The following is a 72,089-nucleotide window of genomic DNA, read 5'->3' as shown; positions in this document are numbered from 1 at the left end:
TGAATGAAATTTTTTGGTTCTTCAATAGTCCAGACCATCCCTTTCCAGTTTTAATAACCAGGGAGCCTTCAAAGACAGTTACTGTTTTTAGAGGACTAATAATATAATTAGGATAGCATATTAAAAGGAAGAAAAATGGTCTTTACCAAAAGTTTTAACCACTTGTGCTGGTGATCCAGCCCAAAGTCAGACAAACGGTTACATGAGAGAGTACAAGGTTGTGTCTGATGATGAAGACAAGACATATGTGACTGAGGCCTTTCATTGCAGTGTTCAAGGAGTAAGACTGTCATAGAGAGTGAAGTACTTAAAGTGAAGTGAATACAACCCTTATTTGATGTTCAGGAGGAAAGACTGTCAAAACCAGTAAGCACCATGGGGGAGGTGTGCCCTGTGGTATGGGTTCGGTGTTGGCCTCAGCTACCCAGCTCAGAGATCCCTTCAGTACACTCTCCACTCCTGCATGTCTCATGTGCCCAAGCCACATTTTGATGGAAAGTTGGTGGGACAGAGGAGGACAGAGAGAGGGGAGATTGGCCTGTATCCTCTATGTACCCACCACGCCAGCTGGAGGTCACCAACAATACATCCAGCCCTGGGAAGTGGGGGGCACTTCTGGGCCTCACAGCTCACACTAAGCCTTTTTGAATCCCTGATTTCCTTCTCCACTTTCCAATGAAGTTTTCTACTTCAGCAGAACAAATATGATTGTGCTAAGATTCCTTTTGCGATAGGTCAGCCTTGTTATACAGGAAAATCATCTGTGATATTTTATTACCCACACTGATATAAATCAGTGCTGCTTGGCAAGAATACAATGCACCTGCTTACACCCGGATCTCCTGTTGAACACTAATTTTGTTGAGATCTTCAAACATCCATCAAACAATTGCTTTTGGTCACTTGGTATATTTCTTCCTATAATTTCAACATTTATTTCCTTAACTACATTTTAAAAGGAAGGAAAGGGAGGGGAGAGGGTGGAGATTGGTATTCCAGAAACTAATCTGCTCACAATTACTATCATCATTATTTTCAGACATGGAAATGGAATAGACGATGCCATACATCATCCCTATGTTTTGCTTCTGCTTTGTTTCTAGTGTTCATTATCTTTATTTTAACTTTCAGTTGCTTACAGATGTTGCAGCAATTGCTGAGTTTTAATTTCTGATGGCTACTGTCTAACAAGATAGAAATCAACACAAATTCTGAATTCACGCTAATAGTAAAAAGTTCATGGGAATCACCTAAAAACATTTTTTTTCCTGTTTACACATAAACATTACCAAAGAAAACTTAAAATGCAAAACATGATGGATGAAATGTGATGGGGCCTGTGAGAGTAGTTGAAAGCATGCAACTTCTTCAGAAATTATAGCATCAAATCAATTTAAGAATCCATTTTGTCCAGACCAAAAAAATCTGCACAGGTTTTATGCTAAGTAAGCTAACTAAAAAAAATATATCTCTTTCTGGTGCTGTTGCTGGAGATATGGCCAGCTGAGGCATGTCCTGAACTGCTTTTATGTAAAGGAATTGTCAGCACATGTAAGTGCTTCTTCCTTGTTATCCTGCAGCTTTGAAATGCCATTTTTTCCCACTTCTTCAGTTTATAAGCCCCCAATGTTTTAACCCTCAGCCAGTGCTATAAAAAGTGATTTTCTTTTTCCTCCTTCTCTGTGACGAGCATGAGTGTGACAGGTGAATATGAAAAGATGGTCACTGTTATACTGATATGATCTTTTAGGTCTTTGGCTTGAGTATGTTACAGAAGAAAGAAATTTTGGAGATGCCATACAAATATGTCCTCTTATAATACCATAGGGCCGAGCTCTATGTTTCGCATCGTACAAATTTTTATGAAGATGTAATACAGTCTGGGTAGCATTTCCAGCCATACAGGTGCCTGCAAGTTATCATCTTGATTTTTTTCCTAATCAGACTGAGCAATGAACATTAAGATAATGCTGGCTACTGCCTTCGGTAAAACTTCCATTACAGAAAGTCCTGGCGAGGGCTCTTCCTTTTTGTGGCTGTTACACTTTACAGAGCATACATCCTCTAACCTCCTCCCTCTGCACGACAGGAGCACCCCGATGACGGAAGATTGATTCACCTTTTAGGATGAAAGATGGTCTGGGTATATCTACGGCAGTAAATTAAATCGAGCTGGAGAACATTGCTGGGCACGGAAAAGTGACTGCACAGAGTGCAGAATTGCTCAAGCAGTTCCTTGCAGGCTTTTTGCCCTTGCCAGCTCATGCTCCCTTAAATAGCTCCTTAGCTCAGTTTGGAAGCAGGATCCTTGCAGGGACCTCACCCTCGAGGCGCTTTCCATGCAGACTCTGTCTGCAGGCTGGTATTTCAGTAGCGCAGTAAAATCTGGGCTCTTCGGTGTCAGCCAGCCTGGGTGCCAGGCGTGTTCCAGGCACGGTTGCCAGACCTGGAGAGGTAGATACAAAAAGTGCCCGTAGCCTTCAGTACCCTTGGCATGCGAGACCACCCTTTTCTTGTGACTTGTTTGGCTAAAGTAGCTTATTTGTATAACGTGTGTGGCTGATATTGGTCAGAAACCTAAACATATGTTACGGCTAGATTTCTCAGTGATGCGCAGCTAAATAATATGTTTAGGGATGAACTGGATTTCTTTTCCATCCTGTCAGTGTATGACTATACAGTGGGTTTTTTTTTTGTGTGAAGAGTTGATTTTCTTCACCCAGGTAGGGTTGCTTATCCATGTCATCTGAAGTCTGCTTACTCAGGATGTGTTGCTGAGGCAATATTTGTGGGAGCAGGTATTGCCTTCATGCCTTGCTTTTGTCCAGGGATGTTTTCAAGAGATTTCAAGATGGTCGGTGTACAACCAAGGCACCATGATGAGGAGCTATGAACAAGAAGGCGCCCTGTCTCTCTTTCTCTGCCCTGTCATTTGTCTTTTCAAAATGTTGCAGCTGTTGGATGAAACACATGAATGAGCTGGGGACAGTTGCAAAGTTTTGGAAAGATGAATGAATGATGCCTGCAGTGAATACCCTGGGGTGATCTTTGGTGATTACAAAAAAAATCAGAAAACTCTCTAGAGGAGCACCTTCATGGAGCTTCCCCTTTCTCACCCACAGAACAAAGCAGTGCTTTTTGCAGAGAACCAGGACACCAGGCAGCTCCCTTATGACTGGATGCAAATCAGTAACTCCACAAACTGAAGGAAGTTTAGCTGGCTGTAGGTTTGCATGAGGTTACTGAATTACCAAACTGAATGGTTCACTAGCACAAGGTTCATATCTGTTATCAACACCAAAGCCATAGGCTGTAAGGGAAGGTCTAATGGTTAGTGTAGCTTTCTGTGGATCCAGACACCCACTGCTGCCTTTTAAATACAGGTTGATCTATCAATCAATCAATCCTTTTAAATACAGGTTTATCTATCAATTCTGCACATTGGCAGGGTGATTCACTTGTAATTCATGCCATGGGTTGCACCTGGAAATTGGAAGTTACCCTGAAAAAGTTCCCAAGTGCCTGTAATTGGGAAACTCAGTGTTTTTTGGTCGTGGTTTTTGTTTTTGTTTTTAAGTTAGTTGTTTGTTTGTTTTTTCTTTTTTTGTTTAGAGATGAGAAATCTTAAAGATTCAAAAGAACTCTAGGGGTTCCGGGTGGAATTCATCTTATCTAACCATCATTCATATGCCTACATCTCAGCCAGTCTCCCAGGAATCTCTTCTGTGGAGAGAAATAGGCTCTGTAAGATGTGCTTCAGCTCATCCCAATGTAGCTGTCTGCAGGAGATGGGTGAAACGTGCTTGGCAAGTGCCTGTTTCACTGCCCTGATGATGACGGAAGACTTCAAGAAGTATGTTGTAGGTGTCTAAAACTGAAACTCACTGTGCTTATAGACCGTTTGGCAAGATCAGCCATTGGCTCCAAGTCATCAGAGGTTTGTTTACAAGCCTGAGTATCCCATATCTTACCTTCCCCTCTTAAATTGTATTTTCTTGATTTTTGATCAAAGTTGTGAAACATTTCTGTTACAATACAAATGACATAGACATGATGTATATCAATGAATGTGCTATAGAAAAACATCGGAAAAAACATCCAAAAAAAAAGGCTACCTCTGAGGATTAGCCAAATTAAAAAAAAAGCAAACAAACACACACCAAAATCCCAAATGTGATCCTTAAATAGCGGCAAATCCTTAGGAAAAAGACTACAAGAGAAAAGATGGAAACTGTATTACCCTGATTTTGGAATACAGGATGTAGAATAAAAAAAAGAAAGAGATTATTTAATTCCTCATGTAATTAAATAATAAAATATTAAAAGATCTCTAGAAAGTATTTTACTTGAGATTATAATTTATATGTATAAGATCACATTTTACTTAATTTAAATATGTTCAGCTGCACTTGACATAACTATTTTGGTTGGTATTAATGGGCCTTAAATATTTGAGAACTGTGCTGTTTAAGTGAAGACACAATTTTTTGTGCTAGGCACTCTGGTCAGGGACAATCCCAGTTCTACAGAAACTGCTGATGTCAATTTGTCACCTGAGCTGATGTGAGCAGAAAGCCCATACCTTCGAGCAAGTAACCAATGTGTATTCAAAAATTGAGCCAGATCTGCAAAACCCACAAGTTCTGAAATCACACCCTAAAATAAATACACAGAATGCGATTTGCAACTGTGTGTAAGAATCCATTTGTATGTATAGGTGGAGAACCGTCTTCACTAAACCGTGTATGAACTTCCCATGGCCCAAAACCATCTTCAGACACAAAGGAAACAATACATCCCTCCACCTGGCTGTGTTTTAGTTGTTGTTTTTCCTCCTTCAGCCAGGATCTGCTCTAAGGGATGACCTCATTGCTCCATACAGCTCCTTGAGGAGGGGAAGCAGAGAGGAAGGTGCTGAGATCTTGTCCCTGGTATCCAGTGATAGGACACATGGAGGAATGGTTCAAAGCTTCACCAGGGGAGGTTTAGAGTGGATCTTAGGCAGCATTCCTTTACCAAGAGGGTGGTCAAAGACTGGAAGAGGCTTCCTAGAGAGGTGGTCAATGCCCCAAACCTGTCAGGGTTTAAGAGGCAGTTGGGCAATGTCCTTGACAACTTGCTTTACCTTTTAGTCAGCCCTGAATTGGTCAGGCAGTTGGACTTGATGATTCCTGTAGGTCCCTTCCAGCTGAACCATCCTATCCTGCCCTATCCTCTCCTCTCCTGCCCTCTCCTCTCCTCTCCTGCCCTCTCCTGCCCTATCCTATCCTGCCCTGCCCTGCCCTACCCTACCCTACCCTCATGAAGCCCCTCATGCTCCTGTCAGTGCTCTTCTGCCTCCCCATCTCTCTGGCCATGCTAGCATCACCCTGCCTATACCACTCCTTTCTCCTGCTGTCATCCATCCCTGCACCCATTAGGAAACTAATGATGCTGAACTGTTGCAAGATTTAAATTGTTTGTGTTAAATAATGTCTTGCACATACACCAAATGAGATACAGAGAGAAACTGGGAATAACTGGCTGTTATTTAAATGAGGCAAAGTCCTATGGCCATAAATCTCTGAACGTGTAAGTTGAGATCATGCAAATGCACACACTTGTGGAAGCTGAGCTGAAGTTTATGTTATACATTATTTCTGTGATTTGAGGTTGCAATTTAAACCTCTTAATATATTTTTAATCTATAAGGAGGAAAAATGGAGTGTGAAGCAAAAGCAAACTACTGCTTTTTGCATAATACAGCCTATATTCTTATTAAAGGTGTAGTACCCAAGAATGCTTCAGACAAGGTGTACCCCACTTGATTTATTTTGAACATTTGTGCACACACACACCCATACATAGATTTTTATGTTATATGTATATGAAACAATGTTTTTCAGACACCTGGTTTTTTTCCTTCTTTTTCTTTATATGGGCGAGGTGGTACAGAAAAGGAAATAAAACCAAAGTTTACCTCTAGAGAAGAAAAGCAACATGAAGATAATTTAGTGATGCAGATATGTAGATGTATGTGTATGAATATATAATTAACATAATAGTTACCTAAATATCAGCCTTACATGACTGCATCTCTTGAAGCATCTTTAAAAGTTACTTAATGCTGTGAAATGGCACACTTTGGACCTGCTTTTCTTTAGAATTAGGATTTGATTGCACTGCAACGTTCAGTAAAGATGTGACAAGTTAAAAGTGTTTTAAATTCCAGTGATGACAGAGCATAAGTGGTTTCTCCAGGCTGGCTGCAACCTGGGAAAAGCATGGCACATTTTTGTTTTTTAATGGTGCATATTGTTCAGTGAGAGAGCTAAGCTGGAGTTTAATGCAGCTGGGATTAAACACCTACTTCATTTAAGAATTTAAACAGCTTAGCCAAAACGCGGTTACAAGATTTGGTACAGGCCACCTTTTGACATTTGCTAGCTTGTATTGGGTTAAATCATATTTCCAAACATCAGTGTAATGTAATAAAGCCATGATTTTTTCCTGCTTTTCCATCAGTGCGTGAAGTGGGGTACCCCTTGTCACAGTATTGTAAGAAAAAGTGAGAAGAGTTTTACTACGCTTGAGAAAACTGTTCTTTCTATGCTTTTTCCTTTAAAAAATAGAAGCATTTATGTGAAAATGGCCCAATAATTTTTAGTGAGTGGAGTTTTTACTCTCATAGGATTCTCTAAAGTCAAAGACCTTTCATATTTCTTTCTTTCTTTCCTCCGGTGACAATTCTTAGCTTTTCCCCATGTTCTTCTTTTGCAGCTGTTGCATTATTTCACACCAACTCATATTAGTTTAGCACTAGAAGATCTGGCATAAATAAAGAGTGCTTTATATGTCTGTCTTATTCTTTATTTTTCTTTACATTGAATTTTCCCATTTTTCACTAAGGTACTGCATGTTAAATCTGTCTGTGTGACAATCAAGCCTGAATTATCTCCCAGTATATTAGGTAATCCTATTTTATTTATTTTTTTTAATTCTTAGAAAAGGACAGGCAGCTTTGTACCAACAAGCATGGCAATATTATGCACTTCACAGGTGAAGTAAGGAATTTGATTTGGTTCCTTCCCCACTGTTTACTGCCATCACTGAAAACAGCATTAACACATGGTGGACAAATGCAGAAAAAAGGGTGAGGAAAGGACTGCGGCAAGTGAAGACAATGAAAGGACTGCCCTATGAGTGTTTATGTGAACAAACATGGTTCTGTTTGTCTGGATAATACTAAGGGATGCTTTGGTGTCAATATGAGATGATAAGATGTTGAAGGGCTTAATACTGTTTTCTGGAGATGCCTGTACAGCAGTTATATTTGCATTTGGCTTTGTAGGTGTTTTGTGGTGTGTTTGGCTTCCCCTACTTTTTTAGGTATTGGTTATTCCTCATTACACTTACATAGTCAAAAAACCTGAATTGCAACGGTTTGGGTTTTTTGCAAAAGTAATTGCATAGATTTGATGCTTAAAATACATCATTATATGTCTGACTTCATGTAACACAGGATTGAAAGTTTTATGATCCATAGAATTGATCTTTCCTAGTAATAGAAGTAAAAAATGATCAGCACTGAAAGTCCATGGCTGAATTAGAGTATTTTTTATATACACAGAAGTTAGGCTTGAATGCAAGTATTTAATGCAGTTTTGCTTTTCTTGCTTTCTTTACGTGACACAATGTGTATGAAGTACAAGCAAACAACTTTTTGCAATGATACTTTGGGTCCAGTCTCATAACACACACTTCAGCTGTGCTCTCTGCTAAGGGAAGCTGAAGTTGGTGAACTTCAGCATCCAGGCAGTTCCTCCTCCTGGTCCTCTACAGACCTTGGCTTTTCCTTCTGTACCAGTTCCCTATAGCCCAGCTGTTGTTGTGTCCCCAGGTCCAGCCAGCAGCTGGGTTGAGCAGATGTCCCCAGTACGTACATACGTACACACACCCCCCCACACACCCCAAAACCAGTACTTTACTGGCACTGCATCTGGTCCAGCACAACAATATATTCACTAGTGGGCACACACCAATGGATGTCTCCTGCTGATGGCCACCAGACCTATGGAGACAGTCAGTGGCCAGCAGGTGCAAGGCTTGGCCAGATAAGCAAATGGACCTGCAGCCTCCTTACTCTTCTCCAGCCCCATAATTCTCCCCTTCTCCATTGTAATTCATGCCCAAAATGAGATCTAAAATGAATACACACCCTCAAAGGACTTCTGAAAGCCTGGATCATTCAAATATTGTCTCTTTTACCTTATCAACTCAGGTGTGACTGGTACAATATTTCTATTTAAAACATCTGGATTTGCATTAGCTTTTCTCTGGTTTAGGAAAGGCCAGTTATTTTCATTTTATAGTATGTCAAACACCCAATGATGTGAAGAATGATGTTTGAGCTTCTGGCAGATAAATATCAGAAAAAAATCTCACGCACTGGAATTTTAAAAATATATTTTGGCTATTCATTATTCAAATACTTTGAAACTTTGTAAGGGTGTACTTCATAGTTATACAGGGTGTAGTAAACAGTGTTCTACCAAAACCATTTTTTAATTCTAATGTCATTTCTTTTTAAGACCCCATGAAAGCTAAGTAAAATATTTTATAGTCTGTAATCATTAGTGTTACATGAAGATTCAGAATGTTCTTTCTTCACTATAATTCTTTTGTATTTTAAAGTAGATAAATCAAGCACATATTTTAACAAAATGATGATCATCTTAACTATAAAAGGGTTTAAAATACACATCTCAATGATTAAAGTTAATGCTTTCAAAATGATTTATATTTCTGTCATTAAAAGCCTATGCAAGCCAACACAGAGTTAAAATAAATTCCTTTATGACCAGTCACTAAATCCTTGATATACACATCATTAAAATAAAGTATGGGAGGAAATATGTGACTCCATCAGAAATTGAGGTCAATTAGTGACTCGTTATGAAAAAGCAGTGAAATTGATTTGTAACTCTGTCTCCTCAGGCTGCTGCCATTCTGTAGAGTTAATAATAAAATCTGAATTCTGACAAGGAGAGTCATTAAAGCACTTCATAGGCAAGAGTTATTCATTACTTTAAAACTTATTATCTCGAATTTATTCCCTCCTGCTAAAAAGATTTGTCATGTCCAAGAGATTAATGATTCTGAATATGAAAGAGATGGCTGACATCAGTTGTAGTGCTCTGTGTTTTCAGGTGATTTACATGCAATCTGGGTTCTTTCTGTAGTTTTAAAAATCACTGCTCCTGAATCTCACACCTTTATTTATTAATTTTCCTTCAAGAGTGTAGCACCACAGGGCCTGTTTTACAGATTGAAAATCTCTTGCTTATACTTTATGAAGAACCTGAAATGTACCATATTTCAATCAGTTTTATTTCACTTGCATTTATATTTTAAAATATTAAATCTGTTTAAATTATTATTAGCTTAAATGGACCAGGAAAGCTGTCTTTTTAACCATCTAGTCTATCTGCCCAGGAAAACATTTGCTAGGTAGGAATAGTAAGAATTAAGTGATTGTTTTTATCCTGAATTGTAAAAGTGTAAACTCTGCTCAGTGTGTGCTTATGATGCCTCCCCAGTCATCTACCTAGAACAAAACTTGGGAAAAAAAAAAAAGGGGGGGGGGGAGGGAAGTCCTGTTAAAGCAGCAATTATCCAAAGCTCTGCAGATTTTGTGAAGATCATGGATGACATCCTCACAGAGAACTGGAAAATCACTAGTCAGAAGTGCTCAGAGTTCTCTATTTTAGTACTATTGTCGTGTATTGAGCTGCGATGCCTGTTTTTCCTAGTAAAATAATATCTCTCGCTGAAAGTCCAGCTTTTCATTTCCATCAGGTGCCTCATCCATGTAGCATGTTTACAAGCTTCTTAATACTCCCAATTAATGATTGGTAGCTTGTTCAAGAAAGGTGAGCGGCTTTAGCATTCAAAGTGCATTTAAATTTTGCCGTGTACTCAAGCAGGTTGGTTACAATGGCAGCACATGTCTAGTGTGACCACGTAGATAACAGTGGACAACGAGGAAGGTTTCTTATCTTAAAATTCCCCCAAACGCACCACATGTGCATGATAAGGTGGAGCTCACTGTTCCAACTAGTTAAACTGCATGGTGTTAGCCTTTTGAGGAGCGCTTTGGGGTTGCTTTGAAGATCTGCTTGGCTCTACTAACGGGCAATGAACCTGGAAGAACATGGTCTGTGTTTTCCAAGTGTGCTACAGCTACGAGGTTGGAAGGAAAGGAGGGGAATTACCTCTCTTTAGACATAAACTTCAGCTATGCCAACATCTTCAAAAATCTGATGTTGGACAATGCCAATACCAACCATACCAAAAAGCAGAATCCAAGGCCAGAGGAAGCAGTCAGCTAGGGGACAGAGTGTAGAGGAATGAAGCTGGGTTAATTAGCATTGATAATATACAGCTGTGGGCTGGCTTCAGGGGTGGTGGGTTGGCTGATGTAGATAAGGTGCAGCTGTGGCTGGTTCCTGCTAAGTAGTTAAATAGCTCATAGGGGTATGCAAGAGGAGCAGCCAATGAAGGAAGAACTGGGAAAAGCAGAGGGAGGAGAGAGGGTGTGTCCTGGATGCAGGAGAGACAAGGAGAAGGATGCAGCAGAGGCAAGAAGTAGGATCGACTGGCCTGAAAAGTATGAAGAAACAGCACAGACAGTAGATGAACTGTTGAAACCTTGTGGGGATTGGTGGCTGTGCTGGGGCAAGGTGTGGGAACTACTTATTGACATTAAGCTGGTGTGGGGTGGTAAAAGCCTTGTTGCAGCCAGCTAGTTTTGATAGTGCTGTGACACCAGAGCTCAGTAGTCAGGAGACCTGAGTGACACAGCTCTGATGAACAAGGAAATAGGAGCCGTTTCTAGAAGCAAGGCTTGGTAATGTGGCACAGGAGGAGATTTTAGCCCTTGCGAAAGAGCTCAGGTTTGCCGTAGAAAATAACCCCTGAAAAAACAGCCAGCTATAGCAATGGACTCTATTTCTTCACTGTCTATGCGCAGTGATGCTGTTTATGCGTGGGTAGGTTTGTGTTTCTACGTGTGCGTCTGATGGCTGAGGCATCTGAACATGGTGTTCAGTCTTGTCTCTGGTTGGCTTATCTCCATGCGAGGGATGTGGGCAGACCTCTTCATGGGCTGCTTCCTTGGAACCAGGAAATTGTGTATGCTTGACCACTTCCATTAGCTGCCTGCAAATATTCTGTATCCCTTTGTGAAAGCTGTTGCAAAGAGTAAACAAAGTTTTGAGAGAAATGGCCCCCTTGTGCTACCATGTTGAGTACAGCTTCCTCTTACATCTTTCATGAAGGGTGATTGCATTTACCGATTTCCTATTTTTTTAAAAATGTCTGTTTCAGGTCAGGACAATTTTATTAACTTTTTGCATACTATTTTGCTAACTTCTTGCATGCAATTGCATATCCTGACCCACATCTAGAAAGGGCAAAGCTTGTTACCTACAATGAACACAGGAAAATTATGAAAGTCCATTCCAGTTAAAGATGGATTTCAGTACAACAAATCCTGCTTATAGCCCACTGTTTTTTTAAAAACTGTTCTGGGCATCGAGAATCTTTTTTTTTTTTTTTTTTTTTTTTTTTTCCTGTAGATGATTAGTTCTGTTTGAATGAAAACTTACACTAGATGATCCAAGTGCAGTAACACATTTTCTGTTTTTCAGTGTGATGGATTTAGGATGTATGTATATGAGTGTTTTGTGTTGTGAATGCGATTTCTATATAACTTCTGAATCTTGGACTTGATGTGAAGCAATCTCTGTGAAAGTATAGTAAATCTGTTCACGTCACATAGGATTGCTGTTTCATTATTCTTCTGCAGCAACTTCTTACTCTGGTCACCCAGACAAAACAACACTTCATGACTGAAAATATATTATACGAGAGGCAAGTGGCATACTTAAATAGCCCACCAGGTTCAGTGACAGAGAATAGTTTTTCTATAGCTCTCCATGGATGATCCTAGGATGGAAGATTTCTTTTCAGATTTTCACATCCAGAGTGCCTTCTTCCTTTGAAGAACTGAAACATTATTCTTAAAATATTAGTCCCTCTACTAGCCTGAACCTTACTTCTTCAGGAATGAGATGATGCTCAAAAGCAGTAACTTTCCTATGCCACCAGTAAATCTGTACATCACAGATTTACTCAGAACATCTTGGAAACAACGTGATCTGGAGGTATTGCCTTGCAAAGAAAGTTAAAGTAGAATAAGAAGAGTATACTGAAAGTAAACTGCTTGTTCCATATAAACAACTTGTGTGAATACTGCTATCTATCATTGAGGAAGCCTTTGGGTGAATTTTCTTTATAGATATAAACCAATCATTTTAAATTGCATATAGGTGTAAGGATACAATATTTTTAGAAAGAGTAGTGGTTACACTATCAGCATCTCCCACATCCTTTTTTTGTGCAGTCTGACCTCTGTCCTTTTTCTTGTGCTAATAATTGTAATGCAAAAGTTACTGTTATGTTTGTAATAAACTGAAATTTTTTTACAAGAACTGGGCTAGAAGTCTGCTAACCTTCACTTGTTTTGATTGTCTATGGAGAAGAGACAGGCACTAAGAAGACACAAATTATTTTTAAAAAATATTTATATGGGAGTTATATACCTGGTTTTTTAAAATAGAACATTTTTCAGGTCAGACCTGTGCAGAGAAAGAACAGAGAATATATTGGCCTGTAACTATGATGTGGATGAAGTTATAGTGACAAAAATTCTAGCAGAAGTCAATTATTTGCTTCTTCATTTGGTCTTGTGGTAAATATAGCACTTAACAAATGGGAGTTTCTCTGTTCATTTGTACCATTTTATTAGTAACTATCAAACTGCTTAATTTGTGGTATTGTTTTAGCTGAATAATTTTCTTTAATTAGACTTTTTATAATAATCTTCTTTAACATTTTGGTTAATCAATTTCCAAATATCTGGGAAAGTAGCAAGAAGGAAATAGAAGAGGAAGAACACAATTAATTTTGTTTAGCTTCAGTATCCTCTAGAAGTATCAAATGGAGAAAGTGTCCTTCAGTAGCCCATTCACCTTCAGAAAAGGGCTATCATATCTATATTCTGATATGGTGCTGATTCTAATCAGTAGATTCTATTATAGGCCTTTAAGCAAAAAAGAAAGTGCTGATGAAGGCCATAAAAATAAATGAGGCTTATTGCTTCTTGACATCTTTAGCACTTTCTGAGGTTTCCTGAGTGAGCAGGGGTAGCAGACAATAGCTGGGAGATTGTGTGTAAGATAATGAGAAAAATAAATGCATCTCGGAAGCAGCCAGCAGGAACTACGGCTAACATTCATTACTCAGGGTCTAGGCTGCTCCCAGTATGATGTTATTAATTTGTGGAATTTGCTAAGAGGTGTGAAAGAAAGCTGATGTTTGCTCCTAACCTTCCTGACCAGCATTTTGAATATTAGCAGAGAGGTCAAATGCATTATCTCCTTGAAATTGTCTCTCTCTCTCCCTCTTTTCTTTGGTGAGAAGTGAAGCAAAACATACTGCTTTAGGAGAAGGGGATGTGGGAAGCACCTGCTGCCCTTGCTTTGGTCAAAGAAAAAGAATAATTAGGCCTGAGTGGAAAATAGGTGATGGGGATGGGGGTGTGTTTTAGGGATAATATGGGGAGGGAATGTTCTTCAAATTCAAAAGGCAATCTCTGTTCCCTCTTCAGGACAGTTTTGGGCATGAGAGTTTAATTGTAGGATATATGAGAAAGTGAATTTAGTATTTGAATGTTCAAATAGCAAATTCCAGTTTTTTATATACACAAGGTGCAATCTGTATCATACCATTTCAGTGTGTGAGTCCGTATTCTTCTGTTCTTGGGATATAGAGCAGCCTTACAACTTGGTGGGATTTGCACTTTCACAGTACTGAAGACCATATTCCCTGCAGGTTGTGTATATGCTGTATGTATGTATGACACTTTCTGCCTACTGTGGAGTTTATGTAGTTATCTAGTTATTTGTATGAGTTAAATAACCAGAAATAGATCCAGACTATCATTACTTACATAGCAAATGAGCACAGTCTTAATCACAAACTGGGCTATTTTGGAGGAAAATATATGATTTGCAATTAAAGTGACACTGACTATGCATGTAGGTCACTTGGCGTAACAGTAGCACGAGCTATGTTATGGAATTTAGTAGGCAATTTAGCAATCAGAAATTCTACGCCAAAAACATTAACGCCCTCTTATAACAGACCTCACAGAGGAACACACACACATTTAGTCTGAAGTATTGTAGGTAGCTCTGCTGGTTTCGCTGGGATGTTTAAATGTAAGCATGCGTGTTTCCAAGGCTGAAGGGTTTTTTTTATGATAAACTTACAACCTGATCACAGCAATTTTACAATTAGAATAAAACAAAAATTAATTATTTACTTTCTGTTGCTTATTCACTTCACTATACTTGAATAAATGACACAGAGGTGTAGATGTGGCGAGGCAAAGTGCTTCCTTTCCTGTTACATTTTGTACCTCTTGATCTGGAAATTTCTGTTGGGAATGTTAACAGTGCATACAATAAACTGGGGCAAAAAGTTAACATGTCAACCTTGCAAAGTAAAGGTCTTGAGAATGTAAAAGAAATCCAGTCCCTTTGCTCACACATCTAAGACTGGTTCTGTTGAACTGATATTAGTCTCTCTTCTGAAATGGGGGAAGTACCTTAGGAAGGTATTTTGTCTTTGAAATATTTTGTGACTATTTTGGCATGTTTATTTTGCTGACCTCTGGAAAAACTGTGGATAGGCTCTCAAGCTGGAATACAAAATGATTAGGAAGCAGTGAAAGCTAAGACCAACCAGAACATTTGAGAAAGAAACCCACTTTTCTCATGAAGTTTTCTTTAACTTTTTTCTTTATAAAGCAGTTGGATATGAAGACCTGCTAATCTGCAAGTAAAGTTTTCAGAAAGCACAAAATTTCTTCTCCTTTTCATTTTGCATAGGAGAGCTTAACCATGTCTTCAGCATCTTCCCAAATTCTTTCTTGGCTTTTCTTTCATGCTTCCACAGAATTTAGGCTGAAGCCACTATTGAATCAGTAGTTTTACTTCTGAAATATCACATATTTGCAGATTGAGTCCATGGACTTCTTTAATTACATCTTTTCCATAACATAATAATGCTAAGAAAATACGAAGCCAGCAAGCCACCAATTCAGTCCTTTTGAAGGAAAAATGGCTGACACTGCATAGAAAAAAAGAGAGGCAATGCAATATGAGCTTATTTGGGGTAAAATATATCACACTAGATGACTTTTACTGAACTTAATAAAAAAAAATACTGCTAAATGCAGAAAAGAATATGGCATGGGAGCACATTTAAACTAATTTGTAAGATTAAGGTGATAGTGCTTAGCGCAGAAATTATAAAAGCGGGGAGCTGAGTGCAAACTCAACTGAAGGGGAAGCATTAGCCTAGAAAGAGAATGCTACTGAAATTTCTCAAAAATCAATTTTGGAAACAGTCATGTGTAAATTTTTTATTTATGATCTTGGCATGAAGCAGAAATTGGTAAGCATCATTTGGAGGACAGAAAAGTATTGCTGCTTCATAGTGAAAGAACTAAATGACCTTGAGAGTAGGAACAGGATGAAATTCATAAAGTGCAAGGGGATGGTACAAAATGAACTCAGCAGCTCGGTTTCAAACCTGTCCACTATCATCTAGGAATACATTAGGTAGAAAGAGCTAGAAGAGAAGGCTTTTGGTCACAGGAGTTCATAAACGAAAAACTATTAAGTTTCAGTATGATCCAACTGTGAAAGTCAAACATGCCTCCAGAACATGTAATTGTTAACAGAGGTTGCACAAGACTAATTGTACAAGACTAAGGAGATTTCATCTCAAATACAGAGTACAATCCTGGTGATATGTGTTCAAGAAAGATGTGTTAAACTATATATAGATTTTGTGTTTTCATCAGTGCAATGTTCAAACATTTGAACAATGGCTGAGAGCTCCATGGGATCTTCATCCTTGAGATATTCAAAGCATGACTAGACAAAGACCCAAGCAAGCTGCTCTCGTTGACCCTGATCAGGAGTTGCATTAAATGACCTCTAGATATTCTCTCCAACCTTAAGTTTTCTATTGTTCTATGATTATAACTATATCTTCTTCAGAAAATGATTTTTCTGACAGTCTAGAGACACTAGAAGTGGCATAAAACAGCTTTGCAGATAAAGCCTGATAACTGTATGAATGGTATTGTATGGTTTCTGGATGTAGAAGCAGGGGACTTGCTTGGACATATTCCCCTCAGTTCCTGCTCTGAAGTTTCTGTGATGGTTGAGGAATTCATAATGTCAAAGATATCAGCAGGTCCTAGCAAACAAAGTGCCCTGCAACAAAAATGTTTGGGATTTTGGACATTTTGATCAGGAAGATCCTTCCTGATTGTAAATCAGGCTGTTAGTCTGACTGAAGACACTTGTACAAGGCATATGTGAAGAAGTTGTTGAGGTTTTTTATGAAAATAGACAGAACTAAACACAACCTCATTCCTTTCCATCACCTACAGCCAATACTGAGTATTTCCATTCTATTCAACCACTCTTCACCACAAAGCCCTGAGAGTATAGACTAAATCTAACCAATTACAGCGTGATATGATCGTCTGGACTTTGCGTGTGATGCTGGGAGCGTGCAGTATAAAGGTAGTTACTGTTTTCATAAACACAGTGTGAGAATTAAGAGGTGAGAAAGACAGCTGCAACCTCAGCAAGCCCATATAGAATTTAACAGAACCAACAGAATAAGCCAAGTTAAAGAACGCGTTGCCCAAAGATACATCATTTCAGTGTAAGGTAAGTGTAAGACTGAAAATGAAATCAGCATCTACCTGTAGTAACCCATTTCCCCACACTGTTAAGAAATTGTGCTTGATTGTCAGTGAAGATTTCTAGCTTAAGCTTCCTACCAGCGTGCACTGTGTGTCTTAGATAGGTCTTCTGTGAATACATTTCTTCCACAACTCCCCAGCTTGTGTGTCTTCCCCCCTCCCCCCAGTTCCTATTCACTTATGTAAATTACACTGTGTTTCACTGAGCTGGGAGTATATCAGTTAACTCTCTCAAACTGTCATCTGCCCTTCGTACAGTTGTTTTACAAAGATTTATGACCCCTGCATATGTCATCGGTAAGGATTATCTTTCCTGTTGATGGGATGTTGATACAAAATGTTCCACATCGTTGGACTAAATCTCCACTGTTTAGAAGACCTGCTAAAACTGTCTTGGTACACCTTACTGAAAGTCTGTTCTGCCAAAGTTGCACTTGACAAGTGGAAGTGGGAATCAATATAATGGTTGGGTAAACAATGTTGACCAATTATGTGGTAATTTCCTAAAATATACAACAGTGTGCATTCTTTTTTTTAAAATACAAATGTCATGTGATATTACCCAAAAGCCTCAGAGAACATTAAAATAATTTATTTACTCAACAAGATCTCTAACAGATTGATGCAACAAAACCTCTCCTCTGTGAAAGATGCTGTTCATAATGCTCACAAGCATTAAGAATTTTTCAAACCTTTAGCTTCTTATTGGTAGAGTCATGAATTAAGCACTTTTATTCACTGTATTGATACCAGTTAAACAAGTTCATAGTTGCCTGATATACTTCTCTTCAGACAAGGTAGTAATATTGATAATTATCAGTCCCTGGAGGTATTTCCAGATTACCAGTTTACCAATTAAAATTTACCAATATACTGTTATGAATGAACAACTTGATTTCAGGAATCTCCTTCAAATAGTTGTCTTGGGACTCTTGCTTGTAAGTCAGCTGATTGTGTTAAAAATATTTATGCCCTTTTCTCAGAAATGAGAAACTTTTTTTTTATCCTTCGAATAGATAACATTTCTTCCCTATTTTTTGTTACAGATAATAAGCAAAAAAATCTGTTGAACATTTCAATCTTCTTTATGTTTATGACAGATATTTCAACAGGATCTTCTCTTGTACCTCATCTTCCCTTTAGACAAAGGTGCCATCTTTTGACAGACACTGGTAGGAAAAAAAAAATACATTAAACAAAAAATTATGAGTAGATACATGAAAATAATAATAGGATGAAAATGATAGCAACAATGACCTTTTTCTTTGAGGTACCTAAAATTTGTGGTCATCAAAGAGCTGACTGTACAGTGTATTCACTGTCATATTAGAACAAAGAAATATATTAACATAATTTTAGCTAGTTTGCACATTCAATATATTAAATTTTCCATTAATAGTTTTGTAATATTCCAGTCTGAAAGAACCATTAGATTATCTTGCCTCTTTTGATGCTATTAAGTGTACATTTCCCCAAGAATATTACACTGACACCAGCATTATTTATATTTCTGCTCTTTTTTTTTTTTTAAGCTAATAAAGAAAGCAGTCTCTATGCCTGAACATACCATGCGAAGAGTAAAGATGCTAGCTAAAACATTGAAGACCCATCAGCCCTAGTACTAAATTGTTAGCTCTCTGTGACATAGAGATGCCTAACCAGCCTGCCCAAGGTGATGCTAAGATATTATTCACAGAATAAGATGCACCAGCAACCATTTCTGAAGGCAATCTGGAAAAAAACACAAAGCAAACCTGCACTAAATTTGTCTCCCTTCCTCCTAGCTAGTCTTCCTCTGTACTTACATAAATCCCAAGGTCATCCTGGCATCCCTCATAGCATCATGAGATCATGGGACAGTCCAAGCTGAAATTATCTTCAGGACCAGCCTCCTCCTCACATCATGCAAAATGCATATGAATGCATGCAATGAAATCCCACCCATATGGGTTCCAGCAGCACTTTCAGACTATTTCAAACACTTTGAACAATCCTACAAGATCTCAGAGAAGGTCCAGGGCCAAATGTTACATACTGTGGATGTGGCTAGTCTATGCAACAGGTCTGATGGCTGAAAGAGTCCCTGCCTTAAACAATTTAACAGTATCCTATGCTTTTATATATGTATTGGTAGGGTAAGGGTAAGACAGCTGGTTTAAGATTTTTTCATCATGGATTTTGAGGGGAAAAAATGTTTTCTAAGTTTGAAGGTCAAGCTTCCCAAGTTGGGTAGGGGCACTGGGTATAACTTTTGCATGCAGTTTTTTCTTGGTCACATTTATATGTGTTTCTGTCTCCATCATAATCAGATTTCCTGACTATTACTGGATATAATGTACCTCTCACTTGTAATATCTATCCCAGCAGTTTGCACACACAGGGCCAATTAATCCAGGAGGAATACCCAGAGAGGCCATGTCAATATATAGGAAGGCCAGATAGGAGCTAACCGTATTTCTATTTTTCTAACATACAGCCATAATTTATTTTGAAAGCCAATTCTTTTTATAAATTGCACACAGCATGAAAAGTTCAGCTGAGTCTAAATCCTGTCCTCAGAGAACAATCTGAGCAGCCAGCCTGTGTGACGGAAAATGCTTCATGAATTCATACCCAGGGGCTGTAGAGGGAAAACAGATACGGCTATGTCCATAACTTCAGTCTCATGAGGGAATAGATGGTGGATCAAATAGATGTGGATGCAGAAAATCTCCATGTACACAGCTGACACTTCCCATCACCTGCAATGCTACAGACCATGAAAAATAGGAAACTCTCTGTAACAGTTTCCATGTGCAGGCTGTAATGCAAATAGCTGTTTATATATCTGCATGTCCACAGCAGGCTTCTTTCTTTTTCTGCTTTAAATAAGTAGCTGAATAAATATATAGCTGTATGGGGGACTAGCCAGTCCCACCTAAAGTGATATAAAATGGAATGTATGTAAAGCTAGGAAATTTTTAGGTTGACTGAATATTCCTTGGTTCTTTCTTTAGCACATCGCCCCTCCAGATAGGTGTAATATAAATGTACTAAAATTCTGAATGGAGAATATGTGTGTATGTATACTGCCTATATATATTGTATTCTATTATATTTATATATAACGTTGCGTTTCTGTATGTATTAGTGGATGCACGTAGTAATTGTTTTAAAGGTATGTTTCAGATAGTTGGAATTCAGAAGAAATATAGCATTGGCATCATAATATTAATGAGTATTTCCCTAGAGGTTTTTTATATTAACTTTTTATATGGTGTAGTTTAAGCATATGTCTAGACATCAGATTGAAACACACAGTTCTGAACTCAGAATGGATTGTTTTATTAGGGATCAAGAAGCAGCACAAAGCGATAAAAATGTTAACCTGGATGCTGCTAGACAGCTAGTCCTAGGACCAGAGAAGGGACAGCCACGTTGGCGTGGGGCAGCATGCACCAAGGGACTCTGGCCTTTGAGCCGTATTTAATATCCCAGGTGTCCTATCCCACTGGCATGGCTGTGCTGCTGCTGGTCCTGGGCTACACTTTGCAATGTATGCTTTAGAAGTCCTAAATACGAACATTGTGCTATCTTTACAGAGGGCTACCTTATACCTTATGTCTAGAGAAAAGGGTGAGGTTAAGATGCTTTATCCCAGGAATAATATCAAATTATACTGCATCTCAGAGGGACAGATCGTCTTGACATCCGCATTGTGGTTGACAAACTGGAGAAGAATTGCCATGGGAAAATACAAACCTCCCTTCCAACCAGCCATCCATACTGTCCAGCCCAGGGGAGATGGTGCTGTAGACTTTTTTTCTTTCCCGCTTCTCTTCAGGGGAGGGTTCGGAGTTTGCTTTTTGCTGTAGTTACAGCTATAACCAAAGAAGCACTGCCATGCAGAAGGGTTGGGGAAGTCATCGTTAAGCCTGCAATGACTGATAGGTTTTGTATTACTGACATGCATGAGATAGAAGATGTTTTGTGCAATTTCTTCCAAGACACTAGGGGAGGCAGTTTTATTTATTAAACAAGGAGCTGGTGTTCCACGTGTCAGAAAGCAACAAGGCTTTAACTGTTCTCAGAAGTTCTTAATAGTCCCAATATAAGCTCATGTTATAGAAAAAAAAAACCCACCCTGTTTGCTTGGCCATTAGCTAATTGTCCTTTTGTGCACCTCTGCATCATTTCATCCCACTTATAATCTCAAGATGGTGGGTGCCAGGACATTTTCTAAATGGGTCTTTTGTTCTTTGAATTCATTGCCTGCCTCTTATCAGCACCTGATAGAAGGCTGAGGAAAAAAAAGAAGCCGTTGTTCTCCCTCTTGTTAATTATTTAACATTTACGGCATTTAATTTGTACATCTTCTGTGAACAGTATTCTGTGGATGTCTGTTGTATTAATAATGTCCATTTCCGTTACAGGAAAACTTTGACATGTTTTATATGATTCTGTAAAACACACAATACTGAACAGTAAGTAGGCTCCACGGGAAAATATTTGTTAATGATATTGGCCAGCTAGCTAAACATCAGGAAAAAATCCCAATTAATATTGAATACAGAAGAACAATTTGGATCAATCTTGCAAGGATTAGAGGCTTTTACTCACTGTAGGTCTCGCACATGGTCACTTACGCTTTGTAATACTTTGCACTGAGTCTATACTATGTAGTCATTATGAACCTAGTGCAACTTATGCTAAACCTCATTAAAATGTTGCTCATGAACAAAACTACTAAAAAAATCAGTTAATAAAGAATAGAACAGATTCATATTAAATCAGATAAATCACTCTAATATAAAATTAACTAAATGAAACTGATAAAAAGCTCCCAGTTTTCTTCAGAAATGGAAGGGTAGAACAGACCAGATCTGGAAGCTTGCTAATGCCACCTGGAAAGGCTGTCACTCGGGCAACTTCTCCCACCTTGATTCTGCTAATATTTCTTATTGTGTCCATCCTTGAAACTGTAAGACAACAATAGACAAAAATGCTCTTCATTCCAGTAATCTATAGCCATATGGGATTTAAATATTTTTAAGTGTGGTAAAATACTTAAAGGAATTGGTGAGTAAATAATAAAAAGAAACTCCATATGTATTTGAAAACAGAGGGAATGAAAATTGTTCACAAGCTCTTCTGTGCCTCAGCTTTTGATTTCACAGCAAGGCTGGCTGAGATTGTTGCACTTCACCTGAGCTTTTGTATGGATTTCTGTAAAATAAACACTATCGAGCAAGCAAAATGTAACTTCCCACGTGGCTGAACACAGGCTGATGTGTCTGTACATGAAACGTTGAAGGCATGCACCTCAAGACAACAGTAACTCTGTTCAGGTGCTGCACAGACACTCATGGAGAGAATATTGCTTTAAAAAAACCCTAATTTGTTGGGATTTTTGCACAGGATAGTGCCTGCATGAGGAATAATACCTCTTCAAGAGGGTGGTCAGTCACTATCTGGGTGGTGATATGAGTCTATGTTGCAAATGTCTTTGTGATGGTATCTCCAGCAGGGTTGGACAAGACCCCAGTTGTTCTGCTGAATTCCTGTATCCAACTGGCCTGAGGTCCTGTACGATCATTTCATTGCATGCCCAATCCATTGCTGCTGGTTAACCTGTCTACCAACCAGGTCCTAATCATCTTAACTATGCACAAGAGACTTTCCTGCAGGATGATTTCTGCACATTTTACAAGTTCCTACTGAGTATTTACACGCATCTTGCCTAAGTACTGGTTAGTTAGCTCTGGAGTAGGAAGACCCTGGGGAGTCTCTGGGATGGCAGTTTCTTCACCTGGTGTATGAAACAACACACTGGGAAGAAAACTGGTTGAGGCACAGACATGATTGATGATCTTAAAGGCCTTTTTCCAACCTATGTAATTTTGATTCTATGAGCTGCTAAGAGGATTTTTTGTAACTGCCCAAAGTTGCCACTGTGAGAGCTCCTGGAACAGTTAGTCACATGCTCTGTGAAGACAGTGGCTAAAGGTTTGGTCCACCCCTTTGTCTCAAGGTGGTCCAGCATCTAAATTGCTCCTCGTGCCACCAGTGAGATAATTGGTTCTTTGCACAGGCACAGCCCCCGTACACAGTTTCACCACAGTTATAACTATAGGACTAACTTGAATTTCAATCTTGTATCTCATTTATAACTTCAGCTTCACACCAAAAGGGGTGGTCAGCAATACTTTTAATGAAAAAGTTTTCACTGAAAAATAGCGACTTGCCAAAAGTGTTTGCAAACACTAGAAATGTGTTTCTCCCGTTTTGTTCTTACTGTATTTGTCCTACATGCTAATTTAGGAGTAGAGAAAAGTCCGTCTAGAAGAGAGTCACTGACTTCAGGAGAAGCTGGAATGCATCCATAATGAATTATTGTAAGGCTTGTATTCACACTTTATTTTGGCCACAATAATTAGATAAGCAAATTCTGGAGCTGATCCAGGCTAAGTAAGCAGTCAGTAATAGATCATTAAGATTTGGTTTATTTGTGCATTAGATAAAGTGACTGGACCTTCAAACTAAATCAGAAGGCTTTGGCTTCTGAGAAATCCGTTACATGCACATCAGGAGATGTTTAAAGCTAGAGTCAATATTTAAGGAACTGGCATTCATTCCTAACTCGGCACATATTTTTTGTTCCGCTCAGGCGTATTATTCAGAACTCACTTTTGCACTCTTAAAGTGAAAATGATTCAATTTCCTTACTGTCTGGCACGTTAGAGGTAAATGCATTGAAAGCTGGTGGGGCTTAGAGGCTGCAGATGAAAATATACAGGCTGGATTCACACAACTGAGCAGATTCTTCTCATGTGACGTGCCTGCTTTTCAATAAAGGGGTGCTTTGTTGCTAGTCCTTTCTGAACACCTCAAATTACTAGCCAACTGGTAAAAAGCATGACCATGGATTTTCTATATAAAATATAAATCATAAATCTTAGTGAGACCATCAAAATTAGAGTTGTAAAATTAAGCTGTAGTGATACAAAGTAAAAAGTAGAACCTTTTTTGTGTGTGTCTTAATCTTCGTTTTCATTTGGTTATATATATATAATAAAAATAGGAGATTTATAAAATGGCTTGTGTTCTTCTGGCCTTTTAGACGTGGAAATAGCATAAGGACATTTGAGAAGTTCATTTCAAGAACAGATATTAAGCTGTGTTTTGTTTTGGAGTAGGCTTTTTTCTGTTTCATTTCATTCACATATGCATGACCTGAAGACAGTTTAATACCAAAGTAAACTGCTACCATAAACCAGCTTACATTCAGTGTAGGGATTTGCTGGTTTTGTTTGAATCTTAATGTCCAAATAATTCTCTTAATTTTGCTTGATAGTCCACCTCTCTATGGTGAACTAAATGTACTATACAAACTACACAGTTTGTGTCATTCACATTTTAGAATTTTTTTTTTTGTGCTACGTTAAAAACAAAAATGTTTTTTTATGCTCTGCAGGCATTAACAGTGGTAAAACGGTAGTAAGGCAGCAGAAATGCTCTGATAAATTTGTGCATGCACTGAGAGAGACATTGGTCATAAAACTGTGAATTAGACCCCTAGCTCATTGTGCTGTATGCGCAACTGTCATGCTGTGAACCAAAGCGAAGGTCTGTATGAGGACCCTGAACATGGTTTTCTTTCATGGAGCCTGATTGCATTTTGTTTTGTATTGCAGGTTTCAAGTGGAGTGAGAAAGGCACAGTGCATGTGAGCATGGCGCGTCACGTTAAGGGTTTATGTAACCTGTTATTACATCCCATGTAAGAAATTTGGGTGCATGGTTCTTCTGCTGGTTAAGGCTCTCTGCATGTGCGTAGGCACATTGCCCCATGCCAAACCCTGCTCTGAATCTCAGTGAGGCTCTGGCAGCCAGCGCTGGGACACCCCGACACGGCGCAGTAGACCCAGGGACTCACACCTCTCCCTCTTTGATATCCATCTCTCCTGGCTATGTCAGCAGCCAGGCTCCTGCGCTCTGGGGAGGTCAGATGTGGCTGGACATAGCAGCTCTATCCATCTGCATTGGTCACAGTAACTTTCTCCTTTAATCAAGAGGGAGAGGAAGGCATTTGTAGTGTCCAGTTCCTGCGACATATTTCAGAGGTCTGCTACAGAAAACAGCAAACTCTTTGCCTGTATGATCAGCAGAGATCATTTAGCCTCTTCTTAGAAGTCTTTAGGTGCTTAAATGGACCTCATCTATCATGAGGGTCCCTTAATTGTAGTGACTGAGGTCGGTGAAAAACTATATCCTATTAAAATTGAAGCTTGATGTTTTAGTTGTAGCAACGAAGACTTCCTACTCCTGCCTAAGCACCTAAACCAGACGGCTCCCTCATGGTTGAAAGGATATTTTGAAATTTATTTGCTTTTTCACTGTTTCGAAGCATCCCAGCACAGAGTACAAAATGACAATTCAAAAAGTGCACTGTATGTTATAAACAGCCCTGCCCTACATACAGCAAGTCGCTTCCATTTGTGAAGGAACAAAACTTTATACTCGCTACATTAAAGCCTATGTTGATTTAAAGCACTCTTTGATCAGTTGATCAAAACCTGCTTTAACGTTGCTCACGGAACAACCTCACTCCTCACCTGTGTATCATTCATCGCTGGCACAGATACTAAGCATCTCGGTGCTTGCTAGAGTTGTGTTTCAGCCTTCGGCATCAAGGATCATTTCTGTGGTTCAAGTGCTTGCTGGCTGAAGTAAGCAACAATAAAGATAATATGAGTTTTCTTGGGATGGATTGTGCCAGCTTAACCTAGGCATGAGGACTGTGGTTTTTTTCTCCTTGGTGCTAATTGAAAGAGAAATTAATTTGAGTCAGAGGAGACAGGTGTGTAAGGCTTGCTGAAATTACAGGCTGGCTGCTGGATTAGCAGAGGTAGACATGAGAGTTTAACAATCATGGGTTTTATTGCACAGAAGAGGAGCAATTAAAACATAAAAGAAAGCAGGAGTGTATAGAACAAGCAAGACTAGAATATAGTAAAGTAAAATGAATTAAATTGGGAGGGTTTTTAAACAAATCTAGTGCATTAAATTTCAGGCATGGAAACAACTGCTGCTCTTTGTAGAGAATTGAGGAAGAACTTTTGGGTGTACTAGTCTTAAGTACACCTTAAGTACTAAGTCTTAAAATGCAGTTTTCTAATGCCTTTTCCCCCCCCCTATATATATATATATATATATAAATTTTACTTGAAACAATACATTGACCACATGTGGTCAGGGAAGTTCAGTTGTTTGGTGCAAACTGCTTCATGTGACGCTATTCAGGTGAAAACCATTAGGTCAGTTTTATGGGATTTTGCTAAGGTGGGAATAAGCTTTGCCATTCTAGAAGGACACCAGCTTTTTGAGGAATGAAAGCTTGTGTTACCCTTTAGGTCCTCACCAAATTCTGGGTCCGAGACCTGTTTGTCTGGCAAAAGCAAACTTTATTAAGCTTAAAAAATCTGCGGAGTTAAATTCAGTTGATAGCAGGAATCTGGGAAATGATTGAAGGACAGAGTAGCAACATCTGAGGGTCATGGAAAGAGAGTAAGTATCTGCTACAGTTGTCGGCTGAGGAGGCTATATGTGCATGTATAGCCAGGGACACGCACTGTTGACAGACACACAAAACTGCCCACTGGCAATGAAAATTCCACCTTTTAGTGCATATAGGCTTTACATTGAGATAAAGATTGTGTCCTGGGGAAAAAAAAAAATAAAATTGTGAATTGACATAAGGCTCTGATGTGATCAGGTTAGGGAAACCTGGTGGGTCATCAGGTGCTGGATGAGCAATACACCACAGCAGAAACTACTTGAGCATGTCCTCGGAGTTCACCCTGGTCTGACGGTACTGCTCTACCAATGACAGATTTTTGAGCCTGTGTGTTTTACTGTGCAAAACAGAAGTTTAGTACTATGCACCAGCTCAGCTACCATGCTTTAGCTGATGTGGGTAGTCAATAAGTGCACCATACTTCAGTCTTGTCTCTCAGTCCTCTAAATACAGTGAGGGGGCTATTTTTGTGCAACACTTCCAGATTTATTGCTGTATCTCAGTTACTATGCATAGTTTATCTGGATTTTTCGTGATGTCTTATCTGTCATACCGCAAGCAATACCTGTAGCTGGGTCTGGGGCACAACTGCTGCAAGTCTGGATGGCAAACTCTCCTCGAGAGTAACCTTCAGATGAGCTTTTCTGCTAAATGGAAGAGCTTACCACTTGTCACCTCCATCCATCCCACCTCTCTGGCAGTCACACCAGGAAGATATGATTATCCATTGTCTTTCCTTTGAGGACTCAGATTTTTCCAGCCAGAAGATGGCAGCCTGAAGTTAGGCTTAAGTAGGGACTTCAGGTGCTGGTCCCCAGGGTGGTTTGGACTTCTGAACTGTTAGGAAATTCTGACATATATGATTCTGTAGTATTAGAAGATAATAAATGTAATACATTCAATGAACTAAAATTATAAAGAGAAAATAAATAGGAATAAAAGGATATTCAATCAACATAATGAAACAATAACAGATGTAGCATTTAATATAAAAATATGATTATTTAATATATATTTAATATTTAATATAAAAAAAGATTATCAAAGATATTCCATGTTTTTGTAGCTGCTGTTAGATGTTAGATGTCCATTTTAAGTTGTTGCCTTTTACCTCCTCCACCATCCTCATGTTTTATTTAAATGTTGTGCTTGAATCTCAAGCCACAAATGAAGAAGAAACACGATCTCAAAACCAGCTTGATATTATCCAGTGAGGCCTGGTCTCACTGTTGAATTGTAGAGGTACTGAAATTGTAAATAAATAAATAAATGGTTATGTGCTGAAGGTGTGATGAAAGAAAACCATGCCCAGCCAGCCACATGCGTTGTTTCTCTTGTTCCCAGCACAAGTGCAGAACAGCAAGGAATGGCTTCAAGGGTCCATCTTTGCATACTTTGTTTGCTCTGTCACAACCTCTGCTTTTCTGGGGGCACCAAGGATGGCTTCTTCCATGACTGATCATATGTCCACAAACATCCCCAATGGCCACTGCCAAGAGTTCCGTGGTCCTTGAGAAATTTTAGCTGATTCTCCACATAACTGGCTTAGAGGTATGCAAATGGCTACTTGCACCTCAGTGATGCTCTCCCCCACTCCCAGCTGTGACTGTTCTTTGTGTGCCACATTTTGTCATTGAAAAAGAGGATCTTAATGGAAATGCCTGGTTTGCAAAGTTTCTGCTGGAGCGCACACATAGAGCAGACTGAGTAGAAATGGATTGCAAAGTACAGATGGAAAATAAGCATTTTAATTAATGCTAACTTTATGTACTTGGAGGACCCACATGCTTGTAGATGTGATTCTATCCCATTTGGTCATCTAGAAGCTAATTCTGATGAATTTGCTAATTTTGCCATAGAGAATTCATAGCTGCCTCTTTTCACCCTGGTACTTTCTTGCAATTACTGTTGTTTGACAGCTGTTGTTTTCATGCAAATTTCATGATGTGGCGTGTGAGTCTCTGTGAGGTGATAATAACTGTGCAGATTACGCTTAAACAATAGAGATAAGAGCAGATGATACCATCATATTTCTGAGCTGCAATTTGATTTAAAAGTATTTGCCTACTGTGGCCCTATAAACCTCACAGGCGATACTGCCCATTTCCCCTTGAGATTCACGATAATCAGTGGATGCAGATGAAAGCAAAACTGCCTTGCATGTATTAACTACAGTCAGCTGGCATAGTGAGTAGGCTGTATTCTTGTACTTTATTTAGTCGTTTCACCTAAGCAAAATGATTTTGCAGTGGTTTATGCCCACTTTACAGACACGTAAATCCCACCGTGCAGATGCAAAGGAGTGGGTAAGTTGGCTGTGTGCCACGATATCAGCTATTATATTGCTGGGATGGCTCTCCCAGCCTGCTTTCACTGTAGGACTGCTCCCAGGAGCCCCTTGAGCAGAAAAGAGGAGAAGCTCAGCTTAACTGATGTGTGTATTAATTTAACAGACAAAATTAATGTAGTCTGCTTGTGGGACTGGATCTAATACACAGCTATGTGAGGCAAAACTGTAGAAATGCTGTCAATGTCAGAGGTAACTGCTACTGTTCTACTGCCTTCTCATCATGTTAGATGCACTGTGAAGACCACACTTTGCAGTTGTTAGCCACATTTAAGTGGTGGAAAGATGTTAATAGGAAATGTAAAATGACTCACTCTTAATGAATAAAAGGATATCAGATTTTTGTGGAAGGTATCAGTGCTTACCGAGTTCAATCTTGGTAAAATAATAATGCATAGACAGCATTGATAAAAGCACAAAATTAGAAAAGTTCCCTGTAGCTCACACAGAGGTATGAGCAGAATGGACTAACAAGTGTCATCTTTTTCCCTGGATGACAGCTAAGTTTCAGTGGGGAATAAGCAATTTCAGCAGCAGACAGTACTACACTTCGAGATCCTTCAAGATGAAAGATAACGTATCTTAGTGTTGTGCATAATGTTAGGCAAAGACTAGACATTATAGTACTTCATCTATGGAATATTTTGGTTTTAATATACGGGAAGCAACAATCAAAGAATAGCTACAAAGTCACTGTGAGAGAACTTGTAAGTTTATCAGATGCAACGGGCCACCTTGAAATGCCTTAGCTTATAGCAAAGGGTAGAGGTGACTTCTTGTAATGGTGAAACACTGTGGAACGGAGGCAATATTTCAATGTCATAATTACAGACCCCTTGGTCGTAACGTAATTTGATTAGAGCATTGTAAACTATGTTTTTACTCTAATATATCGCTGCCTCTGAACTATAGGTAAAATTCAACCAAGCCTGCTGATAGCAAATCAGCTTCAAGGAAGAGTATTGCCACTAAAAATAATTTGCAGTAAATAAAAGCATTAATTGTTCAGCTGCCTAGCGCTGTGTTACGTGATCAGGTGTGTCTGTAGCCATCACTGCCCATGCACACACACACACACACACACACAGAGTTTGCTTTCTTTTATATTGCACTCCTCCAATGTGTAGGTTGATATATTTTCTTGGGTCTGCACTTGGTAAGCAGCCAGCCACCCTTTCCTCACCCAGCTGTTGAGTACCCTGTCCCTGTTGGTGAAGTCCTGGCTTGCCTCGTTGCCCCAGAACTCTTGCTGAGCTGAACCAGCACTTTCAGCTTGGTGAATCAGCATAGCCGGCACTGAATTAGTAATTCTTAGTGGTTGTGGGTGTTCAACTACACTTTGTGAGGTAATTACTTTTGGAAATGCCAGTTCAGCACAGCCAGGGACAAGCTGAAAAGGAGACACAGACTTTCCCAGCAGGGACAGCTGGGGCTGCTGATTAAAGATGGATGAATCTGTTTGGGAAAACAAATCTGCCTAAGCCACAGTTCTGAAAAACTTCCATATTAATTCCTGTGTTTGTGAAAATGTTTGTCTCCTTCCAGGCAGAGGTCTGGCGTTTTGTTTGTTTCTTGGCTGTTGCCACCATCCCATTTTCCTCCAGAAACTATGGTCTGGTGACTGCAAAATGTTGAATTACTTGTCTGGTCACATCCATGCAGAGTTGCTAATGGTGCTGTTCTCTGATAGCATCTTTGGCAACACCATGCAGCATCTCCTTCAGGAGCAGCAGTAAATGTCATGGCACAGAGAATAATGGTATGCAGTGAACCAGCAGAGAGGTTTAGAAATTGGCAACAGCTTACGTTGTTTTCTGCTGCATATCTTTATCAGGGCTGCTATTAGTACCTTTTATCTTGGAGACAATGCAGTCATATATTACATTTCTGAAACAGAAGGCTGCCCAGATTACAGGGAGAAGGTGACGTTAATGTTGTAATGAAGAAAAGTAACAAGGAGCAGAGAGGCTGTGTATAAAGTCATTCTATACTGTACGCAAACTCTGCTTAACATATGTGCTGTATATGGATTTCAAAACAACGTCTGAAGGGCAGATGTTCCTTGTCCTCCAGTGACAGGAAAGGTTACTGTCCATTTGCATCAGGTGGTGACTTCAGAAAGTCCTAGAAAGTCTTAGCTGGACCATACATTTGTCATTTTCCTTCAGAATAAGCCAATAACAAACCAATTGCACACTAAGAAATCTATTTTTTGAAAAACAAAACAAAACAACGAAACAACCCCCCCCAAAACCTAGTAGCTGTTAGCGAAGACTATCTTGGTACAGATCACTGAGATGATTCTGTGTTGGGTCATATGGAAAGCTCGAGAGCCTGTTTCTGAAAATCTGGGGATAACTTGCCCATCATCGTGCTCAGCATTTGGAAATTCGTGTGCTGTGCGTTGTGTTGATTCCTCACTAGTTTGGGTCTGGTGTGTTAATGTATATACTGATTTCTGGTAATGCTCACCGCTCGCCTCGCAACTTGTGAAGCACTTTTATATCACAGGGGGTCTGAAAGGTGATTACAGAACAGAAGGAAAACGGGGAGTCTTAAGCCAAGCAAAAGCAAATACTATTTCATTAACTGAATGGAACAGCTTGAAATAAATATCTAATGTTGCTATATTTGTAGTGTTGGTATTAATCAAAGACAGTGTAATGGCTTTTGTAATATTGCTGCTGGTTTGAGGATGCTTAATAATCAGTTATCGTGATAAAAACATTTTAGTCAATGACCTTCTCCGTCATCTGGGTTTTCCCATTAACTTTGGCAAATCTGGACCTGCTCAGAGCCCATATAAACATTTTTTTGAGGAATTGTGTAGTCCAGACAGATTGCATGTACTAGTGGCATGGCTTCTGGAGATCTCACTAGAAGTTAGTGCCTTTGAAAACTAATTTAAGCAGAAACAAAGCTAAGATAATTATCTTAATGTGTGCAATTATGCTGGATTAGAGCCCTGAGTGAAAGAAGCAGTTCAAATGCGGGCCTTAGTGTAAAATCAGAATTATTTCTTTATGTGGAAGGAACAGTGATCAGCTCCTGCCACATCATTTCTCATGAACACTCATCTCCGTGCTGTTCTTGTGGAAGTTCGTTATATGGATATTAAGGGGAAAGCACCTGGATGAACTCAGTTAAAGCCCAAGTCAGAGTCTAACCTATCCCAGTTAAGTTTGTCAAGGAGCCACGGGTGACACTCTCCTTCCTACCTCCAGTATCTGCTAGTTTATATATGCCTTTCAAACACACAAAGAGTTTTTAGGCACCATGGTTGCATGCTGGGGCTTTCCCTCCTCCTTCCAGAGCCCAGATGAGAATGACACTGGAAGTCAGATGTACTGAAGCAATGAGGAGCTCATGGGGCATGGTCCTGCTTTACTTGCAAGGGATGAGGTAGGGAGTTTGCAGCTGCCTCCTCCCTTGCAGGCTTAGTGCTGTAAGTCCAGGACTAAAAATCCTTTCGCTTGCCTGAATAAAATTGCTCATCTGCTCCCTTTCTTCTGCTCAGGGGACTCCAGAGTTGTTCAATCTTTGCAGCATGAGACACCAACCAAGCTTTTAGGGTGAGAGCTCCTCTCCCCAAAGCCTTGGGAGAATAGCTTGGTTCACATTGCCAAACCCTTAGTGTGTGGAAGAATGTCTTGCCAATAACCTCTGTTAGGAAAGCAAGGTGGAGGGGGCTGTTTAGAGAATGGGATTAGATTAACATCTTTCCCCCAAACTCTTGCCGTGCTTCCCATTTTCCAATGAATTTTATATGTACCAGGTATCACTGGCCACCTGCTGTCGTGCTGATGGAGGCAAAGTCACTGCTGATTTCTGGAACAGCTAAGCCCCATGGCATAAATCCTGCTGGGGTGAACCAGCCCCTTGTATATAAATAGCTGTGGTTGAGAGCAGGGCAGAAGCTGGGGCTCTTCTTGCAAACTGGAATCAAAATAATCCTGGCTCAACCAATATGAAAGTATGAAGAAACTTTTTTCCAGCATAGAAAAGGTTCTAAATCCAAACCGAAACAAAACAAAAAGACCCTTAACCAACAACTGGGAATGTTGCAGGAAAAGGAGTCAGGGCTGCAGGAGCGGATGGAATGGAGTGAAGCATGAAAGAAGGGAAGCGTTTGGCACTAGGGGGCAACGTGGTATCAGATAAATGGATGAATGCTTCCCTGGAAGACAGTGAAATATGGGGACAAGAGCATGCCACCAGGCGGAGGAGAGACTTAAAAATAACAAGGCAGCCTGGTGAAGCACAGCGGAATGAGAAATTGAGTTTTACTGCCCTTAGTCATCATATTGACTCTGTGGCTCAGCCCGAGAGGGGAGTGGGAGCTGAAGAGGAGAGTGTAGCTGCTGGGGTTCGATCAGCCAGGCCAACTACAACAGTCAGACACAAGCTTTTCCTGAATGGAGGGGACGTGACAGAATCGTATTCATCATCTAGGTGCAGGAAATGGGGGGAAATAAATATAATCTCCTGGCTGCCCGTGTTTCAAACCAACCTCTGGATTTGTGACATCTATAGATTTACATCAGAAATGCTGTTAGTCTCTTGCAAAACAAGTGTAGAAGCTTTTGGTCCATAAATGCTGAGTTGATTCAAGTCTCGGCACAATATACATAGAAGAGTTACCTCTTAAACCGCTCCATGTCTGTTTAAGTGTGACAGAAAGAAAGGGCGAAAGAGCATTTTGGTAACTCCTGATATATAATTTGCTAACAGAAGCCAATATTAAACTACATAATTGGTGAAATAACACTGTTTTAAAACCTATATAAATAAGTTTTTAGATTTGGACCCTGTATTTGACCAACTTTGATCATACAATAGATGGAAGATGAATCTAGACTAACAGACTGCTGAAGGTTATGCTTAAAACAGCATTTAAAAGCTTCTTTACAGAGGAAGTCATTTTTAGTCCATCCAGAATGTGAATATACTGGCCTAAGCTGCTCAGTACGCACAGATGGATCCCTGGCCCTATGGCAAAACCACCAAAACGACCTGGTGCCTTCATCCAGAGCAGATTGGCTGGATCTACACCACAGAGCATCTTTCTCCTCTGAGTCCCATGGGAACTTCAGATAAAATAGTTAATTAGTGCATGAAATTGTTTACGAAATACTGTGAGGATTGTGTTGCAACCTGCCAGAACTGTGTTTTTTATATTTGTGTGGTACAGTTGTGTCCACCTAATAATTTGCTATGAATGTAAAAAGCAGCCCTGTTTTACCTTCTCCCAGGCTCTCCCAACTCTTCTGCCTGTCCCACATAGGAGCTGCCTCTGGCACTCATCTTCATGCTTTCACTGAGCTAATTTAATTTGCTAAGTTTGCTTGTTTTGGTATGTTAATTTTTTGTCAGTTCAGTGAAAGAAGAAAACCCATGGTGGAGACCAACTGGGCACCAGATCTGGTACAAGCAAACCAGCAGCAGCTGGTAGGAGCAGGATGACCTATTCTGTGCCACGGGATCAGATTACACTGTCCCAGCTGGATCACTGAAATGCACCCTTATTCCACTTTAAATTAATAAATTATTGATATGTAACTTATGTACACTGAGAAGATCTTGACAATCAGACCTATCCATTCATTAAAGCCAATTACTGCTTTTGATACTCAGAATGTAACAAAAACTTTCAGTAATTTTTGGGTGTTCCTCCCTTCTCCTCATCCCCAAAAATAAGAATTTTGAAAAGTTGAAGTCAGGTAAAAGGAAAGCTGTAGCAAAGATGCTGGAGAGATTTTGAAGTGTTCTGCTTTTCCCAGGGAAAGCCAAACTTCACCTTCTTGGATTTAGTCAAATCTGCATAGTAAAGCTAAATGCAAAATAGTTGAACATCATTGGAAATAATAGTCAAAATGAGGTGTTTTGCAATAAAAGCGCAGTTACTTCTAAGTGGGAATGAAGTGAATAACTAATTGACATTTCCGAAATGAGCTGTATTCTCATTTACTACACTGTAAACCAAGAATAATTCCACTGTGTTTTACTGCGTTAGTCATGTGAAAGTGATAGAACTGGATCAGAATCTGTTCTTTGCTTTATTGCTGGGTATGAAGAGTTATGAGTTGAAACAGCAGTATGAATCCTTCTGAACAGGCAAAATTGTTTCATTTAAGAAACCATTCTGGATACAATAAAATTGTGGTTGGAGCTCATTTTGTCCTTATGCTATGTGGGACAAAACTGCTTTTAGTGCTGTGCGTGTGTTTACAGCCTTTGGCACAAAGGGATTCAGTTATTTTCTGGGATCCAGGTACTTCACTAAAACACATAATTATATCTGTGGCATGGTAGCTATATTTTGTAGTAAGACATAATCAAACCCATGAAATAATTACCATTATTCATAAAAAAGTTCAGTGAAAAGAGGCAGCACAACTCAGTAACATTAATTCAGTCTTCCTGGTTGGGACAAAAGGTCCCTCTGCCCGGTGACCTCCCTTTGAAGGCACCAGAGAGGCGCTTAGGGAAGATGGCACAGACTGGGCAAACATAAATTCTATTTCCTCTTGATACTTTCCCAGCCATTAAACTTTTACAGGGACTATGTGAACCAGAAATGGTTTTTATGTTTCTAAGTAACACCCAATAGATTTCATTTGTATGGGCTTGCCCATTCATCCTTTGAATCCGTGCAGAATTTTAGCACTGGTAGTATCTTCTGATAGAGTCTCACATCTTCCCTATGTGTTATCTGGAGAAACACCTTCTTTTGTTTGCTTTTAACTCCTCTTTCATATGATACCGCCTGTTTCCTGTACTGGAAAAGACAGTAAATGATGAACCCTGTTCACCTTCTTCATGTAAGAGATTTTTATGTACCTACACGTCATATCCTCCAGAATTGTCTGTTTTCCCACACTGAAGAATTTTGTTAATCCTTCATTTTATGGAAGCCTGACTACAACCATCCCACAAAACATCCATATGCAGAAATTAATTCATAAAGGGATAAATTGACCTTGTGTTTGTTTCATTTTAACCTAAAACATAAGAAAAAAATACACAGGGTTTTTGTGATTTTGAATATGTTCCAAGTCAATCCTGTGAAGTGACCATCATTTTGTTTCAGTGCTTCTTACTTGAGAATAATATAATTTGAACTCTTTGAATATAGTAAGCAGACAGGTGTCATTGTTCTAAGCACTTTCTCAAGATTTGACAGCTTTTTATTTCATGCATCATTCGCCCCTTGCTATAGTAAGCACACAAAGTAACATTTCATTAATTCAAAGTTAAAAAGCTGATAGGATATTGAAAAATAATATCTGGACCCAGGCACATTGGTAATGAATTTCATGGTATTGTGGTACACCGAGTGATGCTTACACCACTGTAGAAATGTACTTACTGCAACATAAATAAGAGATTGAACTGGATATAATTTATTAATTTTGTTTATGGCTCAGAACTTTGACTAAAAACACCAAATGAACCAAACTCCAACGTTGTACAGAAGATGGACCTTAAATGGTGTGCATCAAAAAAAAGATTATCAGGATACAGACTTTTGCTCCCTTCATACTAGCTATGAAGAAGTACAAGGAGAGTCTCCCATGTGAATCTTTCTGAACAGATAACATTTGCTTTCTCCTAGAGGCAGTGCCAGAAATATTGCTGACTTCCAGGGTGAGTAGGATTTGCTGTGACATGTGTCACTTACATTACTCAAAAAGTGTAAGCAAGCAATGAAAATCGGGATTAATTTAAATTTGCATCACAGGTGGTGTACAGTATTGACAAAGGGATTTGAACTGCGGTTGGCTGTCAAAATGGCACAGTGGTTATACAAACACAAGTGAATCCAGCATCATACCGGTGTGAGGCTGTTTGCTAATGGTGCTGAAGTGCTGATGGCCTGCAAATGCTGTTGTGGTCTTAATACTGAGGTGCACATTTACATTAAAGGTATAGAGCTGGAAAAAATAACCACTTAAAATTTTATAATTAAAAAATATTTATTTAAGGTTGCCGGTGCAGCATCCTGATATTATAATCCATAATGATGTCACTACATTAAGTTTTTTTCACTAAATGCTTCTATCTGATAGATTCATTTGAACAGCAAACACAGATATTTCTATTTTCTGAATTTCAATTGTTGCTTATGAAAAGTACAGTAGCATTTTTAAAAGGATTGAAAAAATTGTTAAAATGGAAAATTATGTATAAAGCAATTTAAATGAAACTACTTCATCTAAACATCAAATGTATTGTCATGAGGTAAATTTTCCTGTCAGATGCATTTGGAAATGGAGAACAACTTTCTAATATCAACATGTGCATTTTAAACATAAAAAAATCCAGTAATATGAAATAGAAAGGGAGGAGAAAAAAAACCCCAAACTAGCCCCAGTTTATGGATAGGCTTTGTTTCTTAGACATATTATTTAACATACTTTATATAAAAGTGGATTCCATTTTTTTTTGTTTTGGTAGCTTTTCTAATTCTTGGTTCCCAAGTCCATCTGGGGTTCATATATAGCCAATGACAAAATGGAAGTGATTTATTTCTGGGCACTGGGGCTTCCTTCACTAGCCAAATGTAGTGATCCGGTGCCATCAGCCATGGGTATTTCTAGCCGTTGGTAGAGAGCTGGCAGATATGCCTTAGAACTGGACAGAGACCTGGCAGCTACTGGAGGTCACCTCAGCCAGTGGCCTTGAGTCTCAGGGTAGGAGTCAATTTAAATGCCTACGTATGGAAGCATCCTGCATTGCTTCCAGCTGCTGCAGCAAGAAGAGGTGGATCTTTGGGAAGGCCTGTGGCACATCTGCCTGCACTGTACAGATGTCCTGGATATCTCTGGGCACCGTTGGTGGCAGTAGGCATCTCTCCTGCCTTTAGGCATAACAGGTAAATGGACTGCACAGGTGGTCTCTGCTGATCTGCCTTTGGGTGCCTACTTTAGGTGAAGCAAGTCTCTCCACAGGCTCCAGTGACTATGCTGGCCAGCTCTTTGTTTGCTGTGAGACAGTGGACAACAGCACAGATGTAGACATTGACATTTAGTGGGACTTAGCAGTGTTAGGTTTACGGTTGAACTGGATGGTCTTAAAGGTCTTTTCCAACCTAAATGATTCTATGATTTAGGCACTTTAGGCATTTAGGCATATGTAAACATCCATACTGAAAGTCAGTCCTACCCTAGATGGTAGTTACTCACTCGATTCAGTGCACATTGTGCTCACAATAAAGAGCACACTCAAGAAAACTATGTTATCGAATAGTATTTTTCAGGACAGGGTGCGTGGATGCGTGGGGGGGTGCATTTTTGAGGGTGATTTAACTCTTCAGCATGTCTCCTTTGTTCAGTCAACCACTGCACTGTGTAAAGCTGAAAGTATTTTTTAGCACTACAGATGTATCTTTTTATAAGTGATGTTATTTTTATTGCAACCACTCCTGAGTGCTTTTTTTCATGATTTTGGAATAGGTAGTGAAGGAAGAAAGTTGGAGTGGTGGGGAAGGTGGAGAGGTGGGTTCTGCTTCATGCACTTTATATACATGGGCTGTGATTAAGTAAAATAGCTCAACTTGTAGTAGAAACACATCATAAGGGTTGTGCTTATCTTTATGTCTTTGTAGTCTATAAGCAATCTTAACATCAGGGGTATGCTAAAAAGGCTGTCATGAATAAGGACAACTTTTAACAATGGTATTTCCAAACTAGCATCATGAAATGGATAACTGCTAGTGATAGCAGGACATCTGAAATGTAACACAAGATAGAATAAGGGAAGTTGACTCAGAAAACATGCTCCAATGCACAAGTCTGGCATCTGTGTTAGAAACGTGTATTTATTCTTTGGGTGAAGCTAAGTGCAAATTTTAAGTGCTGAGCCTAGTGCAATGACCACTTTGCATGAGGTTTCACTGTAATCTTTGACAGCTATGTGAACAGGAAAATCTAGCTGGGTGGAAAGGAATACACTAACCATAAAATGTAATCAACATGGAAAATAAGAGAGCTGTTCTTACATCCATGGTTTGGGGAAAGAGAACTGAGAAGCAGTTTTCTAACCCTTCAGGCTTGTTAAGAAACACATGAAATGCAATTCCAATTTTAACAGCAGAGTAGCCAGATGGACTTTAGGATAAAGCGTTCCTGGAGGAGGAGAAAAAAGAAAGTAAAATCTCCTAAATCCAATGAGAAGCTGGACCGATCAAGGAGATTATAGTATCAAACAGAAGCTTGATAATTATTCTATAATTTTGCAACTCTGTATCTCATTTAATGTAATATTTTAACCTTTTCCTTAATAGAGTAAACCAAATGCATTGTCTTTCTTCAATTTTGTTTTATGGAAAGTCTGGTCATTGAGTAATCTGTCTCAGCAAAGAGCTCCACTCCTTTGAGCATAGTGACTCTGGGTAGCAGGAAATGGAATGATCAGGGAAGATCTACCAGCCAACATCGGTAGTAGATTCCTGGAAAGTAGATACTGGTCAGTAGTTATTTCACAGAGTAATAATGCTAGGATATGGAGAAGAGGTCTTCCAAAGCGTTTGTGAGGAGCGGTAAGAGTGGTGGCAAGGTGACTTCTGATGTTGTGAAAGACTATCGGTGCATGTGAGACAAGGAGCAGTTGCAGCTCTGCAAGTCCCTGAAGGGACTGTAAAGCTGTTTCTCAAGATGTCTGAACTTCCCAGAATTCCTGGGCTAAAATTTGGTTTACCACATCTTTAAAAAACAGCTTGGGGCTTGCCTATTTCTGCACATGCTCCTTTTTTTTTGCTGTATCCTGTGATCCAGAAATTTTAACTTAATTGCTGGTAGCCTAAAAAGGGGAATATTGAGCACACCTTGTCTACCTTATGATTTGCATTTTCTATCAACTTTCTGACATCACTGGGTTTTCCCCAACCTTTCCTCCCTTTCTTAACAAGAAAAAACATTTAAGTTGCAATCCTTCTTGTGATTCAACACTGGGTTTTTCAAAGCATAAAATGGCATCATGACAATGCAGCTTACCAAGGTCTCTTGCTGTGACTGATGTAATTAAAGACCTTTTCCCTAGATCTTGTGTATGATCATTGAAATTTTTGCAAGTATCCAGCTGAATGCAAGGGAAACTTCCATGAACATGGCAAACTAAGAAGTTTAAATTATTCAGTCACGCTTAAAAGTTTTGTTTTAACAAGGGCAAGAAAAATACATGTTCTGTTGAAACTGAAAACCGAGGGTCAATACGCTTTCATTGAAATGCTTTCCCTGAAGAGCAATGTTTATTATAACTTATAACTTATTAAGCTTTCTGACTGATGCTGTGCAACACACAATGAAAGAAAATCAGCCCAGAGGATCTCTTCCAGTCACGGGAACAAAGATCAGATAAGGATGTAACTATGGCTGCAGACAGTGATAATTCACAATGTTGATGTGGAGATGAAAACGAAAGGCTTTATTGTTGACCCAGCCAACACAATACTCATCCCTAGGTACAGCAGAGAAAGCTTTGAGTAGCCCTTTATCTGGGACTGAGGAAGGCATAAGCAGAGGTCAGAAGCTAGTTCCTTCATGGATTGAATTTAGGTAGGGAAAAGATGAGTAATCTTCTGGTCTGTTAAACTGGTATGGGACAAGGTTTTGGTGAGTCTGTGGAAAAGTGAATTTGGGAGCGAATTACATGAATCTCCAACGTATTGGAGGTGGTCCTCTTAAGCACTAGAGCACATAGAGGGGGATGAGAGGAGGAGACAAGAGGATGTGGTGCAGATAGTATCCAGCTATTGCTTGGGAAGTGAGCGTTTCCTTTCATACTTTGTATGGCATGAACCATATACTCCTCTTTACAAATACTGTCTTGAATTAATGAAGGTGTGTATTAAACTCTGTTCATGGCAATTAGCAACCGATAATCATCATTAGTTTGTTGCTATCACCTGATCCTTCTTTTTGGGGTGTACATACATTCTTATTTCCTTAAAATTGCAGTTACATCTTCCTTGTCATCTGTGGTACATTATTCGATCTTCTCGACCTCTTGCAAGTATTTCAGAGGACTCTTTCCATTAGTTGTGTCTGATGTTGGCAACATCTTCCTGAAAAAAAAATCTTTTAAAAATATAATTGTGTTGTACTGAAAATTACAGTACATTATCTCCAGTACAATAATGAGAGCAGCATGAAAACTTGCAAATAAATGGTAAAATAGATTATCACCCTTTCACACACATTTTTTAGATATTTTGCAACATTATTTCTTTCTGTAATATAAAGTCAGGAATGTGATAAATGGCAGTATAATTTATTGTTGTTTAGCAGACACTATATATTATTAAGGTTTACAAGACTTCTATGTCTTGCCAAATATGTGAGGAACACCAGGTAAACCGTTTTGGAAAGTGTCATGGATGCAAACAGCTGATAATAGAGCCAAGAATGATGCTTCTGGGCACTTCCTTAAACCCAGATGTTGATGGGTGTTCCATATAATTTTCTTTGCAAGTTTGCTTTTGCCTGTTTCTGTGTCTTGTACAAGAAGTATTCCCCATGTTTTGTTTCTTTCAATTATTTTACTAGAAGGGTATTAGTTGTAGTAGTAGTTCACTGTCTTATGCCAGTGCTCAGAGATTTCAATGAACGATAGACTTCATGACACAATGCGTTATAATCGCTGTGTGCAATTTCCTATGGGCTGCAAAAACCTCATTTACTAAGGAGTTAATGATGTAGAAGTGAACAAATGTTGTGAGGCTCTTGTAGCTGCTTTCTCCACTGGAATTAAATTTACTACAATTGCCTGGAAAGCAGCGTCCTTACTCCAACTCAAAATAAAACATTTTTCTTTATTTTTTTTAATCTCACAGTTTGAGCAAAAACTAAGTTATTCTCATCTCCTTGTCATTTCTATTAGGGATTTGAATGTTTACCATTAACATAACATTAATTCTTCAGCTCTTGGACTGTTTTGCAAGTCTTCTAATTTAGTTGTGGTAGAGCAACATACTAGCAGCTAGCAATGGTTGACACTAGTCAAACAAAAAACCTTACAATATCAGTAGAATGTGGGTAAACAGTTGAAATTGTTCCAACGTTTTTCTCTCCAGGTATAATCCCAAATGAGATCCCAGGATTACAGCTGGGTATTTTGTTTTTAGGCAGGAGACAGGAGGGAGACTGCAGGATCCTGGCACTGCAGTTAGGTTGATCTAGAGCACTGCTGGCTTGTGACTTACGATGTACAAGATCCACACTTCAGATGATACACTATCAATACCTACGCTAGTCATCCAAACCCTGTTACAATGCAGAATATTGCCAGCTCTGCTGTTCCAAGAACTGACTATTAAAGTTAAATGTAAATTGCCAGGGTTGGGAGTGCTTCCCCATGCTTATGTAAGATAAGCAACCTAACCTCATCCTCACTTCTAAGTCACGGACTAGCCTTTATACATTTCATGTCTCCATGAGATGGGAACCCTGGCTGTCAGGTTGAAATAGAGTTCAGCTGCACAGACATTCTAGATGTCCATCTCTAACATGTTGGATTTTGTTTGGAATGTGTTTGGTTTTTTTTTTTTTCCTCTGAATATGATGAAGTTATCACATTACAAAGCTTCACATTTTGGAATTTGATCCAAATTTGAATTGGTGTTGATGAGGGCACCAAAAGACACATTTCAGCATGTAGAGAGATGAATGAGGATAACAGGGCTTTGAAAGGGCCAGTTGAATCTGGCAAATCAACAGACGGTCCCAGGACTGGTGCCACAGCCAGGGCTTCGGCTGCTTAGACCATGGGACCCACTTTGAGGAACCTGGTCTGCTGGGGGCTGATGGGGTCCATCTGTCAGAGAAGGGGAAGAGCATCTTTGGTCATAGGCTTGCCAAGCTGGAGAATAGGGCTTTAAACTAAAGTTGCTGGGGGAGGGGAACTTCAATCCATCCCACTCCTACCAGTTTGATGTCAGTGCCAGCAAGAGATGCCCAGGGCCTGGAGAGGAATCACAGGTCAGCAGGAGAGCACCTGAAGAGCAGCACAGAGGAATTCTGCCACCCAGCCAGTAAGTCAGCTCCATCAGGGGCCCAACTTAAATGCCACTATGCAAATGCACGTAGCATGGGGAATAAACAAGAGGAGTTAGAGACATGCATACAGCTGCAGGGCTGTGATCTTATTGGCATCACGGAGACATGGTAGGATGGCTCCTGACTGGAGTGTTGTAATGGAAGAATACAGGCTCTTCAGGAAGGATGCTTAGGGGAGACAAGGAGGGGGTGTCGCCCTCTATGTCAATGATCAGCTGGAGTGCATGGGGCTCCACCTAAGGATGCAACCAAGAGTTTATGAGTCAGTATTAAAGGGAGGGAAGGAACAGGTGACTTCACAGTGAAGGTCTGCTACAGGCTGTCCAACTAGGAAGACCAGGTGGATGAGGCCCTCTATAGACAGATAGGAGCAGCCTCACGGTCACAAGCCCTGGTCCTCATGGGGGGCTTCAGCCACCCCAATATCTGTTGGAGGGAAAACACAGCAGGGCATGAGTAATCCAGGAGGTTCCTGGAATGCATTGATGGTAACTTCCTTCTCCAAGTGCCAGAGGAGAGGTGCCATGCTGGACCTTGTTCTCAGCAACAAGGAGGGGCTGGTGGGGAATGGGAAGCTCAAGGGCAGCCTTGGCTGCAGTGACCATGAAACGGTGGAGTTGAAGATCCTTAGGGCAGTGAGGAGGGTGCACAGCAAGCTCTCTATACAGGACCTGAGGAGAGCAGGCTTTGGCCTCTTCAGGGATCTGCTTGGTGGAGTAACATGGGTTAGAGCCCCGGAGGGATGAGGGGCCCAAGCAAGCTGCTTCATATTCAAGAATGTCTCCTTCAAACTCAGGAGTGATACGTCCCAACAAAGAGGAAGTCAGGCAAAAATGCCAGGAGGCTGCGTGGATGAACAAGGAGCTCCTGGGCAAACTCCAGCACAAGAGGAAGCCTACAGGCATGGAAGGGGGTGGACAGGGGTGGACAGGTAGCCTGGGAGGAATACAGAGAAATTGTCTGAGCAGCCAGGAATCAGGTTAGGAAAGCTAAAGCCCTGATAGAATACCATCTGGCCAGAGACATCAAGAGCAACAAGAAAGGCTTCCATAGGTACATCATTGATAAAAGGGAAACTAGGGATAATGTGGGTCCTCTCTGGAAGGAAACAGGAGACCTGGTTATTCAGGGTATGGAGGAAGATGAGATACTCCATGACTTTCTCACCTCAGTCTCCACTGGCAAGAGCTGCAGCCACATTGCCTAAGTCACAGAAGGTAAAGGCAGAGACTGGGAGAATGAAGAACCACCTGCTGCAGGAGAAGATCAGGTCTGAGACCATCTAAGGAAATTCATTTCATGGGACCTGATGAGATGCATCTGTGGGTCAGGAGGGAAATGGTAGATGAAGTGGCTGAACCACTATCCATCATATTTGAGAGGTCATGGCAGTCCAGTGAAGTTCCCATTGACTGGAAAAAGGGAAACATACCCCTGATTTTCAAAAAGGGAAATTATGAAGATCCAGGGAAATACAGACCAGTCAGTCTCACCTCTGTGCCTGGCAAGATCAGCAGATCCTTCTGGAAACTAAGCTAAAGCACATGGAAAATATGGTGATTGGTGATACCCAGCATTGTTTTACTAAGGTCAAATTGTACCTAACAAGTTTGATGACCTTTTGTAAGAGTGTTACAGGACTGGTGGATAAGGGAAGAGCAACTGCTGTCAGCTACTTGTACTTGTGCAAAGCATTTGACACTGTCCCACATGACATCCTTGTCTCTACATTGGAGAGACAAGGATCTGATGGATGGACCACTCGATGGATAAGGAATTGGGTGGATCGTTGCATTGAAAGTGTTGTGGTCAATGGCTTGATGTCCAAATGGAAACGAGTGACAGGTGGTGTTCTTCAGGGGTCAATATTGGGACTGGCACTATTTAATATCTTGGTCAGCAACATCGACCAAAATAAGATTGAGTGCATGCTCAGCAAGTCTGCTGATGACACCAAGCTGTGTGGTGTGGTTGACACACTGGAGGAAAGGGATGCCATCCAGAGGGACTTTGATGGGATTGGGAGTTGGGCTCATGCAAATCTCATGAAGTTCAACAAGGCCAACTGCAAGGTCATGCATGTGAGTTGGCTGGGCAGAGAATGGATTGAGAGCAGCCCTGAGGAGAAGGGCTTAGGAGTGTTGCTGGAAGAGAAACTCAACATGGTCCAGCAGTGTGTGCTTGTAGCCCAGAAAGCCACCCAAATCCTGGGCTGCATCAGAAGCATGGCCAGCAGGTTGAGGGAGGTGATTTTCCCCCTCCGCCCTGCTCTCATGAGACCCCACCTGCAGTGCTGTGCTCAGCTCTGGAGCCCCCAACATGAGAAGGACGTGGACCTGCTGGAGTGAGTCCAGTGGAGGCCACGGAGGTGACCAGAGGGCTGGAGCCCCTCTGCTGTGGAGACAGGCTGGGAGAGTTGGGGTTGTTCATCCTGGAGCAGAGAAGGCTCCAGGGAGACCTTAGAGCAGCTGCCAGTGCCTAAAGGCACCGACAAGGACGCTGGAGAGGGGCTTTCTACAAGGACAGGCAGTGACAGGACGATGGGGAATGGCTTTGAACTGAAATAGGGGAGATTTAGATTAGATATGAGGAAGAAACCCTTCCCCGTGAGGGCGGCGAGGCGCTGGCCCAGGCTGCCCAGAGCAGCTGTGGGTGCCCCATCCCTGGCAGGGCTCAAGGCCAGGCTGGACGGGGCTCTGAGCAACCATGGCAGGGGGTTGGGACTACATGATCTTTGAGGTCCCTATCAACACAAACCATTCTAGGATTCCAGGATTCTAGGATGACAATACAGGGTGATGTCAGCCTAAGTACCTGTCATCTCACACCAAAATTAAAGCTCTTACTTTAAAAAATAGTAGCATCAACTTTATGAGAAGAAAAAGCCAGTCCTATGGAACATGTTAAAATTTTTCCTATCCCAAATCCAGCCATAGACAATTACTTTTCACTAAAAATTATGAAACAGTGACTGTAGTTGGGGATGATTCATCAGTGACATTTCCAAGATATGCATCTTCCTGAACAATAACAGAAATAAATCTTCCAGTATCATATTCATATGCTTCTTGATCACAGTAAAATGCCAAAAGATTAACCAGATACCAGTTAATGCTTCATGGATCTCTGAATGAGCTGAACAGGCAGTGTTTTACAAGAATCGGAAACTGTTTCCTCCACTAGAGACAATAATGTCTCTAACTACTTCAACAATTAAAATCATTGTAGTGATTGTGCAAAGTGTATTAATTACCGTTGTTAATTGGAATCCATGAATCAAAAGAGGAAAGCTGTTATCCTGTAAGCTGAACCTGACTTCTCTGAGTACAGTGAGATTTATCTTCAAGGGAAAACATGAATTCAGATGCTTCTCTTCAGTATTTACTATTTGTGTCACACTAACATTGTCCTAAGATTGGTTTTAAAAATTGTTAGTCTCTGCTTTACTTTGTGGCTCAACTGCTTTTATAAATTCACCCAAACGCTCCCCTGGAGGATAAATTCAAGGCACTGTGACATATTCTAGGGTCTTTTGTGTCTCCTTTGCCAGTTAAACCTGGTCTGAGCATGACTATTAACTATGTAGCTCATAAGGAAGTCTACTAAAGAGCCATAATGTGGCAACCCTTTCTGTGAAGTTAAGAAAGGGCAAGAAGGTGAACAGAAGAATTCAAGGAACTGCATACCAGGAAGGGAGACTATGATGATCCAGCATCAGGTATGATCAGGTCCTGGTTGCTGTCATCCATAAACTGGGCTTTTGTATCTTGGTGCTTGCAGGTATGTGTCACCAGCATCCATCAGTGGACTCATCCTTCAGAGAATCCCTGAAGGTGATAGCACTAGTATAGTCCATCAGGAAGCTCTTAAGGAGATAAAGGAAAAGAAAATATTTATTTAGAAGCCATTCTTGGGAGCAGAGCACATTAGTCAAAGGCCACTGACAGAGCACTGAGGGACAGGATCTTTCCTTTACCTGATTCTATAAAACCTTAAATATTACCAGGGTGCATAGTTTGTGTGGTGGCTTCTTTCTGGAGGAGCTGGTGGAACTCCTCAAGGAATGAATGTTACTTCGTGTCTCAAGTTGTTATTCCCATTTTTGGCCTTGCTTAGAGGAAAATGAAATGGGTAGGTAAAGATTAGATAAGATTTTCTTTAAAAATCTTATTTTTGATAGTGAATATGAAGATAGAATAGAATTTTGTAGCTGTTAAAGCAGCTGAGAATCCAATTTAGTCATTTATTTTTCTAGATTGTATCCTCCCTTGTAGTTTCTTCTACTTTATAATTGCAGTGCTGTTTTTTGTAAGTGCATAAAAATAAAGTGTTATTGTCATGTTCCCTTGAGTAAATTACTGGCTACATTTTTTGGGTAACTGACTATTGTAATTATGTAACGCGTATACAGCATACAGGCAGCTTTATGCATATAACTTTATATGTTAGTCATTGAGTTACACTTCTTTATATATATATATATATTTTAGTAAGATGTGACATTTCCACTATTTTGAATACTTTTGGTGAAGAACATGATAGAAAAAGTAAACATACCAATGTATTCTTAGTTTAGATTTGTTGGCTTGCTTTTTCCCTTGGGCTTTTTAAAATCTCAAATTGATAGACAATATTTTGTATATGTGTCTCTCTCTTATTTTTTTTTTAAATTGAATTGTTGTGATGAAGAAAGTATGCTTACCTTTTAAGAAAAAAAACCCTCCTAGTCTTTGAAATTACGGGGACCTAAACTGCAATGTATGTTTAATAATAATGAAGTATTGACAAGAAGCAAAAGCTATGGAGATTTTAAATCCATTTTTTCATTTCAATAAGTTAATGAAGAAATGTACTTATACCAATCTAAGTTAGCTATTTCTCTTCTGAACGGTTCAACAAAAACTTGAAGTTTTTACCACATTCAGATTAGAAGCTTGATCTCCCTTTTATTGTGAGTCATTTTACTCTGTCGAGAAATGGATGCCAGAAGTATATGTCAACTTTCCAGAAAAACAATTAATATTTTACTGTCAAAGAACTTTCAGACTTTTTCCAGTGGCCAAATGACCTCAGCTGCCTCTTACCCTGTTGTCAAAGTCTTAAAAAAAACCCAACCAACCAAACAAACCAAAAAATGGGGAGGTTAATACACTGGCTATTCCACATCCCTTAGGAAAAGTGTAGGCAAATCTTATGTGTGTAAAAGGTTAGAATAAATTATTAAATCCTTCTTTGATTTGCATGTTCAGCAAGGACACCAACAATTATTTTCCACTGCCATTTCCAGATGTCTTTCCTCCAGATGTCTGGAGCTGGGGTTAGTCAGATACCATCAGGTCTGCTCAACATCCTGCACAGCTCCACAGGCTAATCAGGCAGAGGTGACCAAACCAGCAAGGTGTTGCCACCAGTTCTTATGATCTCAATAAGTGTTGTAGCTATTGAAGTTGTTGTTGGTTTTATTGGAAATAGATTTATTACAACTGTTAATATCATTAAGTGGATCAAAAGCAAAAAAGATGTCTTCTGCTGGTAGGATCCTGATCTTTCTGAGCACGTCAAGATTCATCTTGCAGGTGACCATACTGACGCACGTTCATAGTTTCTACTTTGTACATGAGTTTAAGTTGGCTTTCATGTACAAGCTTTTGGCACTGTATAGATGTTTGTAAACCATACTAGTTCATGGTTCAGTACCTGGCTCTGTGTACTCTGCTGTGTGAAAATAATGTCATCTAACGGCTGCTGCTGCGAATCGAGCTCAGAACAGCTGGGATGGTCTCATGGATTCTTCCAGTGATGATCTAGTGATCTCTTCTGTGACTTCTCTTCTTCTACTATGGATTACACCCAGCACTTACTGCTGCAGCTCAACAGGGAACTGTAGAGAAAATAGCACAGCATGTATATACTGACTGGGGTAGTTCACATCTCTGCCTGCTGCTTCTTTACCTTGCAGACTGTTTTTTTCTTCTAGTACTATCTGTGGTAACCTCAGCTCTATTAATTACTTCTCTGTGGAAACACACAAAGAAGATGCAATTTTATGTAGATATTTTCAGGAATCCTTTGATAAATGTTCACCTAGCTGCCAATAAATCCATAATTTCTTTCTTGATCCTGTATCTTTCCAGTTTTGTAGCTCAAATTCTGTTAATACTGTCGACTTCTCAAAGGAAAGATGTTGTGAAAGTTGCAGTATCCTTAGCTGTAACTGGTGCATATCCTTCCATACACTCTATTATCCTTATCATACTCAATTCAGAACTGAAATTGGCATTTGGGATCCTTTGCCAGCATTTGAAGTGCCATTTGGAAAATATGACTCTAAGCCCCATATTATAACTTGAGAGAAACACTCTCCGGTAACAGACTTGAAATCAAGACTTTTAATTTATGTATTGTTTCACCATCTTTTTTCTTAGTAACTCTTCTTCTAGAGGTTTCTGTGATTAAACCTCCTTAACATTTTGAAACATCTGAAATAACATGCATTTTTGCCTCTCCTACACCACTCTTGCTCCTTCAATCTTACTTAACAGACTGAGAATAAAAATGCACTGAAAGACAGCAATGCACTTGAATAAGAAAGCAAGTACAGGATGCTTTGTGATTTCAGATTCTCAGTTTAAGACTGACACTGAATGATACATTTAAATTGAAGAAAATGGGGCTAAAACAGACAAAATTTACAGAGCTCACCAGTATCAGTTCTCTGCTAAAGGATCTTTCACCTGAGAAGATTAAAATTGCATTAAAGACATGTTGTACAAGCCTTGGTTAGTGTGACATGCAAACAGAATATGCTTCTAAACATGAAAAATCAGCTAAAATATAACCTAAGGGAAGATTAAGATTCGGAAACATACAGCCAATTAATATAATCAAATTATATTTTAAATCAGGTTTATTTGTGTTAGGATTCCAGTAAGTATATAGCAGTTTAGTGGTTAAAAACCTCTTTAAAATGGATACGTATGTTCAAAACATATTTTATGTTATTTCTTTTGGTTTTCTTGAAAGTGTATTATAAGGTGGTGATTAAAATGCAGATAGATGCAAGTTCATAGATCTACCTGTCCACTGTAGAAAACCTCCTTCTTGTTGACTGTTCTGATCACAAATTTGCCTTTTTAGGTGATTTGCTGTTGCTTTGAGTAGTTGCGAGTTCTTTCTAAGGCTGTTCTCTTTTAATATTTTATGTTACTATGAAGTTTCACATGAGGTTGATGAAATATGTTCCAGAAATCCTGTCGTGTTTTATCAAATAATGTGTTAGATGATTCTTAGCTTACCTCAGGTATTTTCATGCTGTATATCCTCTCTGCAGGAATTTAGATAATGCTAGATTATAAATCACAATCATGAGAGTTTCAGTCCCATCTATAAAAGTAATGAGCAGGGTAATTCACTCAGTTGTTGGAGTGTATCGGCTTCGATTTTTGAAACGTTGGATACTATGCTTTATAAAATGCTTTGAAATCAGTATTTAACAATATTAGATAAAGGGTGAACATAATAATTTTAATTGATACTTTAAAATATTTTTTACAACAAAACGTATGTTAATAGGAGACATAAATCAATGCACTGTGTAATAGGAAGTGATATGATTATTAGTATGTGTAAACAGTGGGGTCAAACTGCATACCAGGGAGGAAGGTTGATTAAACTCATCAACACGTTTGGAGGTGCAGTACAACATGTCGTAAAACTAAGATTAACATAACCAGTGCTTTGCGTGCTGCATGGAGAGAAACCCACAGCCCCTCGAGAGCCCTGCCAAGCCACCACCCTGCGCTACAGCTGCATGCCCTGCCAACATGGACCCAGATGAGAAAAGTCACACAGTGATAACTTTTTTGGTCTTTTTTTCCAGCTGGCAACATCATAAAAAGAAAGCCTCCTGAAAGAAGTGAGGGGTTCTTTGGTGTTGCAGTATTTGGTTTTTGGTTGGGTTTTTTTTGTTTGTTTTGGATGGTTGGGTTGGTTTTTTTGGTTGTTTTTTTCTTTTCTTTTTTTTTTTTTTTTTTTTTTTTTTTTTTTTTTTTTTTTTGATTTGTGTCTTTTTCTGCTTTTTGGGGTGGTACTAGTAATGGGTTTTGAGTTTTTTGAACCGGATCAGGAAGCTTGGGTAAAATTCATTTCCCCAATGAATTAATTTATCTCTAGGTATTCATAAAACCCATTTCTGGTGGCAGCCTCAAGGAAAGGGAGCAGAGTCAAGTATGAAAATAACGACTCCTGCTCAGCTTTTTCACTGCTTCCTCACCTTCAGGAGGGGGAGATGTGAAGTAGGAGCAATGATTAATAAAATATCCTTCAGTGCTTCCAGGGGAGAAGTGGACAAAGCTCAAGCACTTGATGTCTTTATATTGTGTTGATGAAAGTTTTGTTATACACAGCATAGAGTGAAATAGGTGGCTACATAAATTAGAATTTTAAATGACTGAATTGGTAAATAATTAGCTTTGTCCTTTACTATTCTATCCTTCCCCCAAGCTTCAATTTATTTTCATGTCTTCTTCCACAGTGGATGCAGTTTTCCATTTATTTTCTGATCTTACCCTGCTCTTTGGATTTCAACCTTTCCCTTCCTAAAATCATTATCTGTATTCTCTGCAGATCTAGCCTTCTTTTTCTGGTACATTTCAAAAAAGCTTTCTGATTATTATTTCACAAGAAAATGTCATGCACCAAATTATAGCAGGCTTGTTTTTATAACTAGTTTATCCCAAAAAGCAGATAAATAAATCTGTTGAATGTTTTGGCAATTACTGTTTTTTCACAAAAAAAGATACAAAAAGAACTTTGTTGAGATTTCATTGTCTAAGAATTGTTTATATGGTGATTGAAAATAAGGCTTAGTTTACCAGTATATTTCCTCTGGAAGTTTGCAAGTTGCATGAAATTTAGACAACATGAATAGGAAAACACTGCCTGCAGTTCGTGTCAGGCCAGTAGCTATGGCAGCACCAAGATCATTGTAAGGATGATGAAAAAGATGGTTAGTGCAGTTGTTCGTACTGAACTACATGAAACCCAAACTTTTCTCCTCAACCTTTTTAGTTTTCAGCACCATGGTGCTTGCTTTTGTAGGTCAGGATTCATCACAGTATTCTTTCCAGAAAAAGCAGTGTTTTGTTGTGCAGAAATTAAGGGATTGTAATCTCAGTAGCATCTTCATGAGGCTTGCAAATTTCTCCCTGCCAGTCTTCCAACTTGTGAATCAGAAAGGAGAGCTACTACCGACATTCTGGGTTTCAGCTGCTGGTCTGCTTTGTCACATCTTTCCTTTTGCCTGGATCGATCACAGGCTGTGCCCGAGCAAATCATCAGCTGGGTGGCAGGTATGAACTCTGATGTCTCTAATATTAATACCTCACTTCTGCTAACCATGGAGTCTTCCTCTTTCTTTCTGATTTGTTGGTGTTCTCCATGTTGCTAATCGCCTCCCTGCAGAGGTACACAAGGCAGCACTGTCAGCTCCAGGGTTCCCAGAACAGATGTTCTCAGAAATGTCACTGAAGCTCTGATTTTCTCTATCGCCAGTTTTCTAACAGTGACCATGAAGCCTTCGACCTTCTTTGAATCTGACAGCATCATGGTGCTAATTTATTCTGATTAATTTTGGTTACTTTCAATAGCAAAATAAGGTTCAGTGAAGATGCCATATTGTACCGATCTTTTCTTGAAATCTGACTTCCCACCTTCCTGCAAGGTCTGGAGAGAAGTTCTGCCTTTTGGAAGATTTTATAATAGGATTATAACCTGGGATTTTATCTCTATTTATTTATTGTCTTCCCTATCGTAATGCTCAGCCTTCATTTCATTAATATCACAAGGACAATTTCTTCAATGTTACAAAATACTTCTCAAAGCTAATCCCTCTTGCCCTCAATATTTCTTATGCTATTTGTTTCTCATTTGAGGACATCCATATGGGAGGTCATTGGAGCTTAGTTAGGTGTATAAATAATGCTGTTCATGAATCTGTCAGACAAATACTTCATACAAACATGGGTTTTAAGGGTTATGAGAAAAAGAAAAAAGGGAAGAAAAGAAAAAAAAACAAAGACAAAAAAAGAAACAAATGAAAGAAAAATGAATAAAGAAAAAACAAAAAGAAAAAAGAAAAAAGGGGGAAAAAAAGAAAAAGAAATGGAAAAAAAAAAGTTTGGCTCCTGAATGAACGTGCAACTGGTTTTGACTATCTATGAACATTAAAAAACACAAATTAACTTCATGTTAATACCACTTTTTAGCTGAATGCTTCATTATTTTCAGTCTGCCATTTTGCCTTCCTAATACATATGCTTTTGCAATGACACAAAAAGAACTTTAAATTGGCCAAAATAATCATAATTTTATCACTTACTGGGCAAGCTACAATGGAAAAGAGCACGGAGAATTTTACAACCAGAGTTCCTGACACTTACAAGCAATTCAGAGCTCGGAGGATTTTGTCTCATTCCTAAAACTTTGCTTGTTCCCACCCTGGGAGACCCATATCCCTTCCCCAGTGTCGAGCCTATCTGTGTGTGAGAGGACAGGGACAACTTTTGCCATCGGAAAACAGAGCGGTAGCATGGATGGTGGCTACAGTGATTTGTGTGGGCTTTTGAGAAGGGAGAGAATGAAGAAGTTGCACAGATCCATGCCCTTCACTTTGGCTGGTCTCTTTTCACAGTGCAGGTGAACAACCCAGGGCAACAGTGCACCCTCCCCCAAGCAGACATTGCTGAACTGGGACCCCCGCACCCAATGCTCCATTGCAAATCAGGTTTTTTGCTAGCATAGAAAAAGCGGAGGCAAACTGCTAAAGAGGACTAACGACATGATATCATTATCCCTCAGTTACCTCTTGGGGAGGAGGGGTGAAATTAAACCCTTTCTGCCCTTTAGGCTCTCAGATGTGATATTGTGATGAGATTAAGATGGATGAGTGAATTCATAAATTAAAAAATTGATTGGTAGGTGATTAGACTAGATTTTTTATTTTCTTCCACCCCCTCCCTCCTCTTTCCCCCATGTCATATTTGCATTTCATTTTTTCCTATTATTATTATTTATTATTATTATTATTATTATTATTCCCCTCTCTACTGGAGTCTTTTTTCCTTTCTAGAAAAAAAGATCTTTAATTTTTCATTTATTACCCATCTTTCTTACCAATTCCTCTAAAAATCTTGATTGTTTTTACTGCTGTTGTTGCTGTTATTGCAAATGCATACTAATGAAATCAAACTGAGTTCATTCCCATATTTACTTTATTCTAATAAGCACACAATAAAATACAGCTTATTGGTTTTGGCAGATTTCTATTTTTTCTGTTGTGACAACATTGCAAACACAGTTACTCCCTTTCTTTGTGAAGGTCTTAAAAAAAATCCCACATGCTAAGAACTTGAGATATTTGAAGTTTCCCTTTCAAATCCCACTTCAGTCAGTTCTGCTTTCTTGTCCTTTCCCATCCACTTGCTTTCTCTTACCCCAATGCTGATCTATTTTTCTTTTACAGACTGCTGTGTTTCTATTTTCTTTCTTGTTTTTTTCCCGTCTCTTTAAGATTGTTCTTAAATTCCCTTTTCTTTCTCCTTCATCTCTTGAGTTTTAATCCTCACCTGTTAGTTCCTCAAACATTCTTGTTGGGTTTTATATTTACACAGTTTGTTTCCCTTCCAGAGTGGAGATGATCATCCAAATATTTCCATTGCCTAGGATTAAGATAAGAAAGAAAAAGAGGAAATAAAATGTAGCTGCACATATGCAAAGAGCAATGTGGAAGTTTATTCAAACACTCGATGTATTATTAAGAATAAATTATTTTAATTATTTGCAAGCTGAGAAACATCGAAAAAGAATCAGGTATTTATAGACTTGCATGCTTTCTTAAATAAGACAACAGAAGTCTAGCTATTCTAATTAACTCTAACCATCAGAACAGAAGGAAATCAATTTTTTCCTGTGGAATTTCTGAATCACCCAATAAAGATATATAACAGGAATTGTGAATAGGCATTTGTTGACCTCATTTGATAAATCATAAGAAATAGACTATGAACTTTTATAAACGTGTTCAACTAATAGAGGTTCAGTCCTCTAACATGCATATAGGTATAATTTGAGTGTCAATGGACAAATAAAGCATGTTTCTCCTGCCTGAGATACCCAGAGCTTTCTCTGGGAATCTGAAGTATTGCTATTGAATGTGTAGAGCAACATGCCTGTCCCTGCTGAATAACTAGGTACCTATGGCTCAGCTAAATTCAGTAAGAATGGAGAAAAGATGTGATCTAAAAGAAATTCTTTCTCATTCTTAAGTCATGTTTGGAACACATCCGCAGCCAACCTCCTTTTCCAATCTTTTTTTTTTTTTTTTTTTTTTTTTAATAATTCCATGAGCTTGAGCATTTTTCTTGAGCCATTTCTCCGCTCAAGCCAGAGTAATAGAGAGAAATTTTCCCAAAAGTATCCCCTGCAAGAGATTATGCTGAGTTATAATATCTCTTGGCTCAAGTTCTCTGAAGAGCTAAGTTCATAGGTCCTCGGTTTCCTGGCACTTACTACAGCCAGTCTGTGATTGTGCCAAAAGTCAGCTCTGAATCACATTCTGTCAAAAGAGAGTTCAGCTTTTTGAAAACGAATGACAACTCAGACATTGTATTGGGTTTGCAGTTGGTTGAACACCTATATAAAAGTTCGTAATGTATGTAGGCAGTAGGCCAGGGGACTGGGAAGTAGGAAAGGTTTCAATAGATGTCTGTGGTGGGTTGACCCAAACTTCTCCTTCTTCCTAGTCCCTTGGCCTATTGCATCTCATTGACATGGAGTTGACTTGATTTGCTTGCCAAAGTCAGTGGGAAAAGGTTAAAATCTCAGGCTAGTTCTGGAAGTTTTCAGAAATACCTTGCTTTTCTTGCTGACTATAGGAAAAAGCCTGCATGCATTACCAGGTTAAGGGACAAGATGCTTTACAGTCTTTGGTTCACCTTCTGTTTGTACATCTTCATCTGTGTGAACATCTCTAGCTCCAAATTGCTGTTCTGAGCAAAACTGAGAACCTTTGGGTGATTCTCAGATAACCCCTGCAAGCATTGCTGGTCTCTTCGGTCATTTCTTCTCATCATACTTCGGTTTATTTTAGCTTTTACTTTTGTACTTCAGCAATGAATCTTCTCATAGACTTCCGGGTGGCAGATGCTGAGGTTTCTCAGCTCTCCATATCATTCTGCTGAATACCATTGGGACATTCTTCCCTTTCATCATTCCATTTTGTTCTAATCTACTCAATTACCTCTGACCTCAAACTTGCCAGAAGGAGGAGAGAGAAAGCCTTCAACTCGAGCAATTTCAGGACCCATGTGCGTGTAAATACCATCCAGTCTCTCATTTTTTACTTTCCTTGAATGTTCTTAGTTTCCTATTTGAGATCACACTGTTGTTATTTAGCTGTGGCAGCTAGATCACCAAAATTACCTGTGTTGTCTGTAGGAATCACTGCTTCTTGTCTGAATACTTACAACAAACCTAAACCAAATCATTGATTCAATGTTGCATGTCTTCCTTTAAGTCACCATAGTGAGGGAAATTCTACCCAGTGCCTTCCTCGTTTTGAGGGGTGAATTCTAAGAATGCGATACAAATGAGTGTAAACACCAAGAGTAGGAAAGCCTCTGGTGCTGACCTTTTTCTTATACATCCATCCTTTGAGGGAAAAGTTAGTGGCACAAAGTAAAAATAATTTTAAATTAGTGAATGTGCAGCATATTTTAATTTAATTCTGATGCATTAACTAAATATAATTCTATATTTTAGTTTGGTGATGAAGTCCACTGCATCCTTCAAGATTTCAGCTGAGCAGGCTGAAAGATCTTGAGCTTTCAAGAGTTAAATCTCAAAATATTAGGAGCCAAATAGGTCACTCAAGGCGCTTTGTCCCACCAGAGCTTTGGGGTGGTTTTGGTATGATAGCTCATTATTTAAAAGTTGACAGCCAAAGTAGTATAGTTATCTTTAAACCAACTTTCATGATTTCTTTAGAAATTCATTTTTTTGCATTGAATGGGTGGTGTTGGGATCATATACCTTGCTGTCATGTGGCTTGGTAAATGATTGCTTGCTGTGAACAGTCCATTAATTGCTTCCAGTACTTAAGATGCTTACAATGTACATTCACATGCAGTTTCTAACATTGTACCTTCATAGCGCTGGTTGAGCAGTCTTCATCCAAACATATTATTCAACTTTGTTTTGGAATTACTTCTTTCCAGATACAATTTAAGAGGAATTAAAGTAACTCTGATCCTTACAATGTTTAGTAGGTTCTGTGAAAAAGGACTGTAAATAGGGCAAGAGGGACTCATACCTTAGGTTCATCTCAGTTTAGATCTTTCATTTGTGGGGCTTCTGATAATTCATTAACTATCTCTGTGCTTCATTGTCTTACAGTAATAAAAAGCTTTTTGTCCACCACTCTAAAGCTGTTTGAGAGCAGTGCATAGAATTTGCTGTATAGATGCAGAATATTTTATTGCTTATTTTTATTTTCTTCACCTACATTTCATAGAAGCAGAGTTATTGTTAAATAAGTGTGTGCTTCAGCCCATGCCTGGAATGAAGTGATGTTGCTATATAAACAATTGATTTTCTTGCCTTTCAACAAAGTCCCCAAAGAGCCTTGAGAGAGAAACTTCTTTTGAGTATTTTCTATATGTCAGGCAGCTTAAAAAACCTCAACAAATAAATAAACACTATACTCTTCAGCTATATATCTCAGCCTGGAATGTGCTGTATACTTTTACATGTCAACTTCTTGATGAAAACATGCACAAGAAAATTCAGATTTTAAAATAAAATGTGAAAAGTTTGTGAGGTTTTCTTTCAATCAGCTCTTTTCCATCTGCAAAATTTTGGATGTCCAAAGACAGGGAAACTGAGATGAGAATGAGGTAAACAGATGGGAGGATGGTACCTAAGCTGGTAGTGGTTAGTTCCTGTTCCCCATGGTTCTCTGATGACTTCTGTTGTGCTCTGAGGACGTTTGACTGTGTGTGGAATTATTTTGGGATGGAAGGATCAGGGAAAGAAAAGAAAGGTCCAAAAAGGAGGCTGACTAGTCATCGGGAATATATCACTAAAACATTTCCATAGAAGACTGAAAAACTGAAATAACTCAGATTATGGGTCTTATCAAAAAGAAAGTCAAGAGGAGCCCCTGCACAGGGAAAAGTTCTCTGGTAAGAAAAGGCTTTTTAAACTAGTAGAGACAAGTGCAATGAGATACAGTAGCTGGGAGGTGAAGAAAGACAAAATTAGGCTAGGAGCAAGGTCCTTATTTTATCTGCAAGTGTAACTACCCCCCTAGAGCAAAGTACATTAAGTTGTGATGGATTAACTGCCATCTGAAGTCTTTTAAGCTATGCTATAGCTCAACATGAGGTTGAGTTTTGGATAAAGTGTTCTTTAGTGAAATTCTGCTCCAAGTAATATGCAGAGGAACAGAGTGATTTCTCATTATAGCCACATATACTGATGGAAACTCCACTCACCCTTCCAGCTCTCAGAGAAGTTAAGTCCTAGTTCCACAGAGTCAACCTCAACATGCACACTAGGATCCTACATAGTCACAAGATTAGTAATGCACACAGCTAATTTCTTTCCTGGGGAGCAACATCCATTCCTCTTGTACTCTGGTGTGGCTTTTTTTTTTGGTTTTGTTTTTAGTCAGTGATGTTATGGGCAGTTTTGCAAGAAGATGGTTTTACAGGGTGAGAAGGTGACTGTGATACCAATGGATTTGTGGGAGATTAGAGATAAAAGGACACAACAAAAGGATATTCTTTCCATCTGAATAGCTTTTTTTAGTTTTGGTGGTTCAGTTTGCTCTGGTGGTTCTGTAAAAAATAAACTGGAGTGTATTTTCAGTTAATCCACAGAAGTTATTTGCCATTATGTAATAATATGAAATTAAAAGAGAAGTCGAGAAGCCATAGTCTTCAGGTCTGCTAAGACAAAGTAAAATTTTCAATGAACCTGCAAAAAAATGTGGGTGTTGAAGCCTTGAAGAAAAGCACTATACTAGATATACATGAAGTCTGTTGAGGCTTAGTACCATTGGACAAATGAGAATCTCCCATATTGCTGTTATTGTGTAATTATTCTTAATTATAATTTACCTACAAGCACAGTCTCTCCTTTGTTGTTATGTACAAATGTAAAAACCAAAAGAGAATTTTGGGAAGCAGAAGGTTCTTTTAAAACCTGGCGTTTTAACAGGCAGCCTAAAAATTGAGTGGGAAAGTAGGGATTATAAGTGAAATGCTGACTACTGTAAAAACAAAATTCAAACAAACCTAAGCAGCAGCTCCCTGGGGAAGTCCTGAAGTCCTGTTTTTCTTTCAGGCTAAAACAAAAGAATTATTAAACCCCCAAGAATCTTCAAACAACAAATCTGTGTTTTTTGGTGGTGTCGTCCCCCCACCCTGCCCCCACCCCTTAATTATAACTATCATGTATTCAAATACAGGAGGGGAAAGAGAGGTGTGATAAGGAAAAATCTCTGACCAAATCCAGTTTTGTTAACAATTTAGATTTCCTATTGCCTTGTACACCTGTTGAGCTTTTAGGCAGCAGCTTTGCTTCCCATGTTGTACGGCTAAGCCAGGTCAGTGCAGTTCCAAGAGGATCCAGCCTCCAGCACAAACTCCCATAATTGCCCAAGGGCAGGTTCCCTCGGCAAGCCGGAGCTTGCAGTCTCTTAGGCTCGGGTTTAAGCCGTTAAATTACAGCACTCTGCCTGTTCAGCAGATTCACAAGGCAAAACTCTACTGCTTAGGTTCAGAAGCTACTTAAATCAGTTTACTGTTTCACAATACCCATCTTCATTTGCCAGGTTCTCCAAGGAGGAAATGCAAAGAACTAGCTCTGTTGGTAAAAGCTTATTACAAACCCCATTCCTGATCTGTATTTAACCTGCTTTTAGTTCAGTGAAAACAGAGCAAGAAAAATAAGTAACAGTCAGGTTATGTCTTCAGAAATTCAGGTTTTCTCAACAGCATCACAGGCAGACTGTCACTGTAGTTCATTCCCTGTGGATATAGCCCAAGATTTGGGGATCGAGGCATGCAACGTATTTGCGTGCTATTGCCCAAGTTAATTCCTTCATTCCCCATCTTTGAGAACCAAATGTAAATAATATCTATGTGGAGAAACCCTGCCCTCCAAGGATGAAACTTGTGCTTTCTGTACCATTCAAAGGGTTTAAGGTCTGCAGCTCTGCCCGCCGTGGAGACTAGTGCCAGAGGTTTGGTGGTTGCACCTATGGTTTGAAAATGAGCCTGATACTTCCAGAGAGGAAAGATGTCTGTGTTAAGGCACTGAGTTTTAGTGTGCCTTTGTCACAGACTTCTCATGTTTCAGTGAGCTGTGCACAATCCTTTTTGATGGTTAGCTATAAACAATTTACCATCCGGTGTTATCTTGGCAGTGGAAGAACCTGGAAACCTTTTCCCTCATTTTTTTTTCTTGTCTGTAGAAGGCAAGTATCATACTTCTCTGCCTTGGAATGGAGTTGTCAGGGTACAGTCAGATCCTGCAGAGACAAAAAGCAACTACTTTCAAGTTTCTTGATCTCAGGGTAATTTTTCCTAGATTTGCCCAGGCCCATCAAAGCCATGTGGTGTTGCTGCCCTTGTTTGATTTGTTTGGAAAATGAACCTGAAGCACAACGAGCTGTGGTAACGCTGCCATGCCCCACAGCTGCACAGCAGCACCGGGCACAAGATGTCAAAGCTGAAGGAAAAGAAAAGCCAGTGATGGTGGGTGAAGTATAAAAATGGTCTTTTCTTTATGAGTTAACAATGATTTATGAAAAGTATCAGATTACTTCTTTTTCCTTCTTCTGGTGCATACCAGACAGTTAGCTTTTTTCTTTTTTTTCTTTCTTTTTTTTTTTTTTTTTCCTTGCTGTACTTGTCATGTGGCTTACATCTATATTTGACAGTCACTGTCCCTTTTCCATTTTTTTGTACAATGTGACCCACATCTTGGCGAGCAACACTATAATAAGATCATTTACTACTTAACAGATTCAACACAGAGAAAAATAGCTTGACAAAAGTCCTGACATTGGGGAAGGAAGTGATATTTTCACCATACACTTTAGAGAAGCCAAGACATTACTCTACATTGTGTGACCGTTACCAACAAAATCACATTTTTCTTTATAAAATGCCATTACTTTTACACTTGTGAGCATATCACATAAGCTCAATTAGCGTCACTTATATTCTGTGCAAACAACCCTATGCAAACTACTGGAGCTGTGATGAGTCACAGTAGCCAATAGGCTGTCAATAATCTTTAGCCAAGCTATGTGACATCCACGACAGGCATCACACTGAATCAGAACTTAAACACATAGACAAATCCTTGAAAGATGCCCAGTGGTCAAAAGTATTCAGTGAGTACTGTCGTAAATTATTAATTTAGTAATTAATCTAATAAAATAACTAATAAAAGAGTATTTTTTTTTGTTAATAGGCACCTGAAGAGGTGCCCCTCCTTAAGAAATTTTCATACCTGTATATGAAAAAAATTAATAACTACAAAATGTTTGGTTGAGAGATATGGAGTATGAAGAAATGTGCAGATATAGTTATCAAATGGCTTATTAACTGATTAAATAAAATAGCATGGCAATCTTAAAATAAATGTGTATGTACTCAAAGACAAATGGGAAAGCTTGAATACATTTTGAGATAGCTCACTTATTTGACTCTTCCCCGTAGAGGTTAATTTTCAGGTCAACTTGGCTCTAACTCTAGGCTTCAATACCTGCATGTTCAGTGTACATTGGGGTTCGTTTCTCTGGACAGAGAGGAAGATGCTCAGGGCACCTGAGTATCATTGCTAGCTGTTTTCTGGTCCTTGCCACAGATTAATTTTGAGGAAGAATTTTAAGGGATTGCAGATGACCTAGCTGATAGGCCAAGTTGTCAAAAGCATCTTCAAAGCTCAGTTCAGGATGAAGGAGTGCTCCGGGTGCTCACTGAACAGTACAGGAAACTTGGCATTAGTACACACTTACAAGCAGCCCTGCATTTAGCATCTAGTGCACCTCTGGAGTAAACTCCGTCTGCCTCTTAAAATAATACCTGCAGGATAACTTTAACCATGAAACTTCTTACCGGATTGGATATTCCCTGTTGTCTTTCAGCCAACATAAAGGGGACATAAATAAATCCTGCATCAGGTTCTAATTTGACAAAGGCAGTCAAGTGTGTGGTTCAGATTGGGAGTTAGTGCTGCTGCGTGTACTACAGCACTTCACAGACCTGCTATTAATCATTATGGATCCCCAGTATCAAGCTAATGCAGACAACATGAACACAGAAATATATTTGCCTGTATAATTCTGTACATATTTTGAAGAAAAAAGAAATGCAAGATAAAGGACTACTATTACCTTCTTTTTTTTTTCCTGCAAGGCCAACATGCACGTTCTGCTGAACAACATTTAATAGGTGTGTTGATCTATTTTTAACAGTAGAGCAGAGCTTTTCATACTGACTGATTGTACTGAAAAGGGAAGAGAAAGGTCACAGATGTCATTTTGTGGTGAAAAAGATGCGGAAGCTTATTGTAAGAGATGTCTGGCTGCATTAGTTTTCTTATTCTGTTGTCATATAGTTTGCTAATTCAATATGAAAGCTACTTATATGATAATGTTCTGAAATTGCGTTATCAAACTGAGCTACTATCATGGCAATAAGAACAAAATAGAAAAGACATTAAAGTCTATTTAAGTCTGCCTCAACCCAATTAAAAGACATGCAGCTCAGCCCTGAGGGTAGTCCAAAAAATCACACACCTCATTGTTCATCATGGGTCATGTCAAGGTCTTGGACTAAGATTTTGCTGCAGAGCACTGCTAAACAACAATGAAAAAAAGGACTTTGGAGGCTCACAACGTGCTGCCCAACCTAAAATAGATATTTCTTCTTTTCACCCACTCCATGAAGTAGTGCTGCTAAAACCAAAGTGGAGAGTAGCTTGTATTGACACCACTCAGGAATATATTCTTATAAAGCAGGATGGAGTGATGCACTTCACTCTTAAAAGAGAAGCAGTGATATGTTTATTGGTATAAAACAGAGTTTTAACAAGGGTTGGTAGTAAGGGTGACTGGTTTAACAGGATTTGATGGCCAGGTACACTTGAGTATTTAATGCACAAAGGACAGGGTCAGACAAAACGAGCAGGGAGACCCTCCCATTGGGCCGTGGGGTTCAGGGAGGATGCTCTTGTGTTCTAAAAACTCCTCTCAGAGGGGAGTTTAGGTGCAGCTGGATCCAGCTTAGTCTCAGACTTGATCAGTGGTATATATCTAAAGAATTACACGTGCACAATCAATCCTTTATACCACTTAGCTAAGATTTCCAAAGCTTTAGCATGCTATTAATCACTTGCTGATAATCTGTTGCAGCAAGGAATCTCAGCCTCAAGGCATAACCTCAGAGGCATCCGTGCTCAAGGGGAGATCCCAGGGTGCAGCCTGCTGCCGTGCAGGAGAGCTCCATGGGCCCTGGGCTGCCCACCGGTTATGGAGTAAGATAACTGACCCCCCGTCGTATTTGCACAGTGACTATGGAGGTTCGTTTCTGTCAAACTTGGCTTGAGTTGGACCTTGACCACCACTGTTAGGTGGGTGCATCGCTCAAATTAGCCCTTGGCTATCGTGTCGTTACCAGTCTCCCCTCAGCCCACTCTGAGTCAGATAGAGCCGTCACAACTAGACACATCCATTTTGACCGCTCCAGGTGGTTATCACTTGAGCATTGCCATGGAAAGAAAGGTCAGGATGGGCAGGGAGCACACTGCCACAGAAGGCAATGTCCAGCCTTCAAAGCTCATTTTGTGTCTCCTTTTGTGCATATTTATATCTGAAAGTACTTGAAATAAAGTGAGGGCTGTGCTGCCACCTAGCATGACGCTGAAGATATCTGTTGCATGATATAAAGCTATGTAGGGATGTTTAAGACTCCAAAACTGGCTGGCATTGTTTCAGGATGGATAAGTCTGGATAGGATGGGGTCTCATTTGCATTGTCTATTAAGGGTAGTCTTTGGAAAAATGATTTCTAGAATCTCATCCAGGTGTTATCCCAGAAGGAACTAGTCAGATCACCCCAAAAGAGAGCCTGGAACTGAAATAAGGCAATGTGGACAATGACCCAAGAGCAAACCAAGGAGTTACATTACTTGGTAGTGGTGAAGGACGTAGTACACTGTACATGGTTTGACACTGTTAGGAATGCTCTCACGTAACCAGTGGAGGAAGAACTTTCACTGGGTAAGCCACTGTGGGGGGTTCTGGTCTGCTAATGCAGCAAGAGGAAGCACATGAATGAATCCACTCACTTTATCCTCTGGAAGAGCTTTTCTTCCACCCTACTCAGACCTGCAGTGTCTCCTTATAGACAGCTGCACCATTCAACTTGTTTCCCCACACTACTGAAAGAACAGTGCCTAATATCCAAAATCTGGAAAGGTCCCCTTGATCCTAAGATGATTATATTGGGAACGTCCATAGGTTTGAGCTCAACCATTTCCAAACATTCTTCCATTGAGATCTCTTTCAGAGTTGGATATTTCTTCCTTATCCAAGTTCATTTAGTGGCTGCTGACCCACCATCTCTTTTCCACCTGGCTGGAGGTATACATCACTTCTCCCAGAAATCTCAACAGTCTTGAGGGGCAGCCTGAGGAGGAAGTGAAGCAGCATGTAACCAGATCTTCAGGTCTTCCTAACTTCTGTTGTGAATGCCCGTGAATTTGGATTAATTATGGACAAATAATTTTCCAGAAGGAACTTTGGGTGTGATTCAGGTTCAGGCTAAAACATGTACAATTAGGTAATTTCATGTGAGTTACAGGGATCTAGTCAATAAATAAAAGGAACCTTGGAAAGTAATTCTGTTCACTCCAAGTTGACACTTAGTGTCTGGTTAGCTGAATACAGAATATATTCTTGATCTCCATTAATTGTAAAAGGAACATTGAAACCTATCTTACATGTAAATACCTAAACAGGGCTTACCCAGGACCTGAAACCTGACTGCCAATAAACCCACTAATTTTCATTTGCCCCTAGTTTATTCTACCATTTCATCCTCCCTAGTAGATAGTAATTTCCGTAAATGTTTCTCTAAGTCTTAAAAGTGAGGCAGATTTTAAAATGAAAATGTTTCCTGAAATCATATTATAAAGAGAAAGAAAGACAAGGCAAGGCAAAGCAAGGCAGGGGAAGAACAAATAGCTGTATTTTCCTTCTTAGTCCATCAACATCAACTAAACACCTCTCAGCAACATCATATATTCACCTGGCAGCCTATAAAATATTATTAGATATATTTTCTTTTCTTTTGGTTTGTTTTAAAACTGACATTTTTTGTATGCACATGTGTGAGATGTAACCACCACGGTTTTAAACGCAAAACCCATGTGATTGTATTAAATGAAGTGATTGAATCCAATGTGATCATGGCAAGGCAAACCTTTACTTGATTTTTTTTTTTACTTGTTTCACCAAGGTTTGCTTCCTTCCTAAAGTTTGGAGCAAGAAGCTGTATGCAGACTGCCATGGCAGCTGCCAGGTACCTGCCTATTACCTTAAATTTTTCAGGAAAATCAGTCAGGAGAGGGGTTAAGTTTTGATCTGTGGGAGGTAGTGCTCCCACAAGGGCTGGGGGTCTGGCTTTTCCAGGGCAGTGACAAGAGCTGTGTGGTGTGAGAGGCGCAGGTCACGTAGGAATACCCTTGCAATCATCAGCTCATCTGGGGGGCACAGTGTTATAAACCATGGGACAGCACCCCAAGCCAGGAGCATAAGCAAGCTTCATTAGCTGTAACTTCCTTCCTTTTTGTTGTTGCAGCTGTTTGGGGAGCTGTTATTTTCCTTGTTATTATGGTAAGTAAAAGTTACTATGCTTTGTTTGTCCAGGGGCAGCAATTGTAGCTGCCAGGGAAGGGTCAGTATGTTTTGTAGCCATGTTTTGTACCCATGCTCTCTTTAATCTTGACATTGTGACAAAAAAAAAAAAAAAATCTTATCTCAAAGCAACTGATAAAAGCCTTTCCTAGTTACTTGCATATATCCTTCACGTGCAAGAGGGTATGCACAACAACAACCAAACCCTGCTGCAAGGTGGCATGACTAGGAAAGGTGTTCAGTGGTGGGGAAAGCAGAAGGAACCTATTGGCGCTTCTTCCAATCTAACGATAGAACAAATTTAGTAATTGTACAGAATCTGTATGTGCAGATTACATATAGTCTGTCCTTTTCTACATAATGCTTCAGATTTATAGCCTGCAAGCTGTTACCATAAAAATGTCTCTAATGTTACAAGCAGTGCCTATTCTCTTACCTTCTTCCCTTTCCTCCTTTCTACTCCTCCCTCTTTCTCTAGAGTATATGCACTTCAGACTGGGACCACCCCCACCACCCCCAACCTAAACCAAAAAAACACAAAACGATAAAAGGCCTTTGTAACTTCAGTCATATTTGGGACTTTGAGCTTTAATCCTGTTGGTTTTCTTTTAGATGACTTTTTAACTTCTGTCCACAAGGACTGGTGGGACCATTGTTTTGGGGTCTCTCAGGAGATACCTATAGGAAGTAGCTTTCTCTCCCATCTCAGTGTGTAGGAGACATTTCCAATCAAATAATGGGATGGACAGGAAGGGAGTGTTTTTCTCAACCCTTTAAGTTTTAAGAGGTTATAATTTAGAAACATAGGGATGACAACAAATTCATAGGTCAGGGTCCTATTCCTTGCCACCTCAGACTGTACCACACTCCATACAAACTAACCGAGCTCCATTTTAAACCTTGCTAATTTTATTTTTACTTCTAATGGCATGATTGGAGGCTTGTTCTAAAATAACTGTCTCCGAATGCTTAGACTATCTAATTTTCAACCTATATTAATTTAAAGTCATTTTATAGTGATTTGTTCTTACATCAGCTTTTCTTTTTCATCTCACATGACTCCTCTCCCTCCCTGTTGTTTATCCCATTGATAAATCCACAGAGAAGAATTATAGCTCCACTTGGCCTTTTTTTTGCTAAAAAAACCAATCGCTTTTAGTAATCCACAAGAGGATTCCCAACCTGGCCTATACTACTTCTCTCTTTCACATTTTATTCTGTAAGATGAAGATCAGGGTCTTACCTATAAGGAGAATAGCCATGAGAATCACCTTGTTTGATCTGTGTTCAGTTATATCTGCCTTTTCCTAACCTTGTTTCATTTACAGTCTTTAAACTTCCTCTTACTGGTTAGCATGACCATTTATTTCTCCTTTGCACCTAGTGAGCAAATAGAGAAACAAACAAACAAAATAAGACATTATTTCTCATTAACTGACCATCCTCTGAAATTTCATCACCAAGTTTTACCATTGTTATCAATCTAATCCTGAAATTGTGACCTGGACAACGGGACAGAATGCACCTTCTGCAAATTTTCAGGTGATAGAAAACTGAGAAGAGCAGCTGATACACCAGAATGTTGTGCTGCCATGCGGAGGGACCAGCACAGGCTGGAGAAATCGGCTGGCAGAAAGCTCAGGAGTTCAACAAAGGGAAATGCCAGGTCTTGCCTCTTGGAAGGAATAACCCTAGCCACCCCCACAGACTGGAGGCTGACAATCTGGAAAGCAGTTTGGCAGTAAAGGAATTGGGGGTCCTGGTGGACACCAAGTTGACTATTAGCTAGCAATGTGCCCTTGCAGCAAAAAGAGTCATCAGCTTCTTGGTCTGCACCAGGAAGAGCATTGCCAGCATGTCAAAGGAGGTGATCCTTCCCCTCTGCTCAGCCCTGGTGAGACACAACTCAATTGCTGTGTCCCTTTCTGGGCTCCTCTGTACAAAAAAAGATACTAACTTACTGGAATGAGTCCACCAAAGGGAGGAGAGATGATTCAGGGATTGAGAGCATCTTCTATATGAAGTTAGGCTGAGAGAGCTGAGAATGTTCAGCCTGAAAAGCCCTGATAGAAAAAAAGTTATAAATTTTATCCTTATATTGAATTTCCCATGCTTCGTGTCCATTGCCTCTAGTCCTGTCACTGGGCACCACTGAGAGGGCTCTGTGATCATCCAGTTCCTCCTAGCTGATGTATTCTACTGAACCGACAGTGGATTTCCATTTTTATCTTTTCATTAGTAAAGACTCACAAGAGAACTAATTGTGTCATGGACACAAGAATATATTTAGTAATATCAATCCCGAGATGATCATCCTTAACAAAGAGCCATTCCTTCAGCTCAATTATTTTTGTGACAGCAACCAAATGAATGAACCATATCAACCCAATAAGTACACAATTAATAAGGACGATGGAAAACATTTTATTTTCAGTACCCTAGAAATCTTAAAATAACCACACTCAATAGGATAGGACACCAAAATGTGATCACTTTTTCTGTAAGGTTTTATCTCTGGACTTGTGATATCACACAATATTTTGTGAAGCAAAAGTCACTGGCTTTTGTACAACTTTTTTACTCTTGTCAAAACTGGTTTTAGATAAAATAAAATATTAATAGATAAGACTGTGAGTTTGGAGTTGGCCTAAATCCCTAAAAAAGACAACGAAAAGTTTCCATTGATGTCCATGACCTTGGGGTTAGCCCTTTATTTCCTAAATGATTGTCACAGGCTTTCAGTTGAGTGAGAATATGGTGATCAGCTGCTCTCCTACTGCCTCCTCCCCAGCCAGCAACGCATCCTATAGCTCTGTCTATACTTAATGCTTATCTAGATTGGTTTGCAGCCAACTAGTCCTCATCCAAACCCAAAGCCTATGTAGTCTGAGTAATTTAATCAACTGCATCAGAAAGGTCATCTATGATAAAGCTTCATATGCACCTGTTTGGTGCATGGATTCATGGTGAATTCTCAGAGCAGTTGTGATGCCATCCATTCCTTTTAAGATGAACTAAAGCCTTATAAAGCTATTTAGAAATGCTCCTTATTTGTTACAAGTCTACATCTGACAGATTCTGAAAGCTTGTCAGCTTGTCAGCCTTTTGTGTACAACTCAGCTGGAGTCTGCTTTACTTCCGTATTTTGTCATCAGTTCATTTATTATTTCTGAAATGTTAATATTGACTTCTAGTTGACTGACTTGAGGAGGCAATGATCAAGGTAAACTAATCAAAAGTGATAGTACAGTCCACCTGTTATTATACAACATTCTTTACAGCCAAGTTTGAAAGGTTTTTATTTTGTAGTTTTTCCTTCAGATAGTTCAGATTGTCAGAAGTAGATCATGACAGCAGTAGTACAGAATATTGAATATTGTTGTTAAGACAATAACACTAGCACAAATGAGATAATTAGAATGGAGATTTTAACAGATAGTTATTATGTTCTCATCCAGGAAGACCTGTTTTATGTTTAAATTGTTTGAGCAAAATCAGAACACTTGTATTCTTCATGAATTAAGATCTATGAATGTAAGGTTTAAAAAAAAAAACAACAACCAAAAAAACCCTGCTAGTTTAAGCTATTAAATACTATTTCATACTCGTGCCTTTTCTGAGCTTTGATAATAACATATTTTGTGTGTTTGTTTTTTTTTGTTTGGTTTGTTTTTTTTTTTTGTAATCCACTACATTTTTTATAATTGATCACAAAACTGATGCAAAAGGAGTTCAAATTCAGTCCCATAAAAAGCATGGTATTTTTGCATATGCTTAAAGTGCAGGTGACTATGGGGCTGTGAAATGTGGGGATCTCCAGGGTTGGGCAACACCTCTTCAAAGCGCTTGGGACTGTAGATTTAAACATAAGGGGCTACAACCTACCTAAGTTCCAAAGAGATGTCTAAGACTGTTTTTGTGTCTTGACTTATCTCTTTATTGATGAAGTTCTTAAGTAGGACCACTTACTTTCTACTTCCACAGAGGCTTAAAATATTACTCCATAAAGAGTAAAATGTGGAATTAGTCTTGACAGCATTGCAAAGCTGTAACGACACAGAATATTGCTATCTTGTCATGTCTACTTATTCTTGTTGGGAGATAATGAAGTCTTGTGTCCTCTTTTACTTCTGTAGAAGTGTCTTTCATTTTTTCCCTCTTGTCCTCTGTCATTTGCTGCACTGATTTAGCAATGCAAAGGGGATCCAAACCACCTGGGCATTTATTAATTCTGGGTAAACAGAAGTTTGAGCTGGTTTTTTAATGTACTTTCCAACCTTGTTTATTGTCATTATGCTAGCTTTCCGGTGAAAATGTTTTTATTGGCAAGAAGATCTGCAGAAAGCTCGAACTCTGTAAATAACAATGGGAACAAGTTTTCCTGAGAGAATTAACTCTGGGAATACTGCCCTGACTATACTGAAAACTTAATGTACATATCTGCATAATACATTTTGCTGAACAATTGTGAATTTTTTGAAACTGGAACATAGTGTTGTGACAGTCACGGTTCTCTGAGGAATGATTTGTGTGTCCAAGTTCTAGTCTGTCTCTTCCAGGTATATCTATTACCCTACTAAAACATATTACCCCGAACTGTAAATCTTACCCTGCAGACACAACGTAGTTTGAGTTCTGACCTTGAGAAATGAGAAACCTTTGATATTTCTCTGTTGCTACAGTTCGCATGAACAGGTTTTAGGATTAGCTATAAAAATACATAGTAAGAATACTAATTGTGACCATCAGATACTAAGGTAATGCTAAAGTATCAGCATTCATACAGATGGGTAAATTGCCCAAACAAGTAAGCCTGAAAAGATCCTAACTGACAATAAATAAATAAATAATCTACTGCATCAAGCATTGGAGAAGGTTTAAAAATATTTTATCTCTACGGCACAAGTGATCTAGCATAATTCTACCTTGAAATGGAACCCCAACAGTCTATGAAGACTAGGCTATGGGAATGTTTAAGTGACTGATGGGAACGACTGATGGGAATGTTTAAGTGATTGATGGTCCATTATGGCAAATACAATAAAACAATTCTGTATCGAACTACTGAGTTTGAGATTAGGTGGACCTTGTTATTCCCATACTTCAGCACCTCAGGATACCACACAGCACTATGTCACCAGTATGTCACTGAACACCAGTTTGGTAAGAAAGAGTGATGTGAAACTTGTAGTGAATAATACCTTCATTTTCCTGGAAAAAAGCAAATGTTTCCCAGGAAAATTTTCAATTTTCCCTTGAGAAAATCAATATAATTTACAGTCAGTATCAACTCTATTAATAACATATATAAACAGTGTAAAGAGGTGAAATTTAATTTATCTGGCATTATCCATTAAATTATAATAGAGAAAAAAAGGACATGCACTGGAGCTACTTGGGTCAAACATGTAAAGATGCTCCCTGTACTTCACACTTCTCCATGCTTTAACTCCAGAGCAGTTAACTATTATCCCAAATGTTGGGAGAGAATGACATTGTAATGAAATGGAGTCAAATCACCCAATACATATATTCAAGTCTCAAGTAAAGTGGCCAAAATGGAGCATTTCCAGGGTACAATTCAGCTCTTCACTCTTTCTTCTAAGGGATATTTAAGATGCTTCTGCATCTATAAGAGTAGATGAGATGAATCATGTAACTGTTCTAAGTATCTTCCTTCCCTTCCCAGGAATTATTCCAAGCTACACAGGTCAAAGGTAAGACCAGAAATGGGAAACTGCAAATCTTGCTTATAAACACATTACCAGTCTAGGAGATACAATGTTCTGCCAGGTCCCAACCCCCTCAAATCCTGAGGCATTCATTTACTTTTTAATGAAGTGAAGAAAATTCTGAAGATAAAGAGGGACAACATGACTTACAATCCATTTATTTAGGGTTTTATAGAGTTTCTTTGTAGAAGGTTTTGGTGGTTGTTTCTTTTTTTTTTTTTTTTTTCCCCTTCTGTAAATTCTGCAGACCAGTAGGAGAACTTTGTTGTGTCAGCTTATGTAGTCTTAGCAAATGCAACCTAATTTACTAATTCCTTTACATAGTTTCAGTATAACACTGTCATCTGCCTATAAATTCATAGGTCAAAACAATTGGGAGAAAAAGAAGAAAGGAATTCAGAGGGAAAAGGAGGAAGCTGATGTAATAAAATCCAGAGGTTGATCTAAACCTGAATGAAACTGGAGACTGTCCAAAATGCAGAGGAATTTAAGATAGGATTTTGACTCCAGTTTCA

At 39.3% G+C, this 72,089-nt stretch overlaps 1 protein-coding gene across 1 annotated transcript; it reads left to right on the top strand.

Moving 5' to 3' along the window:
* Nucleotides 1-32,907: 32,907 nt before the first annotated feature.
* LOC308059141 (uncharacterized protein) lies at nucleotides 32,908-55,229 on the top strand (the record flags this gene model as incomplete). The annotated part of the gene is given in 10 exon segments (XM_080376078.1): nucleotides 32,908-33,189; nucleotides 34,170-34,244; nucleotides 44,479-45,023; nucleotides 46,631-46,683; nucleotides 48,226-48,362; nucleotides 48,364-48,507; nucleotides 48,513-48,584; nucleotides 48,590-48,643; nucleotides 48,646-48,759; nucleotides 48,761-55,229. Coding segments are annotated over 10 exon segments (1,911 nt in total). The 3' UTR covers nucleotides 49,196-55,229.
* Between the last annotated feature and the right edge of the window lie 16,860 nt (nucleotides 55,230-72,089).

Source organism: Falco punctatus (assembly GCF_963210335.1).
Source record: "Falco punctatus genome assembly, chromosome: 2".
Classification (NCBI taxonomy): domain Eukaryota; kingdom Metazoa; phylum Chordata; class Aves; order Falconiformes; family Falconidae; genus Falco; species Falco punctatus.
The sequence above is the reverse complement of the archived record's forward strand: the minus strand, read 5'-3'. Positions and strand labels throughout refer to the sequence as shown.